General features: G+C 46.2%; 1 protein-coding gene across 1 annotated transcript; it reads left to right on the plus strand.

Moving 5' to 3' along the window:
* The first annotated feature begins 18,064 nt into the window (after window positions 1-18,064).
* Window positions 18,065-57,087, plus strand: LOC144138328 (cytochrome P450 3A24-like). Its single transcript, XM_077670555.1, has 14 exons — window positions 18,065-18,369; window positions 25,901-25,997; window positions 27,469-27,521; window positions 31,786-31,882; window positions 33,154-33,279; window positions 34,320-34,563; window positions 37,231-37,361; window positions 38,191-38,287; window positions 41,297-41,357; window positions 41,928-42,036; window positions 45,550-45,638; window positions 46,348-46,488; window positions 52,822-52,987; window positions 54,947-57,087. The coding sequence occupies exons 1-14, from the start codon at window positions 18,296-18,298 to the stop codon at window positions 55,022-55,024; spliced, it is 1,563 nt and encodes a 520-aa protein (XP_077526681.1). The 5' UTR covers window positions 18,065-18,295; the 3' UTR covers window positions 55,025-57,087.
* The last annotated feature ends 13,415 nt before the right edge of the window (window positions 57,088-70,502 follow it).

The raw sequence follows: 70,502 nt of genomic DNA on the forward strand, positions 1-70,502 counted from the left end.
TAAGAATACTAGAGAATTAGAAATTAAGAAGAAGAAATGGATGTGGGCCGGGCATGTAATGCGAAGGCAAGATAACCGTTAGTCATTAAGGGTAACAGAGTGGATCCCTAGAGAAGGCAAGCGTAGCACTGGGCGGGAGAAAGTTAGATGGGCAGATGAGATCAAGAAGTTTGCAGGGATAAATTGGTCGCAGATAGCGCAGGACCGGGGTAGTTGGAGATCTATGGGAGAGGCCTTTGCCCTGCAGTGGGCGTAGATAGGCTGTTGTTGTTGATGATGATGATGATTATTATTTTGTATAATCATTTTTCTCAAGTGCACCTTAAGTTTTTACCCTGTCATTACTGCATGGGTGGACGGTGCTCTGTCAAGCTGCGTGGCTGCAGCTTTTTTTCCGTCCGCTTTTTTGCACCTCTGCAGTGACTTTGTTGGAAAATAAACCTCATTGTATTGGATAATCACCCGCCCAACTCACAAGTTGCAAATTGTTCGCGTATCTAGAATCGTCGTCGTTTTGAAAAGCAGAGGAAAAGAACACGAAGCACCCTTTTTCCTTTCTGTGATTTTAGTAATACATTTTAGAAGGGACGCACCTTGGGGTCGGGCTGTCGGCGTCTCCTGCCGTCTTCTCCTCTATTCACGCTACCGGGACACTCGTTTTCTAACGCCTCGCGCCAGAACGTAAGGCGTGCTAAAAGAACAGTGTATAACAGATAGAAAAACGTTTCAAGATAAACTAACATGAATTAAAGCTTTGTGGAACGCTCCCTGTACGCTTCAGCAATCGTCAAGCACAAGCAGAAGCTGTTTGTAGACGGGTTATAATTTGTGTTACACTCAAATACCCACCGGATCTCGACGCTAGGCCTGGGATGCTATTTCAGAAGGCCCGAGCTTCAGCGGAAGTCGGGAGACACGAGCGATGCCCACGTAATATGATGATAATATTAAGAGGCGAAGTTCAAGTGCTTGAAAAATGCCAGTCATGCTATTTGCTGATTATTGAGGTGATATAACCGGTCCAGCGCAGCGCGCTCTGAGGAAGCGTGACTGGGCGTGGCGCTTTTTGCAGTGCGTTCTCTCTCCTCCGCTGCACTAGTGGTAAACAAATTCGGCTATTTTACTTTATCGCGCTTTTGTTTATTATACTGTATTTCACTACAAGCTTCATTTGGTTTTTATTTAAGGAGTTCATATGAGCTTTTTGATTGAAATTTTTCGTCGTAGAAGCAGTTTCTGCCCATTTCTACCTTCCGTGGCAGACAATGGGATTACTTGACTAAGGCCGACTGCAAAAAAAAAAAAAAAAAATGGGAGATGAAAACGCGCCACGTTCAAAATAATTCCTGCTTGGTGGTACGTTACAGAAACTCTGTCTGCTTCTCGATACCAAATTTCCCTGGGGCACTTAAGTCAGCTTACGTGTTTTGAAGGTTCGAGGCTTGACGATGTTTATTTACAACATTACTTGCGTAATTTTCCTCGCTTTCGTTTCTTAGTCTTTTGGCCCGAATTACTTCCACGCGCTTCTTTTCTGCTATACCGTGTTTGCGTCAGTTTCTTTTCTTTCACTTCCTAATGACCTACGTCAGGAAGTAGACTGGCACGTGCCACAGCCTCCCTACATCGGGGTTCACCGAGGGTGGCGTGCTGCTGTGGTACTCCCGTGCCATCACGTTCAGGGGTCACGCGGCACTTACTATTCTGCAACTTTTCAAATTCAGTGTGATGCATTTTGCGAACCTGGCACTTTAGCTGCTCACACCTTTCCATTGCGGGCCAATCCCCCAAGTGGGCATGTGCTACGAAGGAAGGAATAGGAATAACCACAACACCTTTTCAGAGTGGCATGCTTTATTTCCTTTTACTCTGAACCGCTCTCTTTCGACGAAGTTCTCTAGATGTTGGAGTATTTTTTATTGAGTCCAATTACTTCACTCCCATGCCTTCTTTCGCCCTCTCCCCACTCCCGCTTACCCTCCCGATGGCATCACGCGGTTGCTGTTATTCTCAACTCTCCTTTCTACTCGCTTTCTATGCTCTGCTTTCTTCTATACGACGGTGACGCTGAAGAAATCCCGTTGGAAAGTGTAGAGATCTCCTCCTATAATAGGTAGGCGCCGTTGATTGTATATGTGTATACGTATAAGCTAACCTCACAGTTACGTTTTCACAAAACATCTGCTACCCGCAGCGCCTCTGCCGCGCTGACGATATATGAAATGCACGGCCACGCAGCGCTTCGTTCGAAATTGTTTTTCGAGCAGACGATAACTCAAGAGCAGGCTCCGGTTGCACACGGATTGACGCGCGGTAGACCTTGCGGAAGCCACCTCTGGCGAACCACCTAAAAGAAAGGCGAGGTCAGCGAAGCACGACTCCAGTCGTCATATTGCTTACACACCGGTTGACTGTCGACTGGAGACGGTCGATGCTGCGGTCGCTACCAACGCTTTCGTGGAAGCTGCTCGTCGCATAAAACCGCAGCGCACACAACCCTTGCTCCTCCACGGTCATCGAGCGAAGGCCGCTTCGAAGTCATCGCAAACGGAAGTCGGTCGCCGGATGACTGCACAGCCAATGCACACTACTTTTGTAGTGATCAAAACAAGCTCGAATTCCTCCCCCGTTAAAAAAAAATCTGTAGGGATAGAAATAAGCCTGCTGCGGTGCCCATGAACCGTAAACCAGGCCGAAGAAGTGGTTTATTCGCGCGGCGGCGGAGAGAAAAGGATGGCGGTACTTCCAAAGTTCCTGTTCATCTAGGTTTTTAGGGGCTCAGGAGTGGAGGGCTACCGAATAATTTAGACAACCTGGTAAGTTTACTTTGATTTGATTTGATTTGATTTCTTGGCGAAAACCGTTGGGACACCGATACTAAACACGGATGGGGCCTGAGAGATGCCTAGCACCCTATTAGCAGTGTACGCAAGAAAAGGGGTGTTCACAAATTTAAACAATAGCGAAATTGTAAAAGCACAATACCACAAAAGCACAGTCACTAATGCATTTCCTATGTGATATATGTAATATAGAAAGCATAGGTATAGATTGCACCGAATGACCAAAGTGTACACACAAACGTAGTAACTCGCAGGCTATTAAGTTTCAGCGATGACACATCTACGTCATGGCTACGTAAAACGTATTTTATTTCGTAAATGTTCCTAACTTCCTTCTTTAGCGGATCATGTCGGCATATACTTTGAAAATTTAATTATATATCAGTATTGCGGGCGTTTTCCTTTCACATGACCTGATATTTGCACGAACAGGTGTTTCCCTTGTTCGTCTACACAAAGCACTACCTCTACGGTTGAGAATACACTTCCATCCTTGGGATCAGCAGCAGAACCCCTCATCCACTGAGCCACCATGGCATGTCTTAGCGTGTTTGACGGCCGGCGTGGCAGTACTGTTTGCAGTAGTCTTTCAATCGAAGTGCCCATCTCCAAGCTCAAGATCTTCGTTCAACAGCCGTGTACAGCACAGTGAAAATTGAAGTCTCCGGCGTCGCTTACCGTCACCTCAATATGGAGAACGAAGAGCCCGAACTTATATGAACCGTTGGCTCGCACACTCCAGCGTTGAACAATTTTAGTGGGCTCACAAAGTAGGCATTTGCGGTCTCAAGGTACGAAGCCAAATTTTTTTCATCTATCCCTATCTGTAACCCAGCCTCCCAGACGTACGCAAGTGACGACGTCTTCAAACTCGAACCTGTTACAATACCCCTGTCTACCGCGTATCTACTTCAGCATATATCACCTAAAACCGCCCTGCCTGTGACGTACCGGGACCCACATACACCGCGTGTGGCAATGACCCCTGCACGCACTCTCTATACACACTAAATCGATTCGCACCCTTTTTGTTTGTAACTAACACCTTTACACCCCATCAAAAGCAAGAGTGCAATTAACGATAAAACACCCTTTATAAGTGTGCATTCGTGGGTTTTTGCTATGGTGTAAGGGTGGTATAAACAACAAAACACCCTATAGCACCCTTATTATAACACCCTTGTTGTTTATAACACCCCTACGGGGCGTTTTCTTACAAGAAAACCCACTCAAAGGGTGTTTTCTTTCCTTTTCTTTGCTAGGGTGTAAGGGTGCTAGTTATAGACGCGGAAAATTTCCTGAAGGATGTAAATCAGTTCACACCCTTACACCCGAAGCAGTGGGAAAGAGGGATAACTAGCTAGCGGCTTGAGGAAAAGGAATTCCTGGTCGATCGGGCCTAAGTGGCAGCGGTGACCTGACGGTTTTTCGGAAAGGAAAATGCCATCCACTTTTATTTGCTTTATAATCGGCTTAAAAAAAAAACGTTTTTCCTCCACCCGCTCTCTTGCGCATAAGCAACAATGCTGTTCCGAAGGATAATTTCTGAAGGACGAAACACGCGCAGAAAATGACCTCGAAAGGCGGCGCAGACAGCCTGTGTGGAAAGGCGTCAAGATAATCGGCAATGCATCTTGAAGCACCCCTTCATATTCGAGGAGCTGGTCGCGCAACGGCCTCGCGCAACGGCAGATATTTGAGGACCTTGTCGCGCAACGGCCTAACCAAAGGCTTATATCTTTCACCTTCAACGCATGCGGCCGTATCTTGCTCCATTTAGGTTAGCTTAAGAGGCCGCGTTCCGGCCTGCAGAATAGGCGACACGCAGATAACGAGAAGGGAAGTCGGGCCTACGATTTGCCTTATCTAGGCGCACATACACAAGTGCTTCATGTCTTGCAGGGATAAGGCATTCTAACATTTACATCTCACATTTTCGTCAGAATATAAGGTATAATTTTTTTTTTGTTTTTCAGAGGGTAAAAAACACGGAAATAAAAAAAAATGTCTCACACCTGCCGCGATCATTGGTCTGGTTTGACAAGCTCAGTTTGTATTCAGAAAGGTGCACATGTGCTGAAGGGACATTTGGTACATTTTACTTGGAAGGTAAACATTTATGAGCCAAGGGCTCCTCATTGCTTTGGCGCCCATGCACGCCGGATCGATTTCCGGCTGCGGCGGCCGCTCTTCTGATGAAGGCGAAAAGCAAAAACGCCTGTGTGTACGAGATTTCGGCGCGCAATGAAGATCCCCAGGTGGTCGAAATTGATCCGGAACCCTGCACTATGACGCGCCTGATCGCCTGTGTATCGTCGGCGCATTAAACCGCACAATAAATAAATCAATCAATCAATCAATCAATCAATCAATCAATCAATCAATCAATCAATCAATCAATCAATCAATCAATCAATCAATCAATCAATCAATCAATCAATCAATCAATCAATCAATCAATCAATCAATCAATCAATCAATCAATCTCATTGCTTTGATTGCTAATAGGGAAAAGCCCTTCCAAAGCTTCATAACCTTCGCTTCAAACAAGAACTTTCTGCTCCCAAATCTAACAATTACGGCGAGCAATTCCATAATTTTTTCGGCGCTCATGCTTGAAATCGTTACAATTGAGGATAAAAAGTGCGTCAAAGGTATTCATTCCGAGGGAGCCAGCCTAAGCACACGCCTTGAAACAATTTACCGCCAATTTTCAGTTGAAAATTCCATCAGTATATAACAGCCACTTCTACAATACAGATTGGTTGCAGTTCGTTTCAAAGGAAATCTGCCTGTCGTCTCCCACTGCGGGACCTACTGCGCCATTTATAGGAATGCTTTGCTGCAGGAATTGATTCATGGCTTAATATAAAAACAGAGTGAACCTAAGCTATTATGCCGCCAACAGTAGCAGAACACTAGGTTGGTTCCTCGCCAGAATGATGTGTGCGCAGGTGCGCCGGTGGTGTTCTGAGGTTTATATTGTCGCGAACTATGCGTTGTGTTTTGCTTACGTATGAGTTTTTTTTCCCAGCTTCTGGCCATGCCCGGCTGTTTTGTCGGTTTCCGAAGAGAAACGCCTGCTTCCTTTCCTTTCTATTCCATGCTGCGAAAGCTGCCTTATTTTATAGTCAGAGCAGTGTTTCGCCCAGTCGCCCCTACACCGGGAAATGATGTAAAGGGTGTAAATAAACCCTTATAACTAACACCCTAGCTAGAAACCAAGAGAACACACCCTTTAGGGTGTTTTGTCGTTTATAACACTCTTACACCCAAGCAAACACACAAAAATACACCCTTTAAAGGGTGTTTTATCGTTAATTACTCCCTTTCGAACGGCGTCTTCTTTGTTCTTTAAGAGAGTGTAAAAGCGTTATTTTTTAACAAAAAGAGTGCCAATCATTTTATAGTGTAGACTAAAACGTTCTCCTTTGTTCTTCGTTGATCACCCCTGTTCTTGGTGTATTCGATGGTTAGCAAAAGAATAACGCGTAAAGGTAAAGGCTCGCAGTGCAAAAGCCGAAGCATTCAATTCGCCCAAGGTCTACTTTGCGTGGGGCTTTGTTGACCGCGTTTTGGCCGCTCGTAGTTACTTTTAGGGGCAAAGTACCTTAGTACCTTGGCTCTGTCCGGGGCGTGGCGTCCGTGGACCCAGTGTTGCGCATGCGCGAGAGCATAGGACGGGATTGGATTGGATTGAAATGGATTGGATTGTATTGTATTGAATTGAATTAAGTTGAATTGCATCGGATTGGATTGCATTGGAATTGTGTATACTGTGCACACGCGTTGTCACTTATTTACATTCGTGTGTGGGCAATGCCACGACTGATTTACGATAAGAACGATGCCCAGTGCTTCGCCCACACGTTATGATTCACTTCGTGGAGATGCGTGAATTTTTTGTTTTCTGGTAGGCGTAAACTTGCTCAATAAGCCCATTTTTCTCGAAAAACCCTGCATGGTTCTTGGCTTAGTGACAATATTTTATGACGTTTGTTTTTCGACATAAACTGGTTGGTAGTGAGCTCTCGTCCGGTCAACTTGCATTCCTTCGTATCCTTCCTTTTGCGCTCTGTTTTTATATTAATGCGGTATTATGCGGTTCGCCGAGTAAAACTCTCTGTGCAAAAAAAAAAACAGAAAAACAAAAAAAACATCAGCCATTCCACTCTGCTAAGGCGGATTTCCAGCGAAGCTTATAAGCAGACGACGTAGGAGTGACACAGAATTTCAATTACAGGTGTGAGCAAATTTTATTTCTCTTAAACGTTGGCGGCGGTAGTTTTTTTTTCTTCAAAAATGACTGATCATGAAAATGGGACATGTAGAATTCATCAAGTCAAAGTGGATATCGAAGTGATGAGACGTATATGCTTGAGGTCTATAAGTCATTTCATTTATTGCATACTGCAGACCTTCGCAGGTCCAAGCAGGTGGGCACGGTACAAGTAGCAAGTACATATCAGGCACTCAAGTCAGGTAGAAATGTAAAAGGAAAAAGGAAATAATTCAACATACAAGTGCAGGTTTACAGACCCAACAATACACAGTTAGCAAAACAACCAAAGTGAATATTTAAACAGAGTCTTTTAGAAAGTTCCATTCTCCCACTGTTCGTGGAAAAAAAGAAAATTTAATGTATCTGTCCGTGCAAAATAAGGTGTTAGGGTTCCGGGGTGATGGTGTCTCGTGTGCCTTGTCGATATGGGTGTCAGGTACTGTGTGGGGTCTAGTGCTGTTTGTCTCTGAAGAAGTTGGGATAAATGTCTTCTGTCATGACTCAAGGAGCTCAATGTCATTAGCTCTAATTAAATCAGAAGGTGAATCAGTGTGACGAAACTTAGAGTATACAGGGTGTCCCAGCTATCATGCACCAAGATTTAAAAAAAGAGAAATTGCGTAACTCGAAGAAAACCTAGTGCATAATGGTTGCAGTACTGTGGAGAAGCGGAGAGTAATTTTTTCGCTAATGAGACCTAATTAATATTTGTAATTAATTATCTAACGCGAGAAATACTATCCTAATCACTAAAGTGTCAATGAGGCACTTGTAGGTAACCACGAGGGGCATCTAACTGCGGTATTTTCAGCGACGAACTAATTGCGTTCTCATTTATTCTGACTTATAAAGGAAACCCGCGAAATATGAAAAATACCACGTGATGACGCTTACGCGCGCATTGTAAAAATAGCGTCCCCAAACAAAGCTAATTGAAAGCATCTGCTTCGCGTGTTACCCACCCGAAGAGAGAGCGCATCACCTTGATAATAGCATGCATGGAAGGAGCAGCAGCAGCAAGATTCGCGGGACGCGTGTGCAGATAAGGAACAAACTCGGTCACGATTTCTTCTTTATTTCTTTTGTCTATTTCATACTGGCTGACTCAGAGGCAGCCTGTTTGAGGGCGTTGCTTTACGGTGCGCGCGGAGGCGCCGTCACGTGGTATTTTTCATATTTCGCGGGTTTCCTTTATCAGTCAGAATAAATGTGTATGCAATTAGTTCATCGCTGAAAATATCGCAGTTAGATGCCCCTCGTGGTTACCTACAAGTGCCTCATTGACACTTTAGGGATTAGGACAGTATTTCTCGAGTTAGATAATTAATTACAATTAGTTAATTAGGTCTCATTAATGAAAAAAATACTGTCCGCTTCTTCACAGTACTGCAAACGTTATGCACCTGGTTTCCTTCCGAGTTACGCCTTTACTCTTTTTTTAAATCTTGGTGCACGATAGCTGGGACACCCTGTATATACCTTACAGCTTTTCTTTGGATTCTTTCTAGTTTATAGACGTTTTTCTGTGTGAACGGGTCCCATATTACGCATGCATATTCTAACTTTGGTCGGATTATTGATTGGTAGGCCAGGAGTTTGACATCTGAAGGAGCGTTTTTTAGTTTGTGTCGTAAGAAAGACAGTTTACGGAAGGCGGAAGCGGAAATATTGTCAATATGTTGATTCCCAGATAAATTACTTGTGAGTGTTACTCCTAAATATTTGAATTCAGAAACTTGCTGTACAGGTGACTCATTTAGTGTATAAGTATACTGAAATGGATTTTTCTCCCGGGCTATACGCATACATACAGTTTAATCTAAGTTCAAAGCCATTCCCCAGCGATTGCACCATTGGAAAATATTAAACAAACTGTCATGAAGGTCACGTTGATTTTCAGGGCAAGTAATTTCATTATACAAAACACAATCGTCTGCGAACAGACGAATTTGCACAGATGAACATACTACACTTACAATGTCATTTATATACAGCAGGAACAGCAGGGGTCCCAAGACACTCCCTTGCGGTACTCCGGAGGCGACAGGAAGATAGCCCGATCGTTGATCCCCGATTTCAACGTACTGAATTCGGTTTTTTAAATAATCATAACCCAGAAAACCAAGATGCGAGGAAGACAAATATTGTTCAATTTTAGTATTAGTCTGCCATGAGGAACCCTGTCAAACGCTTTGCTAAAATCCAAGAGTACCACATCAATCTGACCGTTTTTATCTAGAGTAGATGCAAAGGAATGAGGTATAGAGAGCAGTTAAGTCACAGTAGAAAACCCCTTTCTGAAACCATGTTGAGTACCAGTTAAGACAGCATTATTTTCAAGATATTCGGTGATATGATTCGCGATTATATGCTCAATTAATTTACAGCATGATGATGTTAAGGATATTGGACGATAATTTTCAAAGAGCAAGCGGTTACCTTTTTTAAATACCGGTGCAACTCGGGCAGCCTTCCAATCACTAGGGAGCTTTGAAGACATCAAAGATACACGGAATATAATCACAAGATATTTCGTGATCACTTCAGCATATCGGCAAAGAAAGTTGTTTGTAATATTATCAGGACCGCTTGATTTCTTAGTTTTCAGTTTTAAGAGCATGGAAAATACACCCGGGCACGAAACAAAGTTGGCCTCTGTCGTGTGAAACGATGGAACATCAGATGGATATACACTTGGGCTAGAAAACACGCTATGGAAGTATATATTGAAATGCTCAGCTATAATCTCCTTGTCCGTAACAATAGAGTCATTTACTAACATTTCGGATACAGGCTTTTTTTATCCGTCAAGTGGTACCAAAATTTATCTGGGTCATTTTTTATGAAATTTGGGAGAGTTGTTTGGAAATAATAATCCTTAGAAGAACGCACAGCTTGTGCGAGGCTAGCCTGTAATTGTCCGATTTTAGTCAAATCCGCACGCTTCTTTTTTAGACGTTTAATTTTACGTTTCAGGTGAATAATACTACGCGTTATCCAGGGGGTCTGTTTGTGAGTTTTCTTTTTTCGGCTTGGGACAAATTTAGCTAAACAGTATTCACACATTTTTTTTTAAACTGTGCCCAGAGAGCGAACATCATCATTGTCAAAATCAACAAGACCGGTCTCCAGATAATCAATTATGGGCGCGTCGTCTGCATGGGAGCAGTCTTTGAAAGACCGCACTTGACAGCGTTTGTTATTACCACGTTTCGACAGTGGGACGGAAAGGCCCACAAGATAGTGATCAGATAATCCGGCTTCGACAGACACGGTATATTCGCTGAACGCATGATTGAAAAATATCAGATCTAAAACAGAACTGCAAGAACTTTGGACACGCGTTGGGTCGCCAACCAGCTGGGACAAATCATCAGTGAACATAATACTGAACATAATGTTAGCATGCTCGACATTCTGGTGACCAGCGTGCATTAATTCCCAGTTAATAGTTGGTAGGTTGAAGTCACCTACAAGAATAATTTTATGTTTGTGATACTGAGACATATGTAGCTCAAGTTTGCTTAAGTATTCAGGGGGCGTGTATGGAGGGCGGTAGAGCGCGTATAAAATAAAATGCTGACCCCAACAAGATAACTTAATGCACAAGCACTCCAAGTCAGCAATATCGTCCAACAATATGGCTTCAATCTGTTGTTTGATTAGAACCGCCACACCGCCACCCCTAGAGGCACGGTCTTTGCGAAAGACTTTGTAGTTCGATTGGAATATTGTATCATCACTAATTTCGTTGCGTAGCCATGTTTCAGTAATTACTGTGACGTGCGGATCATGTTGGAGTAAAGTGATTTCAAGGAGGTCAGTTGTATTTACAATGCTTCGCGCGTTTGCATTAACAAGGCGTAGGTTTTTATTTCTGTTGCTGAATAGGGGTTGATCGTTCCTGTCATCATACTCGTTAGGTACACGAAAAGGGGCATCGTTCAAGAGTCTGGCGTTGACAGTGACTGGGCGTGCTGCCTGGTCATGGGGCGGCTTAGATCTAGGTCGTTTTTTTTATCAGTACTCTTTCATTCTTGACATCGTCCCACATATAACATTGCTTATTAATGTAGAGTTTTTTAAAAGCCAACGACACTTTTTCCTTATTCAATCGGTTCGGTTTTGCACTGTCCCAGAGCTTCTTTCTGACATCCCTTATTCTCCGTGAGAAGTCTTCGCCAATAGAAATTCCTGTGTCCTTAAGTTTAGCTCCCCTTTTCAGTATCGGTGCTTTGTTCCTGAAGTCAAGAAGCTTAAAAATGATAGGCCTAATCTTATTTGGTGCCGGTTTACCCAAGCGATGAATACGTTCGATTGCTACGGGATCAAGCTCGAGGATATCTGCAATGACTTTGCTATTAACGGCTTGTTCAAGGCTTTCGCTATTTTCGTCCTTTTCTTTTGATAATCCGTAAACTATCAGGTTGGATCGCCTGCTGTGGTTCTCCAGGTCATCAATTCGCCTTTCGAGCGTTTTGATTACGGAATTGAACATCCCTACTTCATTCTGGCAGCTAGCAACGCTATTTTCTAATCTAGTCAGAGCCTCTAATTTCTTATCAATATCACGCAGTCGTTTTGCCTTGATTTCTTTAATGTCAGCGGCAATTTCATTCAGTTGCTTTGCTATTTTTGCAAGGTCAGGACCAGGATTGACTTCAATGTCACCCGCCAATAACAGCAACTCCCTCAAGAACGAAGCAAGCTCATAAAGCACTTCACATGGCCGAGGGCACGGCAGCACCAACAAAAATGGGCTATCAGACCGGGAGCACTTTCCGTAGCGTCTCACCTGCGTGAAGAACACAAGCGGATTGTCAAGCAGCCGCATGCTGGTGGTGCCGCCGTGCCCAGTGACCGCCGTCGACGAGGTTGACCCTTTAATATCCCATTCCAGGGGTGGCGCAGTCCGAATGTCCCTTGCGCACTCGTTTGCGCATGTCGTCGATGCGTGGCTTGGTAGTTTCAGTGACCACCGAAGAGCAGGTCCAACGTTGCTGTCAGTTGCATTCCAAAGTTGATCGTCCGTGATTAATCCGGGCTGGCCGGTGCACTCGCCATCCGCAGGAAGTACGATGCTCAGAAGAAACTGCGTGAAGAACACAAGCGGATTGTCAAGCAGCCGCATGCTGGTGGTGCCGCCGTGCCCAGTCATGTCGTTAACATGGGAGTGGTGTGTATAAAACAACTGATCTACTCGCGATGCATATTCAAGTGACAGAACGCATATGCTCGGGGTCCGAGCCAGTAGCCGCGTTTACATGAATGCGACAAGTGGCGCATCGCATCGCATCGCATCAGTTTTCTATCGCATCGCATCCATGTAAACGGAGCTAATGCGCTAGGAAAGCGCGTCGCATTAATGCGCCAGACCGGGCTGGATTGAGACGCGTAAGTCGACTTTCGAAGTGCATGTAAACGCGAGCGCATCGCATTAGAAATTATGTCGACAAGAAAAGTAAGCCCTGCAAACGCAGCTTTGCATTTAAAAACGTCTAAATCGAGTGTAAGACGCCAGAAAATGCGAGTCATGAAAAAAGAACAGAACCAGCCGTGCCGGGTGCTTTGGAAGCGCCAGAAACGCTGCTTTAACCTTCGATGTGCGACACCGAATGGCGCCACCATCGCGCCCAGGGGTAATGCGCTACATGTAAACGCTAGCGCATCGCATTACTCCTGATGCGCTAGGAAATCTGACGCGCTGCTATCGCATTGTGTCGCATTCATGTAAACGCGGCTAGTTAACGCGAGGGACCCAAGTCAGTTTCTAACAGCAGGAGGAGTTTTTTTCTCGAGGTACTTGACGTGCCCTTGCTTATCATCCTCGCTGTTTTGTAAGTCGACTTGTGTAAAGTAGGTTTTCCTGCAGTGCGATTCCGTTACGATACGGTCTTCCTCAGTGAGGGTTAGAAAGCTTTGCTTAAAAAATGCATGGAATGCTAGCCATATAAGTTTCGGTGAAAACGAAGAGAAGTTGAGTAAATATCGCATGCAACGCGCCGACCTAGCACCGACATCGGCCGCACCGCTGCGTACCGGTCTTGCAGTCGCGCCGCACGTATGTTTTCAGTCGATGACTGGTCTGCACGAGTCTTCGAGGAGCCCTTACGAGGAAACAATTTATCTCTTCTGACGTTTTCACACATGCCCTCAAGCGTTATGGAACGCGTTCCAACTTGTTAATCGTTGCTGTTTTTTGCCCAGAAGGAGAGCAGCAACTAGATTTCCCAACTTCTTGGCTGTAACTAAGCTATGCCGAAAGAGAGAAAAAAAAAGAGCCAGGCGAAAGACTGACGTTTGCCATTGGGAGGTTGACCTCGGCTAACCCCGCCGCCGACAGGAATAATGCAAAAGCCCGAGTGGATCAGGGAAGCCGATGCGACTAGCCAACCACATAGAAGCCCAGCCAATAGAAGCCAAGCTAATCAAGAGAAGATAAAACGACAATTCATTACAAACCGAACACGCGGATAAAAAGATTTCACTTTGCAAATCTGGGTTATACAGGGGCGCCTACACTTTCGACGGGTCCCAGGATTAGGTATTTATAGGTACCCCCAGGTTTCGCGAAGCACTTTGGCTTGGAATCTCCTAGAAGCCGTGCATATTTGAAACGAACGCTTGCTTAGTGATACCGAGGACGTCCTGCCAGAAAACAAATGCATTTCCCCATAGACCAGTTGGTGATTGTAAAAGCTCTGATGAGATTTCTGGACACACGACGCGTGCGTGAAGCCGGGCTTCCATTGTATCAAAGCGGACACTTGAAAATTGCGAAGCAGGAAAAGTCCTACATAAGAGAATACATGCATCGATCATGAAAAAGGAGTGTAATAGTACAACAGAACTACAATAGGAGAAAGAGTACAATGAAGACAATATCTTTTTCTCGCAGACCGCGTATCGGTACACGTTAAAATCTTTCGTGCACGCGTCTACTAGTACTGCGCGAGAAATCGGCGCATGGGTTCGTTTTTCGTTCGAGAATTGAGTATTTGAAAATCTGACGATCGACTTACCGCACTTTCAACGCAGGTCAAACGCACTTTCAGCGAACGTTTTGACGCACTTTTCACGTCGTATTGATGACAGAAAGTTTTGGCGCTTTTCTCAACTTTTTTTAAGTAGTAACTGTAATTTTTTTTAAAAACATGCTGAAGGGAAGGCAGACGCTAAGAAAAAACCCTCAAAGAATGTGTTGCAGAACCTCATGAGAGTAGCGACTGAGCATCCACCAACGTTGGTGGGGATCGTGCGGAAGCTCGATGCGTACGTCTCAAAACTTTTCTCCAAGTGTCGGACGGGTTTCGACTGTGTCATGCTTTTGTTAAAGATAACATTTAAAAATGTACATCTTCCAACATACGGAATCAATTGCCTGCGAGTTCTTGATGATGCGGGACAGATCCCTCCTGGTGAAGGCAGTCGCAGCGGACTTCGCCGATATTTAAAGCACTTTGATTCCAAGAATGTAGTTTCATCTGTAGTTGCGTTTGAAAGTGGCACTAAAAACATGTATCTTGGCCTTACGTCTTGAATTCAGTTTTGGTCTGAACATGAGGACGCGGGTTCGATTCCCGGCCGTGGCGGCTGCTTTTTTCATGGAGGCGAAAAGCAAACACGCCCGTGTGTACGAGATTTCGGAGCACGTAAAGATCCCCAGGTTGTCGAAATTAATCCGGAGCCCTCCACTACGGCGCGCCTCATCGCCTTGCGCTGCGTCGGCGCGTTAAACCATACAATCAATCAATCAATCAATCAATCAATCAATCAATCAATCAATCAATCAATCAATCAATCAATCAATCAATCAATCAATCAATCAATCAATCAATCAATCAATCAATCAATCAATCAATCAATCAATCAATCAATCAATCAATCAATCAATCAATCAATCAATCAATTCAGTTGTCTTGTGAATGCGCAGGCATACAGATTGCAGACACGGGGATAGAAGTATCACTTTTCTCAAAATTCATGTCATGCTGAATAAACAAAAACCTTTCAAGGGTAAAATTTGAGGTTAAATTTCCCGATCTTTTTGTCTAGTTATAATATGTCTCTATTTCTTCTGTTTGCGAACTCCTAATACCCGTTTAGCGTCGATTTTTGTTGAGAGGCTTTTGGCGCCGCCTGTTTGACGGGAACAGTGATGGTACGCACCTCTGCAGTAGACTTTTGGACCATGCACTGCAGTCTGCACTAACCAAAATTCTTTTTCACAGGAAAGAAAAAAAGCACCAGTGACACGATTCACGTGGAAATTTTATGGCGCGAAAGAAAACTTCACCAGTTTTGAGACAAAACATAATAAATGACCGACGGCGGCAATGTTGCTTTAATTTAAAATATCAATCAGATCAGATATAGGTGAAGAACATAAAGTCGCAACACAAGGCTTCTAAAAATTCCAAAAAAAAGACGAAAATAATCAAATCCGCATTGAGCTTGCGGCATTGCCAAGCAACTCAGCTTCTAGCAAACCGCTCAGATACTATCATAATTTTAATTTTTATTTCGAAGCGAAGAATATTCTATTGGTAGTCTCTGTAACGAATGGCCAAGTTGTCTCCGCCGCCATAGCAAGCGAGTGATGTCGTTTGGGGTTTTTTGGGGAACATAAGCGCTTGTGAATTAGAGGCAAAGGCGAGCCTCGCGCGCTGACGCTCAGGTACATTAAAAGCTGCTGCTACAGGCTAAACCAGGGGCATCATTTTGTGGTGCCTTATCTGGAAGTTACGACATGCGAAATCCACGGGTAACTGCCCTCGCCAAGGTCAGCCCCTGAGCCTTCGATATTGAACCGTCGTCTGTCTCAACGATTCCACAGAGGTCTTAGTTTTTCTTGGCCGGGGCTGGGTCGGTGCACCGATATCTATCAGCCGGCATATACCCGCCGGGGCATCTACCCCGTTATGACTTGTGGTACAGCCGACCCTTGGATGCAACTTTGTCGTCAAGGGACCACAACTAGGTTTTTTTGCGCTGCCACCTGGCACACTCGCGCTACAGATGTAGTAACAACACTACTCTCCGCCTCACTCGCTTGAAGGTGACAATAAATACCCCTGCTGTCATTCGACGCCGAGTAGCACAGCAAGTAGAGCACCCAGGGTTGTTAATGAGTCTGTACATAATTTATATACGTAATAATGATCGGAAACAGAGGATGGAAGAAGGTGGATGTGTTGAAGATAATATAGTGATTTTTGCGATTAGGAACTGTCTTCTTGTGAGTTTCCAGAGAGTTTCCTGACGCCGTTACGCCACTTTTCAGAGTAGTAAAACTAGTCAGATTAGATTCATGAACCACGTATGCTAGGAACCACCTATGTTTACAGCCATGACTGAATTACTCCAGGCTTCGTTTCTCGCCAAGTACGTTTTGAGGCCTCTTGATCCTCACAGGAAATCTTAATTTTTACTAGATAAGGGTATCTGAGGCTACGCGCAATGATGGCAAGAACAAAGCCTTCCAGTGCGAGTTGCCTCAAAATTTATGTGCTATTTGGTGAAGCATAAAAAAGCACTTTTCAACGCTTAGATTCTATGTGGAACTGTCCTGTTTTTTTGAAGTCAAAAAGCTCTTGCACCGAAAAAATACGTCGGTAGCTGTAGTAAATGGCATCGAACAGTACAGGTAGGCAAGTATGATGGTTGTTGCGCCGTTAATACCCCCATCTCCCGGCAAAAAAAAGAAGAAAACGGAAGCCAGTGTGGGGAAACCAGTAGCAGGAGAGAGTTATACAGCAGAAAAGAAGAAGCAGTAGGCAGAGAACACTTCTGAACATTGATAGAAAATGGCGTACAAACTTATATCTACTACTCCTTGGAGTTTAGTAGATGAAATATGAAGGATAAAAGGTGAAGAAAAGCGTCTGGTTGAAATTTTTTACTCGGCCTTAATTACCACTAGTTCCGTTTTGATTTTATGGTGCATTTCCTGTATGCCGTGTGTTTCCGGTTTGATCTCGTGTGAGTTGTCGGTCGTCTTCTGATTACATTGTGCTTATTTCAGTAAGTTTCCCCCCCACGTCATAAAACAAGCATATACGTCTAGCATTTTCGGACATCCGATCTTTTTGACAAGTAATTGCTCTAAAGATCGTAAAAAGCGCCGGAAACACTATTTTCTGGATTTTTTTGAAGCGCTCTGAAAATATGGTCAGCAAGTGACTTGAGCCGTTAGGTCAGATGGCCACGGAATATTCAAGCAGAGCATCACTGCCTCAAGGACATCGGGTAATTTGCTCACTCCCTCGAAGGTTTTAGTGCTTCCCAGCGATCCTGAAAGTCTAAGCGTCTTTTGTGCATTTATATGACGCTATATACTTGTACAGCCGCTATTGGATGGCTATGTTTTGATACTGCGCAGGAGAAAACATCGCAAGAAAATCAAAGCACGTAGTAAAAAATACCAACAGCTGTGGTGAGCAAACCGAAGAGTCGCCTTCTGAGATTGTTGATGTGGCTTTTGCGCTGAATCCAGGCATACAAGGAATGATACAAACGTCAATGAGCCCCTCCTGCGGGGCCTTCTTGAGTGGTTAACAACGTTTTCTTGGACACTTAGCATTCAACGTGCATGCTAGCCCCATTTTTCTTGTTCAATACCTCAGGGTAGCGGATTTGCGCGGTGCCTTTCTATAAACACACGGCTACTTATGTTTAGTAATTTGCAAGGGTTATAAAAACATCTGCATATTGGTCGTGCTTAGGGCTCGCTTAAAATTCAAGCTTGTTTATCTAAGTTTGTGAACATAGAATACGCTTTCTTTGCAGAGGCTGATTATGCACTTTCTAACGCCGTGCAGCGTATGTCTAGCTCTCGATTAGTCCGCGCGTTCAATGCCATTTCCTGGTGCCACGTCGCGGCCACGGGTAGGTGTATCCAAGGAGAGCCGGATAAGGAAAGGATTCATGCCGCTGTAGATGCCATCACGCTTCACTTGAGCAGATGCCAACTGGAGGAGTCAATGTTCAGTGACCCAACCAGCGCGCGAGCTTTGGGGGTGTCGTAAAATGACCCGTTTCTTTAATCATGATCGTCTTGTAATCCAGAAGACAAGTGCGATGGACGTCGAAGTTGCCGCGTCCCAACGAATGTACAGCGTTTTCGTAGTCAGATCGCAGTTGTAGTGGGCACTTCACCAAGGAGACAGCCATGGTCTTCGGCGCAGCCGAGGTGATCGCTGTGCTTGCCGCCGTGGTCGGGATTGCCGTTACTGCTTTTTGGAGGTGAGTGTTTGTCGGTGTTTAACTAGGTAGATCTTTTTTTACCAGTTGAAAACACAAACCAGAAACGAGGAAATTGCGCCCTCAGCTGGCCCCTCAGCGTAGGCATAACTATGAGGGGATAAGAATAAGACGGACACACAAATATCTTCTAGCAGTACGAGCCCCAAGATGTATGACTCCTTTTCCAATAAGTCGGCGCATCGGTACTTGGTAGCTTTTACGAATTCATTCATGTCGCATCAATTTGGGGACACGTTTTTTTTTCAAACGTGCAGGTACCAGGCTAATCACCGTTTCACGCACAGTAATGACAGAAATTCTTGCCATCTTCGCAGTGTTGATAATTTAAAAGTCATACGTACGTTGAACTCTGTCAGCTTACTTATACCGCTTATCTTTATTTCCGAGAAAGCAAATTCCGCGAGACACCTGCGTGGGTGAGGCGATGAGGCGCGCCGTAGTAAAGTGCTCCGGATTAATTTCGACCACCTGGTGATCTTTAACGTGCGCCGAAATCTCGCACACACGCGCGTTTTCGCTTTTCGCCAAACTGTCCTCTAAACCTGTCCTCAAAACCTGTCCTCAAAGACTACTGTCCTTAAAACAAACAAATCGGGTCTCCCGCGTAAATAGCCACGAAACATGCCATGGCCAGCATTGATAAGGCGAAAACCTCCCCGAAGCAAGAACGCAAGGACGGAAAACCTTAAAGCAAACAAGCGGTACTAGCATCGCTGCGAAGCAACATATACTTGCCGACGACTTTGCCCGCCTTTTTGCACCCGAAGCGACGCTTACAGTGTGACCAGCTCCACGAAAACTTCAAATTATTGCCGTTAAATTACAGCATAAAAAAATAGCACGCTTCCACTCTGCGAAGAAGGATGACCAGCAAAAGCTGAACGCGGTCCACTGAGTTCACGAAACAAAACACGTTTCTCGTAATTCCGATGAGCATACTTCCTAGGCAATTAGCTGAATGAGCCTCTGAAGGATCCAAGCGTCATTCTTGCAGATAAACACGGAGCTGCCTGCGTCCTTCCCGCGTCGTAAGCATCTTACTGTTTTTGTATGCCGGGGTCAGACTGTTGTCGCACCTGTCGTTATAACTTTAAAGAATGACGTCATTTCACTTATCAGCCAACCTAACTGCGGGACATGGCGTTTTTTACGTTCGTAAATCACGATACGGCTTTTGCGTCAGCCGTCTGAACATAGCCTAACACACAAACCCAATCTGCTGTACCACTAAGGACTCTGGACAAGTCATATTGGGACTTTTAAAGTCTGCGTTTAAACCTCGCACCAGTACTACGGACATGCCATCCATTATTACGGACATGAAACCTATAGCTGCGCGTGCACGTCCCCGCCCCTGCCCCACCCCCGCCTCCCTCCCACTATGCTCCACTACACAAGCCTGGGCACGCATAAACCGGCAACCGGTCATGTGAGCGTGCTTAGAAGTGACAGACGCGGTCGAAAATATCCCCCGAAATCCCTCTGAAGAAGTGATATTGGCTCACGCCGGCGTTCCGAGCGGGCAAGGTGCTGTTCATCCGGGAGGCGACGTGTTGAACTCAAGGTGGTAACTACGGCGCCGGCAGCTTTCCGTTGCTTTTGTGCCCATTTGCGCTTGTGTTTGGGCCAACGCTTTAATTATTGCTCTGCTTCCTCCAAACGAACGTCAGGCATTCATCCCGTAGCGATTTAAAACCTGGAAGTCATTGAGCTCTATTCTCGCGTACAAACATGTGGCTGTCCGTTTTCCTTCCCCCTCGTATGCATCTTACTGTTTGTGTAAGGTGTCTGTAAAACGCACCAACCCGCACCCGAACCACCCAAATAAGGAGGACAGCCGGCTAACCGCGTTAATCCATGTAATTTTGACATCCAAGTCTCCCACCAGCACAACCGGCATTTCATCGGTAGCGGCATGAAGCCTAGCTGTAGGTGCACGCCCCCTTTTTTCATACCCGCAAAGCGTGAGCGCATAAACTGGCAACCGGTGCTGGCCCATACTTAGGCCTGAAAGACACCGGCGAAAATGGTGCTCGGAAGGCCTTTCAAGCTGGAAAATAAATATGGCCTCAAGCTGGCGTTCCGATTGGGGGAAGTCTCTCTTATACCGGGAAGGATTCGCAGCTACTTGGTGAAGTAGAATTTGAGCGGAAACGGCGACGGCGGGTTTCGGTCGTTTTATGGGGCATCCCTTTGGCAGCCGTTACCTGGGCTTCGCGAGAGCGGCGTCTGTTTATGTCCCCGTAACCGAGTGAGCGAACGCAGCAGCGACGAAAGAACGAAAACGGAGAGGAGCGTCTAGCGAAGGATGAGGTGGAGTACGACACGTGCGGCTACGGTGTCATCTCTCTCCCTGTCTTTCCGTCACACGTCTCATGCGTCGCCAGCAAGGAGCACCATCCCCCTGAATCGTTCCCCAGAAATGTTCCATTCTCCGCTAATCCAAACCACGTAACGTTTGCGCGGGAAGTTCAAACCCGATATGCAACAAATGCTCGCTGCTCCTGTATGCGGGGCTAATTCGAACCACGTGACTTTTGCGTGGTAGGTTCCAACACCATTTGCAACATGCTGGCCGGCGGCGGGAGCGGCGCACTGCGAGGTAGCATCAGCGTAGCGCACGCCGCCACGCGTTCGCTGATCACGCGAACACTTCCTGCGACGCAGCAGAAATGCACCGTGACCGAGAAGACTCGATCTCGTGCTGTGCACAAATTTCATATTATGGAGCGTAGTAATCGTCAGTGCATTTCTTTACGCCCATCCATGCTTCTATTTAGTTTTCGAAATTATCTGATAACCGCACTACCGCCGTTAGCTGCCGACTGCGCCACTTTGCAAAGGGGCATCGGTTGAGGCGAGGTTGGAAAATAGTTGTGAAAGAGGTGTCAGCGGTGGTGAGGAGGAGCACCGGATCGGCGCGGAGTAAATCGATGACACCGGAATAAAAACTGGGGGGTTAGACACAGTCTTGGGCAGTAACTAGTTACTAGTAACGCGTTACCGGTAACTAGTTACTTTTTTCAGTAACTTGTAACTGTAACTAGTTACTTTTAAGTTAGAGGAACTTGTAACTGTAACACTGTTACTTTTTTGTGGAGTAACTGTAACGAGAAATATCGTTACAGTTACTTTATTTCTATAAAAAAAATTATCCAACAGCAACACTCATTAACGGCTGATGTACAGTTTGCGCGTTTCACTTTCTCGGCCTTTCTTCCGCAGAGCCTTCGTGTAGTTCACCTATGCCAGCTCACTCCCTTCGCACGGGTGAAAAACATCTGTACTAGAAATGTTTAGGCGTGCACGTGTGCGTGGTGTCTCACGCGGTCTACTAAAGGCTGGAAGTTTCTAAGTCTAAGCTGCAGTATTCTCCTCAGCAGCGCGACATCGCTCTCACCCAGGCCATAAATAACGCTGCGACACGCGTCTAAGCGCACGTGGATGCATGTTGACGCACCAGAGCCTATAGGCCGACGCGCGGCTGCACCATTTTCGCCACATCTGGAGTACAGTAAAGTGTTTGACACAAAGGCGAACAGGAAAACGAACACCCACAAACGCCGCACAACGCACTGAAACCTTTTCACTTTCGCGGAAGCCTGGAAAACTCCGGTCAGGGGGTCGCTTTCTCATTAGCGACGTGCAGCCCCGTTTGTGGGGTCATAAAACGCCGCGGGGAGTCTCTCGGCGGCCTCGCGCTCGTCCAGCCCTGTGCGCACTGTAGAGTGTTCGATTCACAAGTCGCCCTTGCTTGGGACCATTGTGCTCTTTAGAGACGCCTGGCCGTATTTGGGACCACGCGTTTGGGACCCCTGGTCTAGAGGCTTCATCGAGCTGTCAACAGTACTCGAACGAGGTCGAGGAAGTAATAAATTTCACGCCCCTCCACACATACGATGACCGCAACGATGGTGGCCCCCGAGTGCCCTCACACCAGCCAGCATCTTGGCCGGCAGACGTCTGACCACACTGCCACTGCACGAAGAAATGTTCTTGGAAAGCCTCGCGACTTCGTTTCGAGGGCTGGGCCGAAACGAAAACAGTAGCTACATCTTATTCTGAATGTTGGGTGCAAGGAATACTTGGGCGAGCTTCGTTCGGCCTACGCCTCAAAGCAAACGAAGGGAGGGGTTCCTGGGATCGGCGACGTGATTGCTGTGGAAGGCTGGGATTGTGAGAGCAGTGTTTCCCGGTCGAGACAGCGAAATCCGCCTTTGTGAGGACAGGGGGGAGGAGGGCGAGGGGGGGAAACACTAAAGCGTTCATTTCAGTTTCTATTCCATTTGGAAATATCTTGTCTCATTCCGGGGATGGGGGTGGCTGGGGGTTGGGGCGGGAGAACAACTCCGAGAGCCCACAGACAAACGCCGCTTCGGCAATGGCTCAAATTGGTCTCCGTCTCCGACCACAAACACGAAATAAAAAGGTAACGAAGCGCATTTTTTTAGTATCTTTCAAAAATACCTCGACAACCGATGTACTCCCACGTCCGTTTCCCCATTCCTCCACGGCCTTCCGTCGATCCGCCACCTTCGCCCCCTTTTTCCCATACTCTCTCACTACGCGGGGCGGACAAGCGACGGCATTGCAGGCGAAAATAAATTAAGTTGACATTGAAAGATTGTTTCGGCTGTGTTGTCATCCAGCTCGGTATAGTATAAGTACGGCCTCTGTGATTCCAATTTTGAAAAACAACTAATTCTGTGCTACAATGATGTTTGCAAATAAATTTCTTACGGCGAGAGTGCAGCAACAAAAAAATAAAGTCCCTTGTGATGGATACCAAAACTTCTGTTATAAAAAAAAATGAGGCGTACACAACGATTGTTGGTTTGGGCATGAGAGTGCATCATTTTACGTTCCCTCGTGTAGGCTTTACTACGTGTACTTTTTACTACCTTCATGCCTTCGTACGTTTCTATTAAATAAGCCAAATTTTTTCAGTAACGAAAAAGTAACGACGTTACTTTTTTGCAGTAACTGTAACTGTAACTAGTTACTTTTGGAAAATTCGTAACTGTAACTGTAACAGAGTTACTTTTTTGGGTTAGGTAACTGTAACTGTAACACTGTTACTTTTTTTCGGTAACGTGCCCATGACTGGTTAGACATATACTGCTTTGCAGTAAAAGAAAAAAAAAACAAGCTTGGGAAGTTGTCTACTGCTTTCGACCGGAGCATATCGCAAGATTTTTCTCTTTGTTCAGTGAAAACGAGGGAACTATTTCTGTCTTCCTCGGTAGGAATTGTGCATGGAATCTGTCTGCCTTGTGTCGATATGCATAGGCAAAGCGGGTAGATGTTGCAATATAGGACAGCAGGAGCAGACAGTGCGGGAAAGAAAAACCTGTACACGCATCTAGCATCCCACTCGCGATTGTGTCGATGCATGCGACGTATTCCGCTTGCGGGAATTATTTACAGAAACTGAGGCCAGCGCGTGCGTGTGATCGTTGACGCTTTTTAAAGAAACAATATGCTTTCTTGGGCTAACTAATCTCAGAAAGTTCGTTTTGTCTATCTCACTGTTTTTGTAATCAACTGCCTGGAAAAAAATAGGTGAAAGAATTATTGCATACGAAATATGCATAAGCAAAACCGCTCCAAGCTGCTAACGTCGCTTAAAATTGCCCCACTTATATGCGCACAGAAATCCTGAAGCATACTTGAAGCATACTTGAAGCACTTGCAATCGAGAATACCAGGGTTTTTTTAAATTACGAATAGAGTTGATTCGCGATAATTCAAATTCGGATAATTCCAACCTTTGGTTAATTGAAACAAATTTGAAATTTTGGTTGGTTCGCTTGTTTTCACTGTATTTTATATCTTCTTAATTCCACCTGCTCAGTTGGGTAAATTTGCTTCATTCGTACTGTTTGCTTGCATGTGCCGCAAAATATATGCTGAATTTGCCGCTTCTAGATGCACACCCGCATCCTTATATCTCTAACAGTTAGAAATAAAAGCCGTATACGCGTGTCGGGATTGAGGAAAAAAGAACGAAAGAAACAGCAGAACTGCAGGTGGGGCTGGCGTAGCATCTAGGAAAATGACACACGTGACCCTTTGCCAATTTTGCACGCGTCGAAGCACGTGACCTGTCTTGCGAGTTCTTGCTTTGTTCCCATTCATGTAAAATAACTGTGAGTGCTTTATTACAACACAAGTTGGTAGATTGCACGGTATCGTATTTACGAGAACTTTAAATCATTGAAACCTCTGATTAATCGAGCAGGATCTATCCTTTTGGAATTATCGTCAGTCTAGCTGTACGTATTTTATTTCCTTTAAGGTGAAAAACGAAGAAAAAACTGCACACTAGAAATAATGTACAAGACAGATGAGATACAATAGAAGACTAACACAAAACACGTTAGCACCAGCTGCTCCAACCAAAACAAAAACAAAAAGGGAAGAAAAAAGCGTGTGATGTTCCAACAGACTGCGGACAAAGGGCAAGGAGGGTGAAAGTGGGAAGATCGAATTAAACAAACCCCTATGGCAAGAAGGCAGAACGGAGGAGAAGATTGTGGGAAGCGGGAGAAGGAAGTGTTGTTCGGAAGCTGGGAAGGTAGAATGAGTTACACGAGGGTTACCTATAAAGTATGCGGGATAAGTCACCATGATGCTTTTTTTTATGACACTCGGAAGATGAGCCCACGGTGGCCCATGGAAATGTGGAAAATCAATTTATTCGCAATTAAAAAAAACTGGAACAACAAAAATCACAGGAGAGGTATAGCGAACATCGTTGTAATATTACTTGGCTTATTTCCACCGATTATGCTGAGGTGCATGCTGTAGCTGCGAAGGAAAATTTGACATCCACCTAAACGAAGTGATACGGCTACAAAGGAAAGCTAAACAGCTTTCTCAGAAACTTCGCAGTTGAAGAAAAATTCGTCCTGGTCTAGGATAAATATAGGATAAACACAGGATAAATACAACTGATAAATACAGTCGATGACCGATATATCGGACCCTTAAGGGACCGCGAGAATGTCCGAAAATTCAGGCAGTGAGAAAAAGAAAGTGTTCCATTAAAAAGCTCAATGTCTTGGTGCCGGTAAAAAGTCCGAATAATCAAGCATGCCCGAAAAACTAGGAGTCTGAAAAATTGGTCGTCAATGATATGCTAGAAGTTCTGTTGAAAAGTGACTTTCATTGCAAAGTCGAGGGGTCTTTTTAACCCCTTAGTTTTAAAAAGAGCCGTGGAGTGTTAGAGGGAGTCTTGGTAACGTTAAAAGGAGTAATTGCAGCGACTACTCTTTTTTGACTCTCTGTTTAGGTGCACAGGAAACAAAATGAAACGATATAACAGCTGCTCTGCATACTTTCCTACACCCCTCGTATTTAGGTTGGATTAGTGTAAGGCAGGAATGGAATAGTCTGCCACATTTACCAAAGCAGCAGACGATGATGTTTCTTATACAGTTCCGTACGAGAGGCCTGTCATTTTTAGTCACACAAGGTGGTTGTAATTAGACTTTTGCCCTCTTTGCAGGTGGCGGAGAAAAACCTTTAGCTTTTTCAAAGACCGGGGAATTCCGGGTCCTGAACCAAGCCTCATATCCGGAAATTTCGACCAGTTATGGAACGGGGTAAGTGTATATGGTATGAGGGGCGCACTGCAATTACCAAAACGTTGGCGTAAAAACACTCTTTCTGAATAGATGCAGTCAGTATTGATTTTAAGTTTAAAGTATATACTTCATTCATACGCATTCATCTCCTGTGTATGATAGAGCAACCGTCGAAACTCTCGACCATGGTTAATCTCCGCGTTAGGGCAAAAGGGTTCGCCGAGGAAAACCTACTTGCCATCTCCGCAAGGTACTTAAGTACACACTACACGCAAGCCCTAGTCTGAGCAGTCTAGCACTTATAATTTGTGAACAGGAAAGAAAAAAATTACCTTCCTTCCCTAAAGAAAATTGAGAGAAACGCGAAAACTTTCTCCCATCACGTGTGCGTCCAACTTTGGTTGAAAGTACCTCCTAGCGATTGTCCCACCTTCAAAGTCCCAAATCGCAAACAAAGAGCTAACACACGCGACGATTTTTCAGGCACTCAGTGAGGGGTCGCAAACCTTTTAAGAAGGTGAAGGGCCAAGTTGCATGAGGCCCGAACGGCGGAGGGCCTGACGGCAAATAAGAACCGGAGATGGGGGCTTTGCGAAAAAAAAATTTGACAATATTTGACAATGATCTGGCTAAGACGTGAAGAGGGGTGAAAATGCCAAGTGGAAGCGATGATTTCTCTGTTTTTGTCTCCCGTATAACTCTATTCGAGGCCAAAACTGGGTGTCGTTCTTCAGATAGGACGTGACAGGCTCTGAAGACGGGCTGGGAGCCACATATTACCGCCCCGAAGGCCGCATGCGGCCCGCAAGCCGCAGGTTGCCGGCCCCTGCACCAAATAAACGTAACTACGTGCGATCTAAATGTATACCGATTCCTGGTTTATGAGATAATAGCGTACTGTGGTACTCCTTTTTTACGATTGATGCCTGTATTGTCTCATCTGTAACCGTTCCTTTTTCGCGATTTTTAAGCAACCGTGTTAACTTAGTAGAATCCCAATTTCGAGCATGCGCCGAGTGTCCAGAGATCTTAGAAGATTCGAGAAACCGATCTATGGGGAAATGCATCAGTTTTTTGACAGGACGCCATCGGTCCAACTAAGAAAGCTTTCGCTTTAAAACTCACAGCAACGTCGGAACAGATGGCGGCTTTTTGATCAAAGGACAATTTATAGCCCCCACATTAGAGAAACTGTCATACCCTGAAAACGGGCCTGCCGGCCGTTCGCAACTTTTTCTCTGAAAACCAAACGCAGCTAACGCGGCAAGCCCTCTAATACATGTCTTTGGTACGTAGGAAGTTCATTGTTCGTCAGCGATGAGCAGGCGTTATTCAATGCGATGGTATCGTTCGTGGTGCGCAAGTCTTACGTCATTCTTGCGATGAGATTTGTGGACGTAAACTTCCAGCGTTTCTCTAGTTTCTCAAAGTATTCCTCTCATAATGAGTAATTGAATGTTGTTTCATTATTTTATAACCTTCCCTATAGGAAACCTTCAAGGTCATGGACGAATGGTCGAAGACGTACGGCGATATGTACGGGTAAGATGCATGTTAAACAAATGAAGGAAGACAACGTGAACTGCTTTATCACATCTTTGTTCAGTGTCAAACACGCTATTTTGGCTCCAAGACGTAGGTAATTATTTGAAGAAATAAGTATGTCTCCTGCATTACCTCGCAGATTTCTCTGCCCCGCATAAAACAAGCAAAATGTTATATTTGTTTTTGAACATTTCATCTACTGCCAGTGCGACGCGATAACTTTCAATTGACACGTGGATTGACTGACTGGATGAATAAACTTAATTGAAGTATACATAGAGGAAAGTGGGACACTTGAATGCTTGCGCGCCAGTGCGCCGTCTGTATTTACGATAGGGCACTCGATAAGCAATTCGTTCGATGACTTTCGGAAGGATTTTGAAACGTCCGTATGGCAGAGTTAGAAGAGATCGTTATTGTGCACCTGGTGGCAAAATAAAGCGGAGCACGCGAGCGCCTCTCTGAATGCATCGCCTTGCCACCTGTCATCGCACTTCTGGTGTCGAAACATCGATGTGCGCGTGTGCATCCAAGTACGCTCGCTATCCTGTCGTTTCCATTCATTTTCTTTCCTCCATGTTTGAAGCCCTTTAAGGCTGATCACAATCCGCGTTTGGCGCTGGAGTCACTTTCTTTTCTGACCACACCTAGCTCGTACACATTTCGCCGGGCGGACGGCGGTTGTGTAGTGAGCGTTGCTTTCTCTTCCCCGGTCGGACAGATAACATATCTTGTCCGTCTAAGTGACTAACATGTGCCCCATGTATTCCCTCGCATATTTGTATTTTTTTCCAAATGTATGTAGTTGGCTGTTAACTAAGAATGAGCGCAGCAAAAGGAAAATTAACGGTGGCGAGAAATAGTTCATTGGAAAAAAGTGTGCCGAGCGGTCCCCTTGCACACAAACTAAGAAGAGAATGGAAGGGAAAAAATACCCGATAAGAGATCCGCGCGGTCATGGGTTTGACAAAAAACAACAAAAACGAAAGCCGCTCTATTGTATTGCAGCAGTTCAAGTGGAAAGGAAAGCACCGCCAAAGACCAGCAAAGAAGAAAGCAGTGTGCCCGCAGTTGGGACCAGTTCAGCAAAAAAAGTGAACCGTAGTTACAAGCGCTGAATCTGACCAGCTTCGCCGCTTGAAGTGAAGGAAAAGACATGGTATTGAGCATGGTTGTTCGCGTATGCGCACATCGATGTCTCGACACCAGAAGTGCGACCTCAGATGGCGCTGCGATGGATTTTGCCACGTGGTAGCGTACCCAGGCTTTTTTTAACAGCATGTCCATGTACAAAAGGCTTATGCGAAGTAGAAACTATTTCTACGTAAAAAAAAATCAAGTTGAGGATGCTTGTTCGGCGGTAATGTAACATGGATCAGCTCGGTTGCTCACTGGTGCCATGCTAGAAATATCGGCTATCTTTGCAGGATACCAACATTCATCAGGAGGATATTTAGGTTCTCTGCAGACGCCGGCTTCTCTCCCCTACAGTCATGGAGAAACGAAATTCAAACACAAAGATATGACCCAGCACACGCAAAATTGAACGTAGTGTTCGAGGAGATGCAACAATGGCGCGCTAGTGGTCTATCTGAAAGGCCACATTTCGCAACTTTCTTTTGTAATTATTCCACGCGTCAACTTGACTTGCGTGAAACAAATCACGCTATTTGTGTGTTCTTGTTCATATTTTCACGTTCGCGTTTCATTTGTTCATGACTCTGCCTTTAGGGACCATTCTTAGCATTTTATTCGTCGGTTGCGTCTGCCGCTACTCTCTGTTCATTTTCGCGTCACTCTGTAAAAACAGCGATCTTAGAACAGCAGGATGGAGAGGTCGTAGAGAGAGCGGTTTTCGAAAGTGGAAAAAGTTGGCTTCGCAACCCCGGAGACAATGGCGTGGAGACACGTCTAAACGCGGGACTGCCTCTTTCTCGAGCGTTTTCGCGACTTTTGCCGCCGCTTGTACGCGTTGTAGGATATTGTGTGCATCCAATGCGGGCGGCGATGGAGGAACGAATGGGAATGACGTCACGAAATACCTATACTAGGGCGCAAAAATTGTAGCAGTTCCACTCAACGTGCAAGCTGTCGGAAGTGCAGAGCAGTGATTCGCCAGAGACGCTATGGAACCGTTATTCGCTCATTGCTACCACCGCTCACGGTGTTCCGTCCCTGTCTCGCACCTACGTTGATGAATTGAACACAGTTCTGTCCAACGCAATTCATATTTCCCGCCACCCGCCACGGTGGCTCAGTAGCTAAGACGTTGTGCTGCTGAGCGCGAGGACGCGGTTTCTATTTCCGGACACGGCGGCCGCTTTTCTGATGGAGGGGAACAGTCAAAACGGCCGTGTGGACGAGATTTCGGCGCACGTTAGAGATCCCCAGGTGGTCAAAATCTGGAGCGCTCCACTACGGCACGCCTCATCGCCTGCGTTGCGTCGGCGCGTTAAACACTACAATCAATCAATCAATCAATCAATCAATCAATCAATCAATCAATCAATCAATCAATCAATCAATCAATCAATCAATCAATCAATCAATCAATCAATCAATCAATCAATCAATCATTCAATCAATCAATCAATCAATCAATCAATCAATCAATCAATCAATCAATCAATCAATCAATCAATCAATCAATCTTTTCGCGCACTATTGTAAAAACCAAACCAACGAGCGTTCCTAACTAAATGAACGCGGGGGCTGCTGGGTAATTACGCGGATTTTTCCTGAAATGTACTCGCAGTTTTCTGTGCGCTAAATAATGGGGAGATGCATGACCAGTGCCAGCGGTTCCGGAGTTTCGAACGCTTATGACTATATATAGCAGAACCCCGTTGAGTCGTTCCCGGTTCAAACCATTTCCCTGTTACGGCGCTCTCAATTGTCAACACTAAAAATGCCCCATAGTACATTTCTTCCCGGATAGTCTGTTTTTCTGGATAGTACGTGTCTCCCTCGCATTTTGTTTAAAACGTACCATGTACACCGCTTGTTCTTAGTAGCTTCTGTGTTACGCCGTTACGCCGTGGGGCTCGGTTTGGGTCCGTTATGTCGCTACTTCGCCTAATTGCGGTGGTGGCTAGGCATCGTGATAGCGAACGAGCCACGACGACAATGCGGTGGCTATGCATCGTGACATCGAACGAGCTACGGTGACAAGGCAGGACCCCTGAGTGCTCTGCGCTTAAAACAGGAGCGACTGTGAGACAATGCCGCTTCTAAGACTAGTGAGCGAAATCCCTGACATTAGAGCGCTAAGCCCCACGGGCACGGTGTACGAAGGACGGGCGAGAAACCCCGCGTTTCAGACTTCCGATGACGGAGCAACGCGTGTCCTTTAGACGAGGATCAAGGTCAGGAGGCAGCCGGATGCATTCTCCAAGGTCTACAAAAATATCTGTAATCAAGTGGTCCGTTTCTTATTCCTCGGCAGCCACTCTGCTTCACGAATAATCTGCCGATTGGCCGTGAGTCGCATTGCATAATCAACCCAACCCCACTTCGCTTCATTTTTGCTATAATGTCCTTGCCCCGAATTTATTCCCTGAATAACGACGCAGTTTTCAGATCTCTATTTGAACGCCTGGTAATCCGGTTGCCCTCGCTCGTTGGACCGACCGAATTTTTCTCCAAGGTGCTGGGTGAGACTTCTGCAGTTCCCGCTCCGTATGTCAACATTGGAAGTGCACAATAATTTTACACAATAGGAAATGCAATATAATATGAGATTCCATTGTATACAATACAATATACAATGCAATACAATACAATACAATACAATACAATACCATACACTACACTACAGTACAATACAATACAATACAATACAAACTGAGTGCAATAAGTTTATACAATAGGAAATAGGTAGCTTGCTGCTCTGTACTGCAAAATACTTAACAAATGCAGCTTTAATGCGGCTTTAATTATTTTTGAGTGCTTTTCTGAGGAATATATATGAGCGTAATAATTTGCTCAGCGTTTACAAGCACTTCCTTCTTTCAAATACTTTGATAACTTCAATGAAGGCGCGTTTTTCTGCTGGTTTATTACCCTTAGTTTTGATTTTGTGGTGTTTATTTTGTTCGGTACCACTAAAACTTCTGGGCCTCATGGTGGCCTAAAAAGGAACGTATATTCAAGGGTCTGTTGACTGCCACGCCACAATGACAAATGCTAAGAATTGGGGTAATATGAAGAGCACTTCATGGTATTAAATATTATCGAAACAATTTGTTCTCGGCAAGCGCAGGTTGTTTAACGGAGACGCTCCCTTCCTCATGGTGAAAGACTTGGAGCTTCTGCAACGCGTCTTTGTTGAAGACTTCGGACTATTCACAGAAAGAGGGGTTAGTACAAGTGTATTTGCCCACCCATAGCTGACGACTGCTTTTAGGCAAAAAAAGTACAAAAAAAAACAGCTAAAGTTTTTTTTCTAGCGTCGCACACAGAAACTGGTCACAATCTCGAATGAAAGCAGGTAATTTTTATGTCAGGGGACGTTGCAAAAGAAGCTGAGACCTTGCTGCTGAACGCGGAATGTAAATTTTAGTATTGCTGCTTTCAAATTGTCTTTGTCTTTGTCTTTGCCTTTGCACGCGCCATAAAATCAGTCTTGTCGAACCATTTCGCCCCTCTTAGCTTTCGCTGCAGAAAAGGATGCCATTGGAGAAAATGACAAAAACAAATTTTATAAGCCACGAATGGAAATTTGCGTGACAGTTTCAAAGTCTTTGCTTTCTTCATATGCCCACCATTGAGGGTGGAGCATTCACAGCTCACTCTTTACAGCAATATTTATACGGCTATCGTTCTACGTATTTTTCAGTGTCCCCAAACAAAAGCGCCCCAGTCTCTACGTTTCTTTGAAGTGCGAGGCGTTCTATAAGCCTTTTCATCCGTTAATCTTTCATAATATCAGGACAGGTTCCGGGCTGTGTTGCGCATGCGCAGTCACATGTTCCTGTCGGCTGCGCCAATTATAGGGCCGCTAGCGCAGCCCACTGATAAAATGGCAGCTGGCAGGACGAAGAAGTCAAAAAGGTCCATAGAGGCGTTGGAAGACGAACGTACAGTGTGTGGGCTATTAACACACGGTCAAAACCAGTGTCACGCCGATCAAAACATGATTGGGTCTGCAAGGTAATACTCCTCTTCCCTTATGCATCTGGAGTAGTTTAGTTAATATGAAATCCTCTTTGGAAAATTTAAACATCACTTGAGCTCACGCCATTGCGTCTTATCACGTGGATTTGCATTTTGGGTAGATTAGAGATATGGGCATCATTTTATATACCAGTAGATTAAAAGTAAACGCTAGGCCTGAGTGTGTTTAAAAGGTAGGGACTCCGTCGAAGCTTAAGAAAAATAAAATTTGCCTGAACCTTTCACAGCGTTCATTGTCACTTCAGCGCCGTTTTCTAAAAAGCTTCGCCCGTACAAGCTTAAAAAGCTTGAAAGCTTTAGAAGCTTATAAAGCTTCTAAAAACTTCGCTTTCTCATATTTGATGGCTCAAGAGTTTTCTTTTTTGCTTCTGAGAAAACATGCAAACATGAGATAGACAGCGTAATGTGTGCTCAAATGTCCTTTACGATTTCTTTTTTCCCTCGCCGACAACAGGAAATATGGCGAATGTTGGCACAGAACAGGGTGATTCGCGACAACGTCACCTTCTCCAAGGGCTACCAATGGAAATTCGCAAGGCGATCCACCTCTATGGCGTTCACGGCATCAAAATTGCGACCTGTAAGTTAAGTTTCTCATTCAATCAGGGAAATGAGGTAAATGACACAGAAAGCTCTTTCCATCGACTTTCCCATATCTCTAAACCACATTTCTTCATTTCATTGTTAGTTTGCAAAAGCCTTATACGTCTCTGTGGAAGGTTGGCCTCGAATGACCCGGGCACCGACCCGAATACCATCCATCGCCCTTATAAGAAATACACCGAAAAACGAAAACCAGCTCGTTATATCCGCTTTCCCTATAGCGGAAGATAAAATACATGTAAACGAATGGTAAGGCGAAAGGAAGATTTGTTCTTTATAGCCGATATTTTGTTCAAGCGGAGGTTTTGTTAAAAGGCCGATCTTATTCCTGCGGATAATGCGGGAGACTATTGCGCTCCACGAACCACGCAAGGGGGCGCGGATGCTTATTAGACTTCTTGAGCCTGCGCTTTGCTTAGTGCGCGGCAGTGGCTGTGACTCGTGGTTATGACAACAGCCACCATGATGGCACGTCATTGGTTTTCACCACAGTCTTTACCGTCGAAAGTCAGCCGTCGAAACCTGAAGAACCGGTGTTTACCACTCTTCAATGATTATGCATTCTGCATGCGTCTTAGCTCTCACCATTTCCACTCATCACTACCGGCAAAGCGGTGGTTACCAGTGTTCACAGAAGATGCCTACAACAATCGTCTTGTTAGCTCGCTGTTGCCCTTACCACCAATCATTGTCCATGCCGACACTCGTGGCGTGATTTACCACGTGTTCATCACGTAGAACATTTCTTGTTACTTCCTGTATATTGCGACGCACTTGCCACTGCTTTCATTCGCGTGCATTGCTCCCCATCTATGAGATCAGTCAATATGTCGCGCTTCTCAACTAGGCCTTGTGTAGCTGCCGTGGCTTTGTGGCTGTTACTGTGCCATTACCGCGAACGGTAGCCATGTCCAGTCGACACAAAAAATTGTCGGTTTATCTGATGCTGTCAACCTAAACATGTCTCTATATCCTATTCTACAATATGAAATCACGTGATTCGTCTCCCCTTCGCAGATGGTGCCCGGGATGAGTGAAGCGGTGGATCGTTTCCTAAACTTGCTGGAGACTCGCTGCAGGGAGGCCGCTGACGGCGAAGCTGACGTCTTCCCCCTCCTGGGCCCGCTTGCCTTTGACGTGATCGCCGAGACTGCGTGCGGTCTCTACCTCGACGTGCAGCACAAGCCGAACGACGAGTACTTCACCACGGCCCGTTCCCTGCTGCTAAATGTGGTGGAGAACTTCTACCAAAGAGTTGGCCGTGAGTGATTCTAATGGCAATATGCGGCAAATATAGCGATGCGAGCTGAGAACCTAAGGGGACATTTATTGTTAAGCGACAAAGCATCAGAAGTTGTGATTTAATATAGAATCGTGGCGATAAGCATGAGGCATGCTGACTCAAGTGACTCATTCATTAAGCCTGAAATACTTCGTGGAGGGAAGCTAATGGCCAGAGTTCCGTGTCCTGCAAAAGTTTCAGCGTTTCGCGTGGAAGCGCATGAAAAACTATAAGATGCCTCCTTGGTTTCCTCACGTATCAACCACAAAGAAGGAGCACTGCGTTAGATGAAAAAAAAAAAGGAATGAAAGCTAGTTTGTAATGCATTGCATACGGATGCGTTACCGATCAAGGTAGACATGTGTCTACCCATGACATTCCAGAAAATGAATGCTGACAAGTTCCGTGTTGTTCCGGTGCTAATGGAGTGTCAGGATAGAGGAAGAACCAGGAGGGTCTTGGATTGAAAGAGATCTACACTGAAAGATCAAGGGAAAACATATTTCACTTTGGTGATGCCAAGAAAATCTGGGAAACGCAAATTGTGTTGAGCAATGTTAATCGAATCGAAGTGCTGTGTTGTAAACATTGTACTGCAATGGAGCACTTTCCTGAAAATGGTGCTTCGATGAGAGGACGCCAGCGTTATCGAAAGCCCAATGTGAGGTCACACTGTGTTTTACGGAGGGAAAAATTACGCCCGTTTCAAAACCAACAACAACAAGCACAAAAGAGCAGCGTTTTCGAGACACACTCGAAGCGTGTATAGACACACTTTGAAGCAAACAAAGTTGGATTGGAGGCATTTTTTTTCTGGGTCTGTTTGGGCTGATCGTTGCATAATTTTTTATTTGTTCCCAGCTAGTGCCTGAGTTTAATTTTTACTTAGCCAGAAAAAAAAATGCTTAGTTTACGTTATTTTTTGGGGTATCTCGATCACCTTCTAGTCTGTTCCCTTCGCTAAGGTGATCCCGACCTCGTGGTTTTTCTGCACATGTGACTTGAAAAGGGGGCGGTGGAATACCAATGCGTTGTTCACAATTTGGTGCGTCTCCTTTTTTGTTCTTGAGCTTAAATTTGACACTTCAGTTTAACGAGTGCCCAGGCAGAAAATCGTAGCGTCGACGATGGCGACTTGTTAGTTTTCATAATCAGAATTCGAATGATGGTACCCAAAATGTAGACGTCCTTTCTTCGTGTCGTCAGACTGGTGGAACTTCAACATGGGAAATAAAGTAGTGCTTTGAGAAGGAGCCTGTTCTCAGAGCGTACTGCGGTGGGTCACTAAGCAAAATTCACTTGTTTCAGGAATGCTGCTGAAGCAAAATGTAGTACGAATGCGGAGCACAAAAAAACATGGTTAGGTCGTAGACTATCCTAACACCAACTATAATTTCTGAAAAGTGCTGTAATTTATTGCAGTGCTTCTTATGGGGACTTTAAGTAGTTTAACTCTCTGTTTCGAAAGTATGCCAGGTAGGGGTTACTTTAACTGAAACTCGAGAAAACTGCGTTCTATTATCTTTTTGAATGCGTATTTATCACGTTTAAACTACTGTGTTTGCCTGGTAAAATACGTTTAGGGGAAAGTTGTGCATTTATCGAAGAAAATGAAACCCCTCAGTAACCCTCAGGGGAGCTTTTTCTGCCAAACTCCTTATGAATTAGGATGACTCAAAAAATGGTAACCACAAACATGTTTTTGGAGTAGCATTGAAGCGTGTTTATTAGGATGCTTTCATGGTACTTACAAAAAATTAATGGTCTCTATTCGTAAGTTGCATGATAATCCTACTGCGTGTGTATTAAAATACATTACTCACATCTATGCGCAATATAATAATTCCCCTCTGCAGCCGTAACAGTGCCATCTTGGTATTTATTACCGACCAGAGAAAAAATACTGACTATGGAATAAGTAGGCCTCGTATGTGCTCCCTTCAGAGAAAATCTCGCCCAACGGCGATATTCTTCTGTTGTCCCCGCCCCGTAATTGTGTCTCTCTTATCTCCGCCCACCACCTTCTCTTATTGGTTTACCCTCCCGCCTCCCTCCTCCCACGATAACCACGGAGGCGGTAACCTCAAGTAAATTCAATTTTCCCCTGTTCCACTGCTCGCGTTCAAGTATTGAAACTTTTCGTAACTTTTGGATAAGAAATGCCACCACGTTACCTACGCTCGGCCACGAGCCCTTTTTGTCAGAACGTTGTTTCCCATACGCATGTCTTTTTTATTCTCTATCGTAAATATCAAGCACACATCAATTCTCGATTAAAAGAACACTGCCAGTATTTGCCTCAAAAATATGCTTAAGGTTTTCTTTTTGCTCCACGTTGTTGTCAATTTTGAAGTGTGTTTTCATATTTAGTGGTTTGGAAGTGATTCGCCAATATAAACTTCCTGTTTAAAAATTGTGGTAAGTTTTGGCTGGCTGACTGAATCTAGGCGCGGACAGACAGAAAAGAGAGGCAGACAGACACGCTGCCATTTTCGGATTGGATTAAAAAGCTATCGTCTCGATAATAATCTGTCAGCGTCCACTGCGGACAGTGGATATGCTACAGTCTGCATCTGCCTTTCGGTAGAGTGAAGTTTAGGCGCCAGAATAAGTTTGTTTACACCGTCTCTCCACTTGCACCCGCAGAGTTCTTCTCCGGAATCAAGGGGCTCGTTCCTCTCATGGGCCTCCTCGAGTTGACGTTTGGCGCTGAACCAATGACGACGATCACGCAACGAGCCAAGCCCATAGTAGCACTGCGTGCTAAGGACCCCAGTGTAGGCTCTTTTGAATTCAGGGGATACACTTCTGATGCGTGAGTCTTTGAAATGATGTTAACAGAGGAACATTTTCGGGTTATTCAAGGGTAGAGAAATCTTGCAAATTGCGGTGATGGAAGAAATTGTGCAACCATTGCTGTTTTTGAGATGTCGTACTCAGTGTGATGCCAGACATTGAACACTAACATCATAACAGGTTAATATTAAAGTATAACTCATCAGCAAACGCGTATACACTGAGGGATACAAAAGTATAATTTCTGTTCGGCATCTTCCAGAGATGCATTGAAACCAATGTTTTTAAAACGGTAACTATCACACAATAAAATGGAAGTGCGCGTAGCGGCATGGGTATTAACAAGCGGCGAAAATGAAGCAACGGATTGCAAGTAGACATCGCTCGAGCTGACATGGCCGTCATGGACGTAGCTAATGTAACGTAGTACCATTCCCGCTAAACTACTCGTCATTTCGTACGTATTCACGGCTAGAACGGTCTATTATACAACCGACCAGAACAGTTATATTCCAGTTTGTTTTAATTAAAAGTAACTATGAGTGTTTGGGCTAGTATGTCTTTAGTTTAATGCATGATCAGTTCAGGTATACGTCAGACAAGATGTCAACTTAAATATTTTGCAGTCATTTTCTGGGAAAATTTCGGTTTTTAACTTCTATCCCTCAAAATTTGTTATGACCTCTAATTTTTATTCGGAGTCACATTTGGTAAAAATTAGCAGTCCCGAAATTATAAAAGAAATGATTGTTAGTGCCTCGCCAACGGAAGTTTATTTTTCATACCGCAATTCTTTCCTGTGCTTCGCAGCTGGCACGTCCTGACGTAATCCAAACTCTTTTGGAGGCTAAGGTTCCGAAGGAGCTTCACGGTCACAAGGATCTTCTGACTCACCGCGATGACCAAGGTAGTTCAGCTTTATTAAGTATATCAACACGGTCCACCAAAATATTGTGAAACAACATACATAGTAGTGAGGGGCTGCCGACAATTTAAACTTTTCGTTGATTGCTAGCGCAAGTAACATTCATTCGTAAAATTAGCACAGTTTAGATTTTAGAAAGTGTGTTGGGGATACTGTTTTCTTCCTTGGTAAAGAAACAAACATCCATAAGATTAAAAATTAAGAAGTAAACAATACCTGTGCCAGACAAAAATTTGTGAGAAATATGTGGACAACACGGGGAACAAATGTCCTCAGTTCATGAACACTTTCCCTCCCTGCAACACACTTCTCTCGCCTTTTAGACAAGCACCGCAGCCGAACGAGCAGTATAGGCCTTTTATGTGAAAACGAGTTAAACATCATCAGTGAATGTGTCGGTGTGCGTGTGAGAAAGATGGAGAGAGCGAACGAACATTATGACTTTAAGATGTCACCCTGCCGTATTCCCTGCCGCACCTACAGAAGCGTTTCGTTAAAATGAAATGTGTACACACACAGTCACGTGGATATTATAGCATGAGCAATAGCTGGCCCACATAAAAAATTGGCCGCGTATCTGCACCTTTCGTTGCAAATGCCGACAAAAGACGATAGTCTTTATCGGCTTTTGCGAAGTAAATGCCTCCCTTCGCTTTCCCGCTCACCTGTCATGTTGTTCCTCTTGCGTCGCGCTCCTCCCAAGGTAAAGACCCCAAAGGTTTGCTTAAATCATTTTAAATTTCCCGCGTTCCCCTGCTCCAAACCGGTTCTCTCGACACGAACGCTGCCGTACGGCGAAAACGCGCGTTAATCGAGGCGCCCCACTTCAACGTTTATAGAACCGCGTTTCCCTACTCCACGTGCGTTGCAAGCAGAACGTGGAACCTTTCGTAACTCTTGCCACTTGATTTCTTCAAATGCCGCCAGAAGCTACTATATGGCGCGGTAGACAGCAGGCGACGGCGGAGTGAATTCTTTTTCTGCAGTTGATGAAGTATTTAATCTCGCCAAAATCAAACATGTACGATTTTTTATAAAGGAACGCTGCAAATATCACTTCTGTATTAATTTGTTGTCTTATATATGCGTAATGTCTTGTTGTTCTTCAACAATATTGACAAGTATGAACATTACGCCGGACTTAGACGGGCACATTTAGCTGTGACTATATAAGACTATTGCACAGGTATTGTTTTACTTTGGCCGGGTGTCTGAATCGAGTCACAGACAGACATACAGACAGACCAAAATTTCTGGGTTTAAGTAGCCCAAGAAAGACTATCGTCTTTTAAAAATGCGCCGTTGATCTGAGGACAGAGATTGACGGAAGAACAGAAAGCGGCAGAGCGCGCCGAAAGAGGCGACTTCAAGCCGAACCGGCAGCGGTGGCAATGCCTTCGCGCAGCATCTGGCCTTTTCTGGCACTCGGCGTCGCCTGACGCACCCAACGTTCGGCATCACAGGGTATATTGGAGCGTCCTGCCAGTGCTGGCAGGAGTGGACTGAAACTACTGTGCAGCAGGATTGACGGCGACGAAATGCTGATGCCGATAGTGAACAAAGCCAGCAACAGACAGGCTCTGCCGCTGATAAAGCGAGCCAACAAGACCACTGAGACGGTCCTAGCGCAGACAGCGGTTGGCACGGCGTGCAATGGGTGTGCGAGAAGCTCCGTGTGGTTGGCTTTTAAATGAAGAACAAGGCGCGTACATAAGATTGAATTTCATGTTCGCGTTTGAGAGAGACGAGATGCTCGCGCATTCCTTAAGATCCACCAGTAGATCTTGAATTGGTTTTTGAAGTGCGGAGCACTTTAAGGGCACCAGTTGTTATCGTAGCTCACCCGGGGTTACGGCGTCATGCACCCAAACCCAGGCATCGAAAAGAAAACCGCCTTCTCTGGCCGGGATGGAACCTTGGCACCTCACGTTACGAAGATAATACGAAGATAATGGGTATCCCATTGTGCCAAAGAGGCGTTATTTAGAGGGACAGACAACCGATTTTCATCGAGTATATGTTCTGTATGCCAAAAGAAAGGGCGTCAAAAGAAACTGCGGCATGAGTGACAGCCTTGTAAAATGCGTTGTAGATCAGTTGGATGCGGTCAATGTGGCTCCGGCGCAGACAACGCTGCACTTGCCAGTGGATCGCTCAAACCAGGAAGCGGAAGTGACATTGCGGAAGGCCGTGCGCCTGGTCTTCGGGCTGGCCATGGGAACAGGTCGAGGTCTGCAATGGGAACAGGTCGAGGCGAGGCGTTGCGCGCATGTTTCCTCTGGCCGGCCGGTAGCTCACTCGCGGGCTGCAACGTAACAGCAGCCTGCCCGTAATGTCCTGGCTGTTTTCAATTAGGTTTCAAAATAACCGATTTTTTTTATGGTCATTTGCGCCAAGCATGCGCGTATTTCAGCCGCCATATTTTGTAGCTAGCCGTCTTTTTAGGCAGACAATTCTGAAATAAGGTTTTCAAGAGGGCGAGGTTTTGAGTGCAGTTGACCTTTTAACTCCGTGCCCGCTTGAGCACAGAGAACTTGAGCGTGCCATTGGAGTGGTCCTGTATGTTCACAACCAGTCTCCCTAAAATACGTTTTTAAAGCGAAGCTCTCTGTGCCTCCCTGATGGCGTTGTCCTTCCGAGTAAAATGCGCTCCGGGAAAGCAGCCAACTTTACTCAATAGGTTTCGCAAAAAGATGATGATGGTGATAAGCGAAGGCACATCAAGTGCCTCAAGGAAAAAAAAAAAACGCTTTCCGTGGTCGCAATCGCACCTGGGTCCTACCCCTTTCCGATTGTGCCATTCTGACACGGTCGAAGCAGTTTGGACTTCGGACTCTTGATTTTGACTCAGGTTGGATGGGAGAAGGGTACGCGATTTAACAATCTTTTTTTAAAAAAAAGGGGCTTTGATTTCTTCCTGGAGTGCACTGGCGTCGATTGCTACCGCTGTACTTGTGCAAGTGCTTTTTTTGTCTTTTATTCTCCCCACAGGAAACTATCTCATGCCCCCCAAGGATGTTGCGTCGAATATCGCTACCTTACTTGTGGCAGGGTAAGTCACGAGTGCTTATACCTAATGTTTTTCCCTCGCGTGGCAATAAACCAGGAGACATAAGAAATGAAAGAATTCTCAAACAAGTTTAGAAAGCTGGTTTCAATAAAATAAAATCATGGCTTGTTAATAGGGTCATTGGAGGAAGTGCAATAGCTGTGCTTAGTTTTATAAGTTTTATAATCAAGTTAGCAACCAGTCGAGGAATTTTTAATTAATGGTTTATTTCTTTAAATAATAACTTCGCAAGTAATCACTTCATCCGGCAAATAATTATTCCATTTATTGAATAAATTAAAATTAATTATTATTAAATCAGTCAACTCATCAATCCCTAAATACACTGAAGCTGACGCTCACACTTGGAGCGCCAAAGTCTGTAGTGGCCGTCGACACTTATCTTCAAGCGCTTATGTGCAGAACTCGCCCTTTTGGCGCTATCCCGAGTCGTACGTCGTTAGCAAAGAGCATGCCAAGAATTTTAAAAACAGTCGGCATGACGGAATTCTACGAGCCACTTTCTTTAGGAGTTAGTGCCCTGTACACCACACGCATCTGTATTCTACGCAGATACGAAACGGTGTCCGCCAACACAGCTTGCTGCATATTCTGTCTGGCCAAGTACCCCGACGTCCAGGAGAGAGTGCGAGAAGAAGTCAATGCCGTCTACCAGAAACACGTGAGTGCTTGGCTCTTGAAGCTTAAGAAAAAAAAAACAAAAAACCAAGCTGGAAATAAAGTAATGCGCGTAAGCGCGAAAGCCCAGCGGAGGGGAGTATCGACACTAATTTTGGCATGGGAAAAATACCAGGTGGTTGATGTTAAATAAATGCGCACTCGGATGCTTAGGTGTTTTGGTCGTATAAAAAGACACTAAAAACCGGCCCGCATTTGAAGCGACTCCATCTTACCGCGAAAGCATTACGTCGATACCTATGGCACTGCTAAGGATGCAGTAAGAGAAAGAAAGAAAGAGACAGGAGAGAGAGAGAGAGAGAGAGAGAGAGAGAGAGAGAGAGAGAGAGAGAGAGAGAGAGAGAGAGAGAGAGAGAGAGAGAGAGAGAGAGATTTTATTTGGGCAGGAGTGCTCTCTATGTCAGCTGACGGAACTAGGAGCATTAGGTAGGGTGTTTGTGGCTTGGGACATCTTGAAGGTCTGCAGTTCCAAAGGTGAAAGAGGGTAATTTGAGAACGCAGGATGTATAGTAACGTGAAAGCCCTAGTGTACAATTGCCAAACGTATATTACTGTATTCTGGGCGCCATTATGCCGCCCTGGTTCTCTTCTGAATGGCGCCGCCTGGTTACGTCACGCTGATTTTATGTAGAGGTGCGGGAACGGGTTGACGACGTTAGTCGAGAGCGAACATTAGGCCTAAAGTCAGAACGGCACGTACAATGCCGTGCTAATGTCAGGCTTCATGTCAGGACGGCGGCAAGCAAATATCATGTTTGCTTCACACCGTTCCTAGTGCGAAGTAGATAGCACATTTGGCAGAAACGTACCGCACTACTCGTCTAATTACTATGGGTGTAAATATCATTGCACGTTCAGGAAAACCTGCGGCCATAGGCTCCGATGATGTGTTGCATAGCGCAGTGGACACTAAGCAGCGTGGCTACAGGCTTCAGACCTCGAGTTGCTGTACGGCTAACCTTCAGTTGATTAGGAAGTGTACTGCATATCATCAGGGGTGTATTGGCTGATGCCAGACGACATTTCGTCTGCGAAATGGAAAAGCAATTTCACTTTGCTAAGGTGGATCACCAGGGAAGTTTTATAAAATATCCATAACACTCAGGGTTAAAAGTGCACTTACAGTAGATTCGCGATAATTCAAACTCGAATAATTCTGACTTTCCTTTAATCCAAACCAATTTCGAAATCTTTGTTGGCCCGATATGTCTCCTATGTATTTTAAAGCCACTTAATTCAAACTACTTTATTGCGCAATTCACTTAATTCATACTTTTTGCTTGTCCTTGCCCGGAAATATCAGCTGAATTGGCCCTTTAGCGAAACCGCGCGCGCCAACAACTGCGTGTGGATTGAGGAAGAAAGATAGAAGAAAAAGATACAGGGTGGCAGGCGGGAAGGGCCCCCCGGTAGGGAAATGAGGCGCATGGCCATTCGTGATTTTTTACCAAAATGGGAATAACGCTTCAATATTGTGTCTGCAGGTTGTAATATGAGATATACATATATGAATGTTTCATTACAACACAAATTTCTATGTTGGCTCGAGTCATGTATATGAGAACTTCTGATAATGCAAGCAAAATTCTGGCCTCTTTTAGACTCATCTCTTTGTAACGGTGGTGAGTGTGGCTCTGTGAAAACCTATTAAAACCTGCGAGGGAAAGTGTTTTGTCTTGGATGACAAATGTGGCGCTGTCCGTTTCCCTTCTGTGTTCGCCCGAACACTGACAGCCGACAGCAATTTTACAGGCGTTGCAACTTTACTGCGAACTACGCCACTTTTAAAAGTAAACGATCTCCAGTGTGATACCGTCATTGTAGTGGCAAAAAGCATATTGCTGCGACACAACTGCGGTTCGAAGGGGCTGCAAAAGTCTTTTTATAAGAAGTTGTTCCTTGCTCTTTAAGCTGTGAAATCACAGATAACCTTCTCTGCCAGATCGCCCGTCATTGTCTTTGCGGCTGGCCGTTGGAGATGATGTCTTGCAGCCCACATCCGCTGTGGGTAATTTCTGCTGCCGACCAGACAAGGCGGCATCACCGTTGGCTATGCTGTGGTACTGGTTAGGCGCGTGACAACACAAATGTTTTAGAGGAAGCTTTGACAAAACATGAGTTGCGGACGTTTTATGGTTAGCATTCGCGATGAAGTGGGCTTTATCGCAAGGAGTTTTTGCACAAGGCGAAATAAAACGCACCGAATTGTAGCCAATGTCTGTCGCGAACTCGAAATATCTTGTCATGTTGGTTTGGTATCATCAATGAAAAACACATTTTTTTGACGGGTTCGGGGCTTGTAACACCCCCGAGCTGCCGAGCTCTCTCCTTCTGGGAAACGAACATCCCTGCTTCCACAATAAATGCGTGGTGACTATTAAGATAAGATCTTCTAAAATATTATTGGGCCTTCCAGAAGATTTCTACTACCTTTAAAAATAATAGAGGGAACCAGTAGCATCTAGCAGCGCCTCCTTCCTCAAAAAGAGGGCGAGTGGTTGTGAGTGATGGACAAAAAAAAAAAAAAAACCGAATTCTAGACCCACCCAGGTTCTCTGTAATAGGCAGCGCCGATGAAAAACTAGGCAGGATCTTTAAACAGAAGCGGCCAGCGTTTGATGAAAGACTTTTTGCAGGTGTAACGTTTACTACCTTCCCCCGCAAAACAGACATCCTCTCTCCATTAGCCCGAGTATGAGGTTGTGTTGTGTTAAAACAATTATTTAAATTTATTTTGTGGTGAAAACGGGAATTTGAGTGAGAGGGTAGCTACAATTTCTGCATGTTGCTCTAATTGGCCATTGCTCCTTTAAAGCGAAGAATTGAGCTTCTCATTGATATCGTGTGTTGTCCGCCCAAAACGCACTGCAGAAAAGCCAACTTTCTCTGACGATGATGATGATCGTGTGTGAAGTGAAGAAAAATTAAAGCGCTTCCCTTGGTCACAATCGAGCCTGGATCGCTGGCATTGCGCCGTCCGTCCCATTGCGGCAGGTTCGAAGCGGTCCGGATTTGGAGAGGCATGCGTGGATGTGCAAAATTGGACAGAAAATGCACCTAACGACCTAAATGCGTTCGACGATGATTGAACGCTAAGAAAAGCTCCGTATTGTCCGTATCAGTAACGCACCAGAGAGCACAGTCGCAGTGCAGTAAACTGTCCCGACGAAAAATATCTTATGTATGTGTCAAGGTGGTCTGATGCCGGTCAGCTCGCTTCTAGGTTGGTTGTTTGATGTTAGCCTTGATTTTGGAAAGCTTCGCGTTACCCCGTCGTTGTTGTTTCGACAGAGGGATGCTTGATGGTTTTTTGCAGAACTCTTGCCTCAGCTAGCTATTTCAAGTTATCTGAAACTTGATCAGTTGGTTCAGGTTTCACACCTTTAGTTTTGCTTTCTGGAAGGTTTTTTTTTTTGCCAAGCTCTTGTGCATTCGGGTACGATGGCAAATAAAACTGGTAAGCTGAGTCTAAGACAAGATCTTTGTTACCTTTCAGGGAAGCTTCTCTTACGACGCCGTCAGCGAGCTGCCCTACACAGTCCAGACTATTTTTGAGACGCTGCGGGTGTACGCGCCCGTAGTTGCGTAAGTACGAAGCTTTACAGTTAATTTGTGCGCCATTATGCCAGTACAATTGCCTATAACTAGCGGGTTTCTTGCTCAACGCCTTAAGGGTATGCGGTACGTGAACGGTGGTTATGTACACGCCGTGTGCAGTGACCCCATGATTCAAAAGTGGTTACTTGTAGCCTTTAGACCGCCCGTCGGAATTTATCAGTTTGGCCTGTGCAGTAGGCACATTCGTACAGGAGATTCAGCCACTAGGACAGAGATGTAAAAGAATTACGAGATTCCAATGTTGTTAAATTTACTTTTTCGAGATATTATTGTGAGAGAACGTTAATAGTGGTTTTACAAATACAACATCGAGAAGCTGTAATTTTTTTTTGTTTTGGAGCATTCAAACTTTATTTTGAGCAGAGAACGACGGCACAAACCTCTCTGTACACTAATTGCAGCACAAAGATATTTTGTGCTGCAATTCGGTCTTTAAAGAATGCTTCTGATGTCGAGCGCGACGGTTCTTTTTTACTAGTTTTTGACTACATATTTACTCTTAGAGATAACGTTTTATATAATCGTGCTGTTTTGAAGACTTTCTTGACTCGTGTGCACTTTTACCCTCACTGGAAGTGCATTTCGAAGAGTATGTTAAGTATTATTAGGTGCACTAAATGTCTCCAGGATTTCTAGAGTGCTGTACGGCTATTGAATATTGTCCCGGCATTCACAGCTTCACGTCGAGGAAGGCCTCTTGCGACTACCGGTACAAGGATCTCACCATTCCAAAAGGATTGAGCATTATGGCATGCACGCAGCAGATTCACATGGACCCCAGCATATGGGACCGGCCGGAGGAGTTTGATCCAGAAAGGTTAGCACCCCTCGTGCTTAACTCTGCTCAACCCATGTTGGAAGGGAGTTTTTGGTTTCGTGACGGGCAGGGATTCGCTGAGACTAAATTGTGTTTTGGAGTCCGTGGTGTCTCGTGAAACTAACATTTATGCCGGAAGCGAATACGGTGTGATGAAATCTTGAAGAAAAAAATACAACCCATAATTTTGAAGACAGAACACACGGGGATAGCTTTTTTGGATAGAATATCATCAAAGTGCTCGTTACCTAAACTGTTTTACAGACCCTGCATCAGTCACTTTTGTGCTGCAAGGTGAGAGGCTGGCGGTCGAAAATGTAAGCGTTCTGTACTCTCAAATTCCGCATGTCAGTATAGCTTTAGCAAAATGACAGAAAAAGTGCCAAGCGCACAAGGCAACACCGTATTTTCTGAGGAAAGACTTGCCGTAGAGGAATGTAAAGACTCCACTTATAACATAGCCATTTTTGTCGGCCTCAGGTAACAACAGTAGTTATCCCATTTTCTTTTTTGTTAGTTCTCGAAGCTGCATTTGTGCAGCATGGGCATGCGCAGTGCAGCTACGCGAAAATTACGGTACTTGACATTTCCGTCAGAGAACTTAGGGGCCTAAAATGGATAAGTGGACCGTTTGACCGAATAAGTTAGCATACGTGAATGAAAGCCCGCGTTCTCATATCATGTTGGACGGAAGTTATGCATTCACGGCGATTCATGAGCTTGGGTATACTTGCTACTATATCGAGTGCATTTTTTTCATAACTGAAGCTGTTAGCAAAAGGCTTGCCCCAAACTTCATCGCCACTCTCCAGATCTTAGCGGAGTGGCAAATTTGGTGACTCATCATTGAAAGTCAGCGCGGAAAAGACACAGCACAAAAAAGGAACGAGAAGTAGACAGGACAGCGCAAGACAGAAGTAGACAGGACAGCGCGATTGTTTGGCATATCGATTTGGCACGTCGTTGAATGCGCTATAAAGAAAGAAAACGAATAGGGAGCCGTAGTTCCGTATCATATGTCGAAAGTGCATGCATGCATGTGCGCACAACTCTCGCATAAAAATCCGGTTGCGACGGCCACGTTAGAGGGTAGTTAATCACACAGAAAACTTGTGAAAGCGTGCACAATGCAAGATATTTTTGACGGCAATAAATACAATTAGTGAGTGCCTACACGAAGAAGCGATGCCACCGCTGCTACTGAAGATGAGATGGCGATTAAACGAGCCAATGCAAGGTTCCTCCTTCTTTACTGACGTAGTCACTGGAAATGTCTTGACCACAACAAATGGCAACCAAGACCGCAGCCGATACTTGCGAGGAGTAGATAAAATCAAGGCCCACCCTGAACGGAAACGGAGCACTTTCTGGCCCGCGTATGCAGCTGTTAGTTATTGTGTTGACGCAACAGATGCCACAAGAATCCAGCAGGAAACCGGCAGCATATTGTTGTACATGGGTGCACTGCTTGTCTGTGGCAATAAAGGGCTGACATTGTGTTTTCGTGTCAGGGTTTGCATGCTTAGCGTGCTACGCACCACTGGTCGGCTAGGCTGTTCACTCCGCCTGTACTATCGCGGTCAAACTTAGTGGGAACACGGGAGCGCGTGGCCCGAGCTACTACTAGAGCTTCCTAACGGCGCCGCGCAGAAACAGCACGCATGCGCGTTGTGAGGGTCCGGAGGGTACGAGCTCATCGCGCGCATCGCGTCACCGGGCGGCAGCGCGTCGTCTGCTACAAGCGAGCTGCCGGCGCTAAACGAGCAGCAGATGTTGCCAGTGGCCGTGAACCGCAGCAATAAACAACTGCAGGCGTCTAGGATTTTTTTTTTTTTTTTTTGCAGATAAGAATTGTCCCCGCGAGCTCCGCAATAGGCAGAACCATAACTTTACGAACTTTGTTTGAAGGTTAATACATTTTGCATGCTTTTCAAGGCGAAAAGGTATCAGCGACGGGCTTATCGCTGACGCGAGCGCGCAAATTATTTCGCATGGTAATGCCAGTAACAAAGGTGTTGTAAAGTAAATGACCGAGGAAACACTTTATTTCAAGCTTTTCTAATGAAATACGGTGGTCTGGGCCATTAAAAATAATAAGGAACCAGTTGAGACGCCCTTAGTGCGTCATGTCGCCGTTGACTTCGACGACAGCAGACTTTCTTGACGGAAGCGATTCGTAGAGCGCTGTCACAAGTGAGGTGTCGCTTGCCAGCCGCTGCCAATCGGCGAACACTGCGGCCCACAGCTCGTCCTCAGTGGCTGAATATATGGGGGTCCGGTTCACCTCTACTTTCATGCGACCCCAAACATTCTCGATGACGTTGAGGTCGGCTCCCTTCACGTTGAGGTCGGCTTACTTACACGAAGCTGGCATGCACGCCAGCTTCGCGTAAGTAAGCGCGAAAGGAACAAGGACGAACGAAGTTTGTTGATGAAGTAAAAACACGCACAAACGATATATATGCGTGGATCCCGACATCAGTGGCGTAAAACGTATTTCACCATTACCGGCGTTTCGGGCATATTTACGCCCACAAAGAAAAAAAAACTTCCCTTAAAGATGACATCCCCACAGACGAAGCGGGCAGTGGCCGCGCATAGCCAGTGTGGTCACGCATCAAAGATTCATCAGCTCGCGGTGACAATTCTTGCTTGTGAATGCCAAGACGGCAGAATAGCGGTTCGTAATGAACGGCGATCTGATCTTGATTTCCAGCAACGAATTGCTGCGTATACCTGCGAATGCTGCTCACGGCTGGTGGCAACGGCTGCTCGTTTAGCGCCGGCAGCTCGCATGTAGCAGACGACGCTCTGCCGCCCGGTGACGCGATGCGCGCGATGAGCTCTGTACCCTCCGGACCCTCACAGCGCGCATGCGTGCGGTTTCCGCGCGGCGCCGTTAGGATACTCTAGTAGTAGATCGCGCCACGCGCTCCCGTGTTCCCACTAAGTGTGACCGCGATAGTACTTTAAGGAAAGAGGTGTATATGACCAATCGGGGGACAGTGTACCTCTTTAAAGTGAAGCCTTCCATACCTCACTGCTGGCGACAGTCCCGTCACAAGAATCCACTGCAGGAAAGCAAACTTTACACAATAGGTTTTGAAAAACGATGATGATAAAGAAAGGCATGTCAAGCGCTCCAAGAAAAAAAAAAACGCTTCTCTCGTGGTCGGAATCAAACCTGGTTCCTCGCGTTATGATGCAGCGTCTATGCGATCACTTCATTTTAACATGCCCGAAGCAGTTTGGATTTGAAGCGAAGCTTTCGTAGTCTCATTGCTGGTGCCAGGAACGCACGGCCCTCACTCCCAATGTTCTTTTTGCTGCTTTGGTTTTGATTTGCTGGAGCCCCGTGGTCTCGCTGCAACATATGGACAGACCACCGATAGGTTGGTGCCGTATTTCCGGAAGATGCCTACCAGGTCGGCTTTCTGGGTACAACCTCTCCATTGCGCGCCGGATACGGACGGTGGGAGGATAACGCCAAGCAGACTCCCTGTGTCATGTTTCATGCGAGGACGCTTTGTATTGTTATCTCCAAGATTTCGCACTATCAGCTTGTAATGGGAAACACCTTGGCTTCGGATGCGTGCCGTTCGTCTTCCCCACCCCTTCCTTGCTTCTCTATGTTATCCTATATCTTTTTCTCTGTGGCTATTCCTTGCCTGCGGGCCTGGGCATACGGCACCTACCACGGAGACGCCCGTCGGCAATCGGCGCCTCGGACACTTGTACAGAGAAAGCTATGGCTCAAAAAGACGGCCAAAGCACGAGGAGCCGACCCTGCCCGGCCCGACCTGGCCCGGCCACGCGTGACGTTCCACGCCGAAGGGACAAAACCCGTGTTTATTTGTTGGAGGCATTTCGTTGTAGGCAGCCAGCGGTCAGCGGCTTGCATGGACGGACTTCGCCCCAGCGACTCAGTGCTCCGTGTTCCATCAGCAATCGCTACTCCAGCTTGCAAAGCTAGAGTAACGCATTTTGAAACCACATGTGGAGCTAAATTTGCTCACAGGATATCAAAATAATTCCTCACAGGCCAATTAGTGTGTGTCCAGTGAATCCACGCCTTATTTTTCTCAGTTACCTAGGCGGAATAATAATAAATGGGCTGCTTCCCAATGTGGGAGGCCGAAAATGGCTGAAAATGAGAATTCAGTGAAACTGATGTAATGACGCAATTTCATGCAGTATGTACTCGAGCGAGCCAGGTTCTGACAGCGTTGTAATAAAATGCCGTCGACAGCCAGAAGAATAAAACAACCTTATGAAAAAACTGCTGCATCAGATTCCCAAACCACTGACTTGAACATATTTTAACACGAAAGTTTTATTCCCGGATACACAAAGATTTCACTGACGTCATATCCGACACGGAAATGACGTCAGTACAACGGAGCAAGCCGCCCGTAGAGGGTGCACCCCTGCACACAGGGTCTTTTTGTGGGGAAGCAACCTTTAGTACTATAGTACTATCGAGTACGTTATACTTAGGGTTGTTCGTTTTCGGGTTTTATATTTTAACACGAAATTGTCTTATGCTGGTATACACCAAGATTTCGCTGACGTCATATTCGTCACGGAAATGACGCTAGTCCACCTTTGCCAAAGCGACCCGCCAGCAGGACATCACTCACCAAGCACACCCACAAGGCAGCCGCCGACCCGCAAATCATGCTTAGCTGCAAATTTCGCTAAGCCTTTCACTTTCGTGTTTTACCGATTCCTTTGACAGAGAAATAAACCAAGGTGTTTTTTTTCTGGTCTAACTTCAACACATCTTCCAAAATCCCCGTTTATTTTCGCGTCCCATTTTATCTGCATGCATCGGAGCCACTGTGAGCAATAAAACACATTGGTGTAATGTGCCACCTATAAAGAAAAAAAGGGTACAGTGGGGATTAAGAATTAGGATTGTTAGAATTAGGGATTCGCATTTGGGTTTAGAATTTGTAGTATGAACAAGTTTGTAAAATGCAAGCTTGGACTTGTGGATAAGCATGAGTTTAGTGCTTGCACTCGAAGCGACTTACAGCAACTGCCCCTAGCGGGGTCTGCACACAGTCATCTCCGGTAGAGGCAGGCGTGCATAGCATGCTTGCGCCGCTCGAAGTTCACTTTCACACGGGCTACCGCAGGTTGCGCGGTTTTGCTGACCCGAGAATGCCGGGTATGCGTTCTCGTTTTCGTCATCGGTGCTCCCTTTGAGGCAGTCGTAGCCACAGACCAATTAAGTAGCCGGAATTCGCCAGCCAACGTGACGCCATTGTCGAAACCCCCCCATTTCATTCCGAGCAAAAGATGCCTAATTCCATTCCCATTCCAATGCTCCAAGCCTTGTCCTCGAAATTCTCATTCCATTCCGGCATCTCGAAAAGGTGAAACGAATCCGAAGAACTCTTGTTCCGGGGTAGTAACCACGCAACACCGGTCTGCGCGGGCATGGAATCCCCCCCACACGCCTCCGGTGCACGCATAAAAATGGCACCCGAGATAGGCGCCGCACGTGGGAAATAGTATACGCGATTAGAAGAAGAGACGACGGTGGTGTAGAGGAGTACAAAGTGTTATTGTAACCGTAAAACATCCGTAGGTGGCCATGCTTCAGTGCGTAACACACGGTGTGGGAAAACAGCTTACAAAGACAAAGCTTACAGCGATCACTTCGATGCTGGCTTCACATTGGTACACAAGTGCATTGCTGGAGAGACATACAGCAGGGGCTATAAAAGACAGGAATGAAGGCCTAAGACCTTTGGTTTTAGTTTTTATGAATTGTTAAACATGCTGAACACAGGTCCCGAGTTTTCGTTCTACACAAGCTCGAGAAATAAGGTGATCAGACACATACAGCGAAACTGTAACAGGTGAGCGCTGTCTCTTATGATGGCGCGCGAGCAGTGCGAAGGCGGGAAAATTGAATTGCATTGAACAACCCTTCACTCAATTCATCAGGAGTGAGCGAGGGCGATGGGGCAGCGGACAAAGGTTGATAGCGGAGACTGGAGAAGGAGTTGCGGGACAGGGACGGCAGGGGACTATTGTCTTTCGACGAGATTTGCGGTGACGCAAGCAGATGAGCGGCCAATTTTTCGAGTATGTGGGTATGTAGCCATTCACAGCTACCCATACAATGTATGTATGTATGTATGTATATACGTATGTATTGTATGTATGTATGTATTTATGTATGTATGTGTGTATGTATGTATGTATGTATGTATGTATGTATGTATGTATGTATGTATGTATGTATGTATGTATGTATGTATGTATGTATGTATGTATGTATGTATTGTATGTATGTATGTATCTCCGAAACACCCACAGGTTCTCTCCGGAGCAGAGGTCCACGCGGAACCCCATAGCCTTCCAGCCTTACGGAATCGGACCCCGCAACTGCGTCGGCATGAAGGTCGCCCAGCTGGAAATGACGCTGATCATCGCTAAGCTTGTGCACCGCTTCAGGCTGCATCTAAGTTCGAGACACGAAAACGTAAGAGGATGACGGACTCTACTTCTATACTCTTGCAGCACTTACCGCTACTTGAGTAGCCATACTCGTCTGAAAGGGACAGATCGACATGAAGCCCAAGAAAACAACTCGCACTTCCTTTGTCTTTCATTCTGGGTAGCCAAACGGGCTACCTAGAGGTATACCTCAAGGTATAGTCTATAGGCTATACCTTGCTATAGCCTATATAGCTATATATAGCTATATAGCTATATATGCTATTGCTTATATAGATATAGGCTATACCTCAAGGTATAGTCCTGTATGTCTCAAAATATGTTGCCAGCTGTGAATTAAATCTGTAATTTCATACGTTTGCGAACCTAACATAAACTTCCCAGATAACGATAATTCTTCAGTGGGTCTTTCCAAGGTGTTTATTATAAATTGCATTATAAATTATAACATTGCATCGTTCATTTTAATTTCTAACCGACGTGTTCCGCCTATAAAACGATAGCTAGTCGCACCCCAGCTACACTTATTTAATGTATAAAAGCATATGTAATGTCTATTAGAACAGTTGAAAAATAATAAACATTTATGGACTGAGAGTTTTAGAACGAGGCTTTAGGGAGGAGTAGCAGGACGCACGTTTAATGTTGAAACAAACATTCCGCACAAAAGCGTCACGTTACTTACGTAACCATGCAATTCTGCCAACGTAGATAGAGGGCTCTGAATAACGTATATGCGAAAAGATAGGTAACAAAACGGTGAACTATGCGTGAAACTAAACCCAAACCTGTGTGAACGTTTCACAGGGGATTCTGGTATGGGTGTCTACCACGTTTCAACGTTTCCTCTATGGTATATACAGGCTCTCGGTTAAGGGTAGTGTGTTCTTTTATCGCATGTTGTTACGCTCTCATAAAAGTCAGTGTTTAGCGCATGATTAGTTAGTTGGCGTCACAATGTAACCCTAGAATAAAAGACGGGAAACTGGTACTACAGAAACAACTTAAGCGGTGTTATTCATGTGCCACATTAGATGCGACTGCATCTCATTCACTCGCCTCGTCCCTCCATACGGCATTGTCCGCACCTCCCCCTACACTATAAAAAAAATAATAGTTAGCGGTGCCCGGTTTCGATCCCACGACCCTGTGGGCGGAACGCGAGGTACATGGTGCTCTTCCCACTGCGCCACAAAACCGAGACAAAATCAAATGCTACGAACGCGCCTTATATCCTTGACTCATTCAAACTACGTCAAGATGCTACTGATACAATGCATGATGGGGCAATGATTAACACTTGCAATAAAAGAAAACAAGCTCCCACTTACAGCAACAATGATGGAGTAAAGGTCATTGCGACAGCGAAGCCCCAAGCATACCACTTGGAGAGATTGACCAAGATTGGCCAATAAAACATAATAATAATCATAAAACAAAATAATCCTACGCGTTCCCGGCACGTTTCAAGCGATTTCAGAATCAATCCAACCGAAACACCAAGTGAACCCCACGATGCGTCGCATCTACTCAGGGTTCCCCTCGCGGGGAGGTGGGCGCAATTTTTTTTCTTGTGCGTCCTTTTTTCGGTGTCATTTTCGGTACAAAAGGCCACTTTTTTCGCATTTTTAGTGCTCAAACAAGAAACGGGGCAAATTGGCCGCTAAAGCGGCTCCATGGTTACGAACATTTAATTTAATTGTATTAGCTCGCTAGTTCAGAGTGATATTTCAATTGTGCTATTCCCGTGCTCGATCAATGCACCGGCTTCTACGGAAGGGAAATGTAACGCCCAATGATTGTCTGCTAGCATAAAGGGCTCATTGTTCCAAGTTTCATAACAGGATCACAAATGTGAAAAAGATAAATACGTGGATTTAAGGTGACCATGAGCGGGATGCGTATTTTATTCGGCTTCGCTGCTAGCTAGCATTCACATAATGAAATGGCAGCTAACCTTTCTTTTGCTTTCTTTTTTTGCCAGGGCGAGCTGAAGCGGAAGACACAGTCCTTCATAGCGTCGCCGAAAGAAGGTGTATGGGTCGGCATAGAAAAATTATAACACCTTTCGCGCTCATCGCATTGTGCGATCTGTTTTGTTGTAGGAAAAAGAAAACAAATACGAACTAGACGTGCGAAATACGAACTGCTTACTGATTTGGTGGCCAGATAACATCGTTTAGTATTTACTACCGCGTGTTATGAGGTTGAATATGGCTTTTGCCTCAAGAGTTGCAAAAGTGGTTCGTTAGAGGCAGAAGGAAAATTTTATGGCGGTAAGTAAATAAGAAACCTGAAGCAGCTTTCCTGTTGCAAAGAAACAGATTAAGGTAGAGAAATAGGAGATACGCACCCACAGTACGAGAGAGAGAGAGAGAGAGAGAGAGAGAGAGAGAGAGAGAGAGAGAGAGAGAGAGAGAGAGAGAGAGAGAGAGAGAGAGAGAGAGAGAGAGAGAGAGAGAGAGAATTTGCACCTAGGGAATAACTGCTAAAACTTTGGGGTGGTTGCACGCGGTTAAACATAGTTTCACAGCGTGCAAAACCTAGTTTAAACCTCTGCGAGAATCAAGCCTTATGACGTAATGGTCAGCTTTGTCGAGGTATCTAGACACATGAAAGCAATGAGTGTTCTTCAGCACGCCAGATGATGTCGACAGACTCCCACGCACCTCCCACCCCCAACCCAGGTGTATCATGATTCAGTGCCCTTCTCGTGGGGCAAGATTTTCGAGAAGATACGCGCCTTTGTCATCTGGTAGGGCGGCAGATTCTCAGTAAAATTGAAACACAACCAACGTACTTGTCTAATTCAATAGTGCTATAAGTAGAGGCCGGAGTTTAGGCAAATGATTATTTTTCCCTTGCGCTGATATCCTACCATTTTGATGAATGAGTATTAATTAGAGGTTAGCAAGGGCTTTTATGGTGTGTTTAGAGTGCCTCTAAATGCCTATATAGGCGTTTGAACCTGAATACCAATAAATGCCTATTTTTATTGCCCATTGTCAATATCCGTGCCCTTATGAACTCTTTTAGCCTCAAGTTTTGCGTTCGAGTGCAGTTTCAGATCGTTATTCACGGTACTGGACAGCATTGAGTGCTCAGGCCTCTACTGGGTTCAACCCCGTCCTGTAGTTCCCCCAACTCACAAAAAAGCTAGCACCAGTAGAATGGGTCGCTCATTTTAAGGAACAAGTGGTAAATTTTCGCATAAAAACGTTGAGATGGTGTATAGTTCGCTATTTTTTCCGTAATTATCGCACTGTTTTTTAAAATATGTTCGCGTGCTCTCCAAACATTTTTCTTCAAGCACGAGCAGTCGAATCCTCGCTTCTAGAAGCAGTCTAATCCAACTCAATTTTCAACGCAGCGGCTGATCGTCGAGCACTCTTTTGTTAGCAGAGCACTGTCATTTTTAAGAAACAACATCTCAACATCACTGCGCAGCGGAATTTAATGGTGCCTTGAATTCACACTGCTGATGGGCTCTAAAACAGTCTTCTCGATCAAAAATCTGTTCGCCTGCTAAACAACGTTTTAAAACCGCTCTTAAACTGTGAGAAAGTGTATTTCGAAGTGTTGGGACGTCTTGATTGTTCAATTTGGACGTAATGGTATATGAGAAAATTGCTACAGTGGCACCTGACAGTCATTTAGTAAGAGGTTGGTAAATCATAGTCTCGCTTGTGCGTATTATTCGTGTCTGTTTTTGTTGCATCGTAATTGAATTGCGCCAGGTAGACATCAACTACATTAGGGTACAACTTAATAACGACAACGGAAGTTGCCACTGCGCCTCATCACCGCAGCCGGCTGTATCTCTGCGCGGGACCTTACTGCGTGTATTTTGAGCATGGCGAGAGCCATTTAGGCAATTTTGCATGCTTATTGTGCTTATGAATTAATGCAACCTACGACAAACAAACTGTGTGAGAAAAAAATTGGCCGCGCATCTGCTCCTTTCGTAGCGAACGTCGTCAAAAGACGATGATCTTTGCCGACATTTGCCAAGTAAATGCCTCCCTTTGCTTTCGCGCTCACCTCTCCTGCTGTTCCTCTTTCGTCCAAGCATCCAACCAAGTATTCATGAATTTTTTAATAAAGGAACTCTGCAAATACCACTTATATATTGCTGTTCCACCTTATGTTTGCGTAATGTCTTGTTCTTGTTTAACAATGTTGACAACTATGAACATTGACACCGAACTAAACGTTTAGATTTGGCTGTGAGTATGTAAGACTGTAGCGCAGATTTTGTTTCACTTTGCCAAGGCGGCTGAATCGAGTCACAGAAAGACAGACAGACAAACAGACATACAGAAAGACCAAAATTTCTGGGTTTAAGTAACCCAAAGAATATCGTCTTTAAAAGCAGGCGATGATGTGCATTAGGCACCATCTCCTCTCAAGACGCGCGCCCGCGCTTACATCCGGGACCGTTGCTTCGGGGTAGAGATGCACTGCATCGCCATCCTTAACATGTACCCGAGTATAAGGCTTTTTGAAATCACTATTCCGTGCCCTCAAGTATTCTTTTAGCGGTAATCACATGGAGCGAGTTTCGCGAGCGACGCCACGGAGGTCAGCAATCACTCGTCCCAATCGCTTGCTCAGGCAACCATATTATAGCAATCACGCGAGCGACAGCGAAACGCGATCCCACTATTGCCGCACTACGCCCAATACCATTATCGAAGTACACAAGGGTTATTTATGTGTGCATTTATCACAAAAACGGGGAATAAACTTATTTGAGCAAGCAGAGTGTCGCACTTTTCTAGGATACCCTAATGTCACTAGATAAGGTTTTCTTTTCCTTGGATACACTATGCCTCCGATCGCCCCCCTCTATCGTTCTCCCCGATAGCCGGAAGTTGCGCCCCTTACGTCTCTCCTATTGGCTAGCCGCTCAGGCCACTTCCTGGCGTTGAGTGATGTTTTCTGGCGAGCTAGAAACGAGTGAAGCGATGAGCGATTTCCTGCGCGGTGAGAGAGAGAGAGAGCGAGAGGGAGAGAGAGAAATAACTTTTAGTAAGAGGAATTAGCCTAGACCACCGTTCCCACCCCTCCCCCCCCCAACCATCGGCCAGAACCTCTTGGGATTCGGCGGCGGTCAGGGCGAGACCGATAACTTTGCGTTGCCCTTCTGCTTGATGGTTGAGTAATAAGGTCCCCCAAGATTCTACATTTCTCTTCGGGTCGTGATAGGAAGGGCATGTCCAGACCATGTGGACTAGTTCTGTAATGCTATTGGAGTTAGCGCATCGGCGATTACAGACTTCCGGATGCCATTTACTGTACAGTTGAGGGTTCGGAAACACCCCGGTTTGCTGTTCCCTCCACATAACTTCCTCTTTTTTGCTGAGCTGTTTATCCGTCACTCGATAGGTCTTGCGACTGAACTTATAATGAAAAATTATATCCTTAGCCGTCTTGGATTCGTTAGCCGAAGAAAGGGGTTCCTCGCGTGGAGTCAGCTGCGATCGACCGGAAAGTGAAACCTCGGGTAATCGCATGCACCTTCTCGTTCCCCACAGGCCTTGGTGGGCCGGGCACGATATCAGTGAGATTTGCTCTGCTGCTGCTTGTCCTTCTCTGATAATTTTGGCGGCTGCAGCAGAGACCCTGCTGATATCATTACATAGAGTCCCTTCTTTTGTACCGGTTTGTGCTAATTCTAAAACAAGAGCAACTTCTTCTGCCTCAGTTGCACTGGTGTTTTCGGCGGTGCTGCACGAGACCGGCTCTCCACTCCCACGAACTACTACCGCTGTGTGTGCGGCCTTGTTATTATCGTATTCGGCAGCGTCTATGCGCAGCACATCAGAATTCCTTTAAAATTTGGCCTGCAGGGCCATAGGCCTATTTTTGCGTCTGCCTTCCTGGAATACCGGGGGCAAGTGTTTTGGTAGCGGTGGAATCTTGAGTCTATTTCTAGTTTGTCTGGGTGCTGTTGGGACTGGGTCTCCCACCGCAGTCACCAAGGTTGTGACTCGCACCCCAGCTTCTCACCGATGTTGTGAGTCAGCCATCCCGACGCTGTCTCCACTGTTGGGACTAAGCCCGCTCACCGCAGCCACCACTGTAGTGACTGGCCATCCGAGCGCAGCCACCGGTGTAGCGGCGTTGCCTAGCTCCGTCTGCTATCGACGTGGCGCAGAGAGGAACTATGAAGTTCTCAAGCCGACCAGTTGAAGTAACATTTATATCCAGTATGCACAAGGGTAAGCAAACGTTACATGACTCGCACAAAGGCGACAGCACCTTTCCACTCGGTGACTCCAAAAAGTGCCGCCGAAGAATGCCGCCGGAGAATGCCGACAATAAGTGTCTCCTGGCGGGTTTTTATACCCCCGGATGTTTGTTGGAGCACCGAGAAGTTTGAATTGCTCCAATCAGGACCCTCGCTGGCTGAAGTTTGAAATCCGATGAACGGAAGCGAAGCGGTTGCGCCAGAAGAGCCGCCAGAATGGGGAAAAGGAGGGCGACGCCCACGCTGTCTCCATGATGCCACCTCTAAGCAAGCCGCCGCATGTCGGTTGCCGGTCGTTCACCCGATGCAGGATTCGGCCGAGCCGCCGCGACGCGAAAAGAGAGGCGACTCTGCGGCAGGGCAAATCTGGGCAAGTTGGCCGCGGACGGTTTGGTCTGGTTTGGATGAGGTGTGAAAAGGCCCCGCTGTTGGCGCGTCGGCCTGTGCAGCGCATTTGGGCTGGGCGCTCTGGCACGACAACACCCTCGCCGCCAGACAATGCGCCATGAAGACGAGCTGCCTCTACGTCGCTCGGATGCTGGGCGCGCTCGTTCACCAGCCTCATCCAGGTTCACCTCCAGCGCTCCAGGAAAAGGGCGACTCCACCACGCTTCTTTCCATGAACAGGTACCACCCGCCAGGTCCGGATCACAGGTAGATCGCCGTGCGGCCCAGGTGTCTCGACCAGCTTCGCTCGGCTCTTACGGTCTCGTTTCTCAGCACCGGTCGCTCTTCTTTGTGCGGCTTGCAAAGAACCGACCGACAACTGGCAGCACCCAACGCAAGCAAGCACCCTCTGTCCTCCGTCAGAACAACAGACTCCAAAAAACGTGATCAACTGTCCTAGCTAAGTGTGTATCCCCAACTTGGGTCCTCTACATCAAGAGGCACATGCGGTCGCAGGACTCTTAAAAGACGAACTCAAACTGTGTGTCGAAGATAACACATTGCATGAAATTATCATAACTAAGATTGATTACTTGAAATCACGCGGTGCGGAAATAATGAACTGAGGCAGCCAATGAGGACAATAATGTTGCTCCCATATACCTGCTCAGCTAAAAGCTGTTCACGAAGTGGCGAAACGAAAGACACGGAGACGACGAAGGCAGCACTACTTAAAATGCACGGCTTTGTGCGTCTGCGTTAGCGTTCAACTTTCGTTTCTTACTGGCCGCGAGGGCCACCACTGGAGAAGCCGGCGCTGCGATCGTTTTGACGTCACTTGTAGGATCCCCGTTCCTACCTTGCTGCGTTGTTGGCTTGCAGCGCGTGACATTTCGTTTAGGGCCCGCTTTCTAAGTGCATTTTCGGGCTAACTTTCGAAGTTTGAAGTTCATTATCAGTGCGTGAAGCGTATTGTGACTTCATGGGGACTTTATAAACGTGGCAGGCTGCCCGCAAACGACTTGAGCATGGTGGTATTTGCGGACGTATGCGACCGAACCCGGTGTAAGCGTAAGCTGCGGCTCGTTTCCCCGATCAACATTTAGCTCGGCTACGGCGATCACCGAGCTAAATTTGTAGATTTCGGTTGTCGTTCTCGATAAATAGGTGAAACATAAAATCATAAAGCGTTTACTACTCGCAGAAACCCTCCGCACACACGTCCGCCTTGCCTGCCCGGCGGCGGCTCGAAACGACGTAGGCGCGACAGCAACACCTTGTTGCCGCTTTTTTAAATCACACTGATCGCAGAAAAGGAGCTCCAGATTCGCGAAACTGGATGTTAGTGTGGTGAAAAATTGTGCTACGTAGTGTCATCAGCTGCGATTTTCAAGGCGATGCTGAAAAATCGCCGCCATCTGCGGCGACCGGCCGCGGATGTCGGGCCCCGCGCCGCCGGCCCGTTCGCGCACGGTGCGGCGAGCGGCCGAAGGGTGGCGATACCTGCGCGCAAAAATCGGCCGAGGCCATGGCAGGTATCTTGATCATCGATCGCTTATGGCAGTCACCACGGATACAAACTTCCACATACGAGAAAAGGGGTGACAGTGTGGTGAAAAGTTGTGTTACGGACTGTCATTCGCGACTGTAACGATAGCGGCGATGAAATATCTACCGCGACGCTAAGCCTAAAGTTCCCATAATCGGACTTCGCGCATCCGAAACCGGCGTCGAGTTAACTGTTGGAGAAGACTCTCTTCTAAAACGTGCCGCGCGAAAGCGTGTTGCTTTGGGTTCCACGAACTTCTTGGGGGCCTCCAACGCTTGGTTACCGTATTCTTAAAGGAGCCATGAAGAGAAAACGAAAGTTTGTTTTATTCGAAAGATTAGGTGTTTCATGGTACCCCAAGCGCTTTCCCGGAAGCAAATGATGCTTTATTCACTGAGAAATAAGGCAATTTAAGCCAAAATTTTAAATCTCCCGCTAAAATTGCACATTTCGTCACGTGAACAATGGCGTCATACGAGCCGGTCCATGAAACAGATACTTAGTATGTCGACTCCATATAGCACCCACACGCGGGAGTCGACCGAGACGGCGGCCATTTTAAAAATACTAGTAAAACCTAGTGCACCCGCAGCCCTAGTCATGGAATCGTCTGATCCGGAGAACAAAACTTTCGCCGAGGAGCTCGGGCTTGCATTTAACAACCTCACACCACTTGAACGCTCAATGCTTCTAAGTGCACGAGCGGCAAGAGTTGTGGGATACGCAGTGGACGGGAAAGCGACCATTCCGCGATAGCCACAACAGACGAACGCCCAGCCGTCGGCACCGCTGCCTCGTCAGCCCCGTCGCGACGGACGAATACAGACTGGTACGTATGTGCCGTATTTTCAATTTCAGTAGCAGTATCGCTTATGCCAGTTGGCCGGTGTCGTGTATGGAAAGCCATTCGCTCGAGCTCTCAGCTCCGACCAGAAATATTCGAGCGTCAATGCGTGGTGTGTACGGCAATTTTTTTCCCCAAGGTCAGAGCGCTTTGAAAGGCGATTTGACGAGGTCGGCGACGAGCGCCAGCATGTCCGGGTCCCTGCCGTAATCACTTCCTCGGAAATGATGCGAGCACACTCGTACTTCCTTTAGCTCTCTTTCTCCTCCGTTTGCAAAGTTCACAAAACGTAGCCACTTGCTTCGCCGAGGTTCGTCGTTGGGCAGCACATGAAAGGAGATCTCACCGGCGGGGATGTCGCACTCCCTCGACGATTTGCCCGTACGACATGGGCATTTCAAAACGTAGCAACGAAATTTCATCGTAAAGTACTCGAACAAACTTCAGTTTTCAGTGTTTGTAAACTGTAAACGAGCTCCTAACAATAGCAGCAAGCCAACACCATTCCGAAACTGCGACGACTGTCACTATCTCGTCGCTGCTTGCTGTTCCTTACTCCCCTCGTTTCTATTTTACCTTTGCTGGTTGGCGATATGACGGCCAACCTCCTGTGAAGGGATTACGATACCAAGCAAAGTCGCGGCTGTGCGTGCTGGGACGGTTCGTTGGCCCCGAAGAGCCTCGAACCCGAAAATTCGTCTGCGTGACGGTGGCGACGGCGAGATGTCGAGTTCGGCTGGCGGTAGTTTCGTACGCATTGGCATACACGCTTGCGTGTTCGTTCAGAACTTCAACCGTTTACTCCACCGTTCTTTGTCATGAAAAGAATGTGCAGTATGTTTCACGGGCATTTAGATCGCTATGCAAACTGTAAGACCTGCCTAACATGCGTTTGCTTTTGCCGGCCTCCGCCAATCGCAGAGCATTCTCGAGTGACATCATAGGTTCTGTTGCGGAAAATGAGCTGGTGGGTGGCATGGTCATTTCCTTTTTTCCTAATTATGTAGCTTATTTGAGCGAAGTTTGCGTTATAAGTGGTGTCGTTATGGTTCTAACGAGGCAACCTTTCGAATGAACCAAACTTGTGTTTTCTCTTCATGGCTCCTTTAAAGAACCCATTACCCCACGACGTGTTTCGCCTTCTGTGAGCAATCGCGAGTTCTCGAGAAAGGCGCAGGCTCATTGTAAACAGACAAAATCCCGTGTTGCAGAGGTCTTAATTAAAAGTAAACATAGCCACGTCTAGAACCGCTCGAAGGCGTTAAAAACTCACGTTAATACCATTCGTACATTGCGGACAAGTTGGCGCGAAAAGTAAACAGAGTACTAGTGATCGTTAATCAAATCAGGGCATGATTATAAAAAAAAGCATTGGAGGGGAAATAGGCACTGCTTAAGCCAAAGTGCAGATCATACCAGCACTTTTAAGCCTCTGCGGCGAAGCAATCCAGTCACCGGTCTCACGTAGTCATTCATTTACCACGCAATGCGCGCAGTACGCGTGGTGAGATCACAACTGAGCGGCACGTTTTTGTCGCTGTTGCAACGTCTATTTTCTTGCACACACAGTCGCGCACATGTCACATCGCAAGTATTTCATAGTGAATTAACAGCTTACTTTTCTCGGCACCAATTGTATCGTCCTTGGCGTTAGCTGGCTGCGTACGAGCTGTCGGTGGCGATGGTAGCAATTACCCAGCCGCGGCGGTGTCGTCGGGAACAAGCGAGCCGTTGATTGCTTGTCCGTATTATTTGGTCTGTAGATAACTTTCTTCGGTAATTTCCATCAAAACCGTGAGGAGAGGGCACATGGTGGCCACAACAAAAAACGTGCGGTCGCAGGAAATGTGTTCTAGCAGACGACAGCATAACCCGGCGTCCTACAAGTGACATCACTCGTACGGGGCGCCACGGTATGTCCTTGGGGGGCAATAGCCAACGACAAGACTATGCTGCTGGAGTACCATACTCCACCTAAGCAAACGATCGCGTCTAGACGATTGAAAAGTCGGTGCCCATTAGAACTAGCACTTCGCTCAAGGCTCGCTTCAGCATGTGAAACGCGTCCTCCTTATTTGTGTCCCACGCCACCTTAACTGGCTGCGTCTTTCCAAGGAGCATCAGGTAACTGACTAGCAAGTGTGGAGTAATCTTTCCCACGAGTCTAATTACATCCCGTAACACCTATATAAGCCCTTATCTCGGACTAAGTAGTTGTCGGCGATAGTTCGACTGCGGCCACTTTGATTTCTGACGGTCTTCGTCGGCCGCGCTACCACCACCTTAGTTACGTCACTTCGGCGCAACCTATGTGACACTTCGACGGTTTTACTGTTAGGCCGGCTTCTTTGAGCCTGATCAGCACGACTCTAAGTGCTCTACACGCTCCTTCCCTGTGCTAGAAATGCTGGCGCCATCGACGAGGTAATGGAGCGCGTACTCAGACAGGCCACGAAACACGCGATCCCGCAAACTTCTTGACCTCATCTGCCCATCTAACCTCTGCCGCCCCCTGCGACACTTGCCTTCTATGGGCATCCACTCCGTTGCCCTTAATGATCAGCGGGTATCTTGCCTTCACATTACTCGCCATCCCCACATCCATTTCTTCTTAATTTCTACTAATATGTCCTTAACACGAGTTTGTTCCCTGATCCACTCCTCCCTCTTCTTGTGCCTTAATGCTACACCTATCATCTTCCGTTCCATTGCCCGCTGAGTCATCCTCAATGTAAGCTGAACCATTTTAGTGAGCCTCAAAGTTTCTGCTCCGTAGGTGAGTACCAGTGAGATGCAGCCATCACTCACTTTCCCCTGCAGGGACAACGGTAGGCTGCCATTCATTATCTGAGAAGGCCTGCCGAATGCACCCCACTCCATTCTTATCCTTCTGTTATCTCTGCCTCATGGATGGTACCCGGGGTCACTACTTGGCCTAAGTAGATATATTCACTAACAACTTCCTCTGCCTCGCCACCTATCTCAAACCACTGTGCTCTCCAGTGGTTATTCAGCAGTGCTTTAGTTTTCTGCATAATAATTTTCAGACCAGCGATACTACTCTGCTTGTCGAGTGCGGTAATCACGCTTTGCAAGTGGTCACCGAGTTGCTTAGCAAGCCAACGTCACCAGCAAATCTCGAGGTATTCTCCACTAACCTTTACTGGCACCTCTTCCAAATGCAATGTTCAGAATACCTCTTGTACACATGCTGGGGATAGCATTGGAGACATTGGGTCTCCTTGTTTGACGCCTTTCCTTATAGGTATTTTACTGCTCTCCTTATGGAGGACTATGGTAGCTGTGGATCCATTGCAGATATCCTCTAGCATTATTACGTAATGCTCGTCTACACCCTGATTCCGCAGTGGCTGCATGACGGCTGAGTTTAGACCTAGTGAAATACTTTCTCATAACTATATGCAGGCTATCTATAGGGGTTGAGTATGCTCCGCGCTTTTATCTATCACGTGATTGATGGCGTGAATATGGTATATTGTTGAATAGCCCTTACGAAACCCCGCTTGTTCATTATGGTAACTGAAATCTAAGGTCGAAGAAATTCTGTTAGCGATTACGTTGGTTAGTACTGTGTAGACGATTGACAGTAAGTTGATCGGCCTGTAACTTTTCAAGTCCTCAGTGTGACCTTTCTTATCAATTAGGATGATGCTCACGTTATTTCAAGATTCCGGTACACTCCGGTCATTAGGCATTGTGTATACAGGCTTGCGAGGTATACAGTTTTTCATCAGGCCGCACCTGTGGTTTAGCGTAGTGACATTTGAAAATTCCCATTGAAGATGTATACTCACCACAACATTATGCGTTCGCGTTATTTCTTTGGGGGGCGGTACTAGGGTGTCCAAAATAAGAAAGAAAACAGGGGTCGAATGAAGCGTATAAAAAAAAAAACGTGCGACAATTCACTTTCTGAAGGTGGTTAAAAACCGAAGCTGTAAACGACACCCACAACGATTACCCATGCGATGTCAATTGAATTCACGCACGCGGCTCTACAGAGAGTGAAACCGGAGACAAGTGAAATGCAGTTAACCCTACCATTCATTAACTCAGAGATATTCTTCGGTAAGATCAAATCGATGCATGATCCTTGAATTATGGTTGGTTGAGTTGTATTGGTAAAGCCCATGAGTGAAAACTTTTTTTGTAAAATAAAGGAAGCTCAAACCCGGTGTTAGACAATTTCTCTTCTCCATCTCTACCGCAGATCTCGTCGCCTCCTTCGGCGGCGGCAGAGACGGAGGAGAAGGGCGATGTCATGCGTTCGTGTGAGCTTGCTATCATTTTATAACTCCTAGTGTATGCGCAAGGCGTGCACACGGCCGCTACACGTGCCGTCGGCGGAGCGCGCAGCGGCGAGAGGAGTCGCGTGAACCTTTCACGTGGCATTTAGCGAGAACGCACGAGGTAAACCCGCACATGTGTTCGGTGAATGCACCGTCTGTCTCCCCGTCTCCGCCTGGGCCCGTAGTCGCAGCTCAATTGGTACGACAACGCGCTCTCGCTCCGTTTCTGTATTCGTTCCCGGTTCGATTCCTAACGGTGCCAGTAACTTGTTTTATTTGTTCGTGGGAGTTTTCTGTTGACACCAATGGTCGCGACAGAACCCTTCGGGGGTAGAGGTAACAAGCTTCGCTTTAAACTGGAAAATGATTGTGAAGTTTTAAATGCAGAGCATTTCAGTAACTCACGATGTCACCCGCGTTGGCGTCCGTAGTCCGCGTCCGCATCGCTCCCCCTACACTATATAAAAAAATAATACTTGCCGGCGCCAGGTTTCGAACCTACGACTCTGCGGGCGGAACGCAAGGTGCACGGTACTCTACCAACTGAGCCACGTACAAAGCCGACACAGAAAGGAAGGTTACGAACGTGCCTTATATCCTTGACTCATTCAACCGTCGGCCAGAGATGCGCCCTCTCCCCCGCGTCCTCCTCGCCTTTTCTCCGCTCGCAACGCCCTCTCTCGCCGCGTTCGGTTCGGGCGCACAACAGGTGGGGACGTGCGCAACACCCTCTCTCGCCGCATTAGGTTCGCGCGCAAGAACAGGTCGGGCGCTCGCATCGCGCTCTCTCGCCGCGGTCGGTTCGCGCTTAAACCACATATGTCGTTCGCGCGCGCTGCGGTCGCTAACATCTGTGGCGTGATCGTGACGTCAGCATCACGCGTTCGCGTGGTGGCGATTTCGGCGCTATAACACTCTCTCGCGAGGGGCATTGGATTGGATTCGATTAGATTGGCTTGGATTTGGATTGGATTGGATTAAAGTGGATTGTGTTGGATTGTGTTGCGTCATAGCCACGCCACGTTGCGTCATAGCCGCTCCACGTTGCGTCATAGCCGCGGCAGGGGGTTCACGGCACGTTTCACCATCGACTTCATCGACAATGTCTACGCTGGAAGACAACAATTACAACAACAACAACCAATACGTAATCCATACGACTTGCAGGCGCGCCCCCCCGCAGAAATGCTCTGCATTTGATCGTGCCCCTCGGGAGGGGGATGTTTTTTTTATGCGGCATCTCGAACAAAACTGGCGTAAGCTGCCTATTTGGCTGCGACCAACAACGCGTAATGTTTGCGCCTCTGAACGCTCCAACCGTCCAATTTCGCCGGTACCACCCGTCTCGGTTCAACGCGATATAAATACAAAAAAAATAATTGAAACACATCTATAACGCCCTCGCATAGCCTAATATCTCCTGGGGGGAAAAGTGTCCCGTCGAATCCTATGTATCCATATCGCTCGTCGCTTCGCAACAGCCTTGCCTGTTTGAATCGAAAAAAGTGCCTTACTAGACTCCCTCTTGCTGCAACAGCGAGAAGCACAGTACCCTGGCATTCCGTTATCATTTACATTGCGTTGTGCAACGCAATGTAATAATAAAAAAACACGCACGACAGTGACGGTGCAAGCCGATGTCCGTACGAACCCACCCTCCGCTTACGGGGAGAACCGAACAGCCGGACCGAAAGTGCCCGTTGCCGACCACGAGACCAAAATGGACCAATGAATAGCGCGGATTCGCCCAGTGGAGAAGGGAAAAGAATGGCGGTACTTTACAAGTTCCAGTGACTTTAGACACTGTGGAAGCGCCCTTCGTGGATGGTGGTGTCTGCAAATTAGACGGTCCTATGCCAGACGGCGATCCGCCCGACCGTGTACGAGACCCGCGCATGCTCAATAACCAACTATATGTAACCCAGCAGTCACCACATGTAGCCAGTATGTTCCAGACCAGCGAGCTCTCTTGCCGTAGACAATTAAGCCTGACGTACACCTTATCTCTCGTGTGAGTACCTTGAATGCAAACAATAGAATCCCGGGCCGTCTCCACTAACGGCAAACCTGGGGAGGGGCGAAGCATGCAGTGTGAAGCTGTATTTTTGGCGCCTTGGTGTTTTTGCGAACAGAGATGAAACCGTTGGGGGGTAGAGGTATACACCTTTGCCGTAGAAGTCTCGTGCCTTTGAAATACGAAGCTCTGTAGCGCTTGGCGTAAACGAGTGTCCTGCTGTTTTAGTGAAGTGACTACATCAGACGACGATTACTACAACGACGACAAGAGACGCCAACAGCCCCATCTCCGGGGAGGCTTTGCCCCTAAAAAGTACCCAACCACTAGTGCCACAATGTTGGGATTGCGCTGGCCCAAAGATAGTAGTTGAGCGAGGACGAACCCAAGAGTAATAAGAAGCCGGGCAAAATATCCCCTGCCCTGAGATTTTTTCTCAGGGAGGCAAAAAATGATACCACCCATGTTGTGAATTCCAGATCGACTAAATTATTTCGAAGTCTACCCCAAGCAAGCTTTTGATTACCTGTTTGCATGCTTTCGTGCATAATTCCTTCGTTGCAACTCATGAACATGCCAGAAAGGCACACAAACACGGAAAGAGGAATGCTTCAAAACAAAGGAATACATTTTCTATTACAGTTATGGCAGAGAGTTGGGCTAGTTGGTTATGTGACTGCATTTTACTAGCGAAAAACAGACGCAGACGAAGAAGAAGTACACAGGACGCTCGCTAGACTACTACTGAAATTTTACTAAGCATCCGTCAAACAATGAAAGATAACATATCCCCACTCCCTTCCCCTACACCACCCCACACACACCGGCCTATGTCTCGCCCATGCGCCCTCGTAAGAAGCTTGTCTCCTTTTCTGTAAGGGTGATTGAAGGAGTGCTCACACAATTAACTCTTTCCCTGTAGATATGAAAAGCCTCGTTATTCTCGCGACTTGTTTGTTCGCGTCCAGATCCTAAAACACGTGTTTTCATAAACGCCGGCGTATAACCAGCGCACCGCTTGCAATGAGCGGCCAGATGGCCTCCCGCCACAAGCGATGAAACTGCTGCACGGTGATTTCCCAGCCTTGCGTTTAAACACCGCCCCGTCTGTCCCACGTAGTATTTGCCACAGGACAACAAAATGCCTTAGATGACACCCTCTTTGCAGCTGACAAAACTGTTGGCATGTTTTTTGGTGCAAGCCTGGCGTGGCTTCTTGTTTACGGCGGGGCACATCCGCATCAGCTTGCCAGGCGCGGTGGCCAGCACTTCCACGCCGCATTTTTCCCCCACTTTTTTGAGGCAGTGCGTGAGCTGATGCACGTATGGCACGGCTACGCGTCGAAACCTTCCCGGTGGCGTCTTCTCCCCATGGAGCGCCCTTACCGGATTTAACCTCATTGATGAGGCCTTCTGTGACCGAAGCCATCAACTCCAAAGGGAAGCCCGCATGCGTCAGACGCGCCTCTTGAGCTTGCACACTACGAGCTACCTTGTGAGCACACTACTTCTGGAGGGCACCGTGCAGGCAGTTCGCCGCTATGCCGCGCTTAACCAACTTGAAGTGGGCCGAAGCGTAATTCAAAATGTGCTTTTTTGAGTGCGGTTGGTACGTCCAGCATATTTGCCCCTCGGTAAAACATGGCTTCACATCAGAAACTGAACGGCTTCATTATCAGGTTCCTCAAAAGTAAACTTCAATCCCTTTGAACACGTCTTAAAAACATCTCGAACACTGTCAATCACACCCCGTCTATACTGACGGCTGTCCACATTAACAAACACAATGAAATCATCAACATATCTAAAACACTTAACTATGATGTGGTTGAGGCGTGCTGCAATGCGTTTGTCACAATCGGCTAAAAAGATTTAACTAAGTATTGGGGCAATGCAGGAACCAATACAGACACCATCTTTCTGCACATAGTACTGGTCATTAAAAGCGACGAAGGTTGACTCCAGATAAAACGTTAAAAGATCAATAAACCATTAAGTGGACATCCCGCTGGCATTCTGAAAACGGACCGGTGCGCTTTCTTCAATCAACGTTCTCACGGCGTCAATAAGTTCTTTTTGAGGGACACTATAAAAAAATCTTCGACGTCTATTGACTGATTGGCCCCCTTCTTGTCCAAGTCCGGCAACATCTCAACTAGGTCGTTGGAATTGCGAATTCGCAA

Source organism: Haemaphysalis longicornis, unplaced genomic scaffold (genome assembly GCF_048455015.1).
Source record: "Haemaphysalis longicornis isolate Haplotype H1 unplaced genomic scaffold, Haemaphysalis longicornis Haplotype H1 scaffold_5, whole genome shotgun sequence".
In the NCBI taxonomy this organism is placed as follows: domain Eukaryota; kingdom Metazoa; phylum Arthropoda; class Arachnida; order Ixodida; family Ixodidae; genus Haemaphysalis; species Haemaphysalis longicornis.

What these genes read in the sequence shown, in the direction of transcription:
- LOC144138328 (XM_077670555.1), top strand. Translation starts at nt 18,296, where the DNA reads ATGGTCTTCGGCGCAGCCGAGGTGATCGCTGTGCTTGCCGCCGTGGTC. An exon ending in ACGTACGGCGATATGTACGG is followed by an intron (nt 27,522 to 31,785) that starts GTAAGATGCATG and finishes CGGCAAGCGCAG; the next exon opens with GTTGTTTAACGGAGACGCTC. An exon ending in CGGCATCAAAATTGCGACCT is followed by an intron (nt 33,280 to 34,319) that starts GTAAGTTAAGTT and finishes TCCCCTTCGCAG; the next exon opens with ATGGTGCCCGGGATGAGTGA.